The sequence below is a fragment of the Cherax quadricarinatus genome, chromosome 43 (genome assembly GCF_038502225.1).
Source record: "Cherax quadricarinatus isolate ZL_2023a chromosome 43, ASM3850222v1, whole genome shotgun sequence".
Classification (NCBI taxonomy): Eukaryota; Metazoa; Arthropoda; class Malacostraca; order Decapoda; family Parastacidae; genus Cherax; species Cherax quadricarinatus.
In genome coordinates this window covers 28,145,422-28,217,510 of record NC_091334.1, presented here as the reverse complement: position 1 = coordinate 28,217,510, position 72,089 = coordinate 28,145,422, and the positions used below count along the sequence as shown (strand labels likewise).

Here is a 72,089-nt window from a genome sequence, read left to right as displayed (position 1 = left end):
GTTGCCGAATCTCCATCTTCGCCATCCTCAATTTTTCCTTAAGCTGTTGGTAAAGTTGCTCGATGGAGGGCATCTTGCTTCAATCCGTAGAGAGCGCACAAACAGTTTTTCACAGAGCTAAGTACACATCACCACTGAGCTAAGTACACGTCACCACTGAGCTAATAAAGGGGATATTAATAAGGTCTTGAGGATATCCAAGAGAGAACCCGCAGTAATGGATTTAAATTAGATAAGTTTAGATTTAGAAAGGACATAGGAAAGTATTGGTTTGGAAATAGGGTAGTTGATGAGTGGAACAGTCTACTTAGTTGGGTTATTGAGGCTAGGACTTTATGTAGTTTCAAATTTAGGTTGGATAAGTACATGAGTGGGAGGGGTTGGATTTGAGTGGGACTTGCACATCAGAGCTTATTTCTTGGGTAGCATTGAAAATTGGGTTGGGCAAATGTTTTGTTAGTGGGATGAATTGTAAAGGACCTGCCTAGTATGGGCCAACAGGCCTCCTGCAGTGTTCCTCCTTAAGTTCTTATGTTCTCCTCTTGTTCAAGATTCTCCTTTGTATGGACTGATGAAGCCACTGTGTGGTGAAACGTTTCCTTAATAAAGATAAGAACATAACATAAGAATGTAGGAACACTGCAGAAAGCCTACTGTGGAAATTTGGTCCCTAAAGTTCCACAGGACAGATCCAGCATGGCCGTAATGGAACGGCTGAGCTGGGTGGCCCTTAAACCGTCCCAAACAAACAGCATTCTCTCTAGTTGGTGTGGATTGTTGGTAGGCATTTATTTAATTTATAGATTTACTCTTCAGGGAAGGAGTAGATAGTTTTACTGTTAGTATATTAATATTAGGTTTACTAAGGCAACTGTAGATAATAATAATGTAGACCTAAGACCTTAACATAGGTAGTAATAGGCCGATAATGTAGGCAAACACTAGGATAAGTTAGCTAGGGAGAACTGGCAGCCCTAGTTAGAACGAAGAGACGAGGGTCTGGAAGAGAGACCAGCTTGTTCTTCAGACACCAACTGGACAAGATGTGCCGTGATCAGCAGATGGCGCCCCCCACGTGTCTTCACATTTGAGACCTGGGGAAATCTGGTAGAGGCACCTCGATGTACCATAGATGACCTCCGTCAGGCCCATACAGTAAGACAAGACCTCCACTTTATCTCGTAGATTTCTGGCCAGTGTCTGGGGAGAATTGTGAGTGAGTTTGATCTGTAAGCCCGGTGTGCAACAGGCAGTGCATACCCAGTAAGTACCAGTGTCTCAGGGCGGTCTGGAAGCTAGTGTCCGTGTCTGCATAGTTATACTAGGGGATACATACCCTCTTGGATATAGGAATTTCTGAGGTGCAGGCAGGACACTAATAACGATTGAATATTGCAGGAATTAAGGCTCCCGGTTGCACGTGGTTTCTGAGGGAAAGTCCATAGGGGCTAAGGCTAAGCTTAGGGAAGTTGAAGATCAGGATATATGCTGCAACACCAAGTAAGTTAGTCCTTTATACGTGCATGCAGGCGAGTTTCTTGCAACATCAATCAATCATGAAAATCTGTCCTATAAGCCACTTGTGAGGCTGAGGTACCCACCTCAGAGCTCGGTGTCAACAGAGTTTGCCAGGGTAGGTGACTCACTTGGAGGCAGTCCACACAAATTTTCACACCTACTGGTCCATACGAGGCAGGTCCTTATCAAAACGACTTCTACCTAAAGCTACCCAAGAAATAACTCCTGTACCCCATGACACCAATCAAACCCAGCCCCTCCCACTCATATATTTGTCCAGTCTCTTCTTAAAGCTACCCAAGGTCCTAGCCTCTATCACCCCACTGGGAAGACTGTTCCACGCATCTACAACTCTTAGAAAACCAGTACTTACCTATGTCCTTTCTAAATCTAAATTTATCCAACTTATATCCATTATTTGTGGTTCTTACCTGGTTCGACACCCTCAGTACTTTATTAATATCTCCCTTGTTTATGCCTGTCATCCACTTATACACTTCAATGATATCTCCCCTCATTCTACGCCTCTCCAGAGAGTGGAGATTTAAGGCTTTAAGTCTATCTTCATACGGGAGGTTCCTTACACAGTAAATCATTTTAGTCATTCTTCTCTGTATGTTCTCTAATGAGTCTATGTCCATCCTGTAGTAAGGGGACCAAAACTGAGCAGCATAATCTAAATGAGGCCTCACTAGTGATGTATAGAGCTGTAAAATAACTTTTGGACTTCTGTTACTTATACTTCTTGAGATGATAAATCAACATGTCGGTTCTCTGAACCATTCATCTACAAACTTCTTGAGATAAATCCAAGTAATCTGTTGGCCTTGTTGTGCACACAAAGCCACTGCTGTCTTGGCTTTAGATTTCTGCTTACCATGACTCCCAAGTCTTTTTCACATTCTGTATGATCAAGCTCTACTTCACCTAGATTATAGCTTCGAGGGTTATTTTCATTACCAAGGGCAAGTACCTTACACTTATCCACAATGAACTTCATCTGCCATTTTTCAGACCAAGACATTAATTTGTCCAAATTGTCCTGGAGTTCATTGATATCCTCCTCAGAGTGAATTATACGGCCTATCTTTGTATCATCAGCAAACTTACTCATGTCACTAGTAATCCCTTCATCAAGGTCATTAATGTAAATTATGAACATGAGAGGGCCTAAAACTGATCCTTGTGGAACGCCACTAGTGACTAATCCCCATTCAGATTTCAATCCATTAATGGTAACTCTCTGCTTTCTATTGGTAAGCCATGCCTCAATCCATGCTAGAACTTTACCTCCTATACAATGAGCTGCCACTTTTCTTAAGAGTCTCTTGTGAGGTACTCTATCGAAGGCTTTACTAAAATCCAAATAAACAATATCATATTCCTTATCACTGTCAACTGCCTCAAATGTTCTATTGAAGAACGTCAGTAAGTTTGTCAAGCAGGAACGACCTCTCGTGAATCCATGCTGAGATTCATTTATCAAGTTATGCTCTTCAAGGTGACTTCTGATAATGTCAGCTATAATTGATTCTAATAACTTGCCCACTATAGATGTCAGGCTTATTGGACGGTAATTTGAAGGAGTGGACTTATCCCCTGATTTGAATATAGGAACCACATTAGCCATCTTCCACAACCCTGGCACAACACCGGTAAGGATGGACGCATTGAATACACTCGTTAATGGCTGACTAAGCTCCATCTTGCATTCCTTAAGTACCCTGGATAACAGCTCATCGGGTCCTGGGGACTCATTTTGCTTCAGTTTGTCTATCTGTTTAATAACCATGTCCCTCGTGACAGTAATATTAGTTAACTTAAATTCATCAGGAACTAAATAATTGTTAATTACTGGAATCTCATTTACATCTTTCTGTGTAAAAACTGACAAAAAATAGTCATTAAATAAGGAACACATTTCCAGTTCATTATCCGTCAGCTGTCCATTCCCAATTTTCAGAGGTCCTACTTTTTCCTTCACCTTCGTCCTATACACTTGAAAGAACCCCTTTGGATTAGTCTTTGATTCATTAGCAACTCTAATTTCATAGTCACGTTTAGCCTTTCTAATCCCCTTTTTTTACTTCCCTTTTAAGCTGAACATATTGGTCAGTAAGGTCAACCTCTCCTCTTCTGATGCGCCTATAAATTCCCCTTTTCTCCCCTAATAGATGCTTTAGCCTCCTGTTAACCCATTTGGGATCATTATTATTAGACCTAATTTCTCTCTGGGGAATGTATATACTCTGGGCACGGTGTACATTATTAAGAAAACAATCATAAAAGCAGATCCCTTCATAATCATAAGTATGAGCATCAATAAAATCATTAGCTAGATAACCCCAATCAAGATTAGACAGGTTCCCTAAGTCCATTATAATCGGCAGAACGAAAATCAGGGAATTTTACTGTATTATCATTATTCTTGCATTCCCAGTTAATGCTAAAAGTGATGGATTTGTGATCACTTGCGCCAAGCTCTTCAGTGATCTCCAGATTATTCACGAGTGTTTCCTTATTTGACAAGACTAGGTCTAGCAAATTATTACCCCTGGTAGGCTCTGTTACACTCTGCTTCAGAAAACAGTCCTGAACTGTTTCCATAAAGTCACTGGGCTCTAGATTACCTGTCAAAGAATTCCAGTCAATTTGACTAAAGTTAAAGTCCCCTACTATGACTATGTTATTGTGTCTAGAAGCCCTAACAATTTCGTCCCAAAGAAGTCTCCCTCTATCGTGATCCAAGCCTGGAGGTCGGTTTACCTGGAGTTTACCTGGAGAGAGTTCCGGGGGTCAACGCCCCCGCGGCCCGGTCTGAGACCAGGCCTCCTGGTGGATCAGAGCCTGATCAACCAGGCTGTTGCTGCTGGCTGCACGCACATTACACCTAGAATTAGTTTTTCTTGACCCTCTACGAACTCTACCCAAACAGATTCTGTTACTGCTCCATCTATTTTTATACCTGTTTTTATGCAACAATTAATATTTTCTCGAACATATAATGCAACTCCTCCCCCCTTCCCATTAGATCTATCCACATTGAACAACTTAAATCCCTGAATATTACACTCAGCAGTCATATCCCGACTCTTTAAATCATACCAAGTTTCAGTTAATGCAATGATATCAAAGTTCCCAGCACATGCTACCAAACGTAGTTCATTAATTTTATTTCTTGCACTTCGACTGTTAGCATGACAGTAATTATTAAGATTCTTAATATCAGAGCATAAGTCAATATATCCATACTCATTATTTATCATTTCTAAACCCATACCTCTAACTAATCCTAGTTTAAAGTCCTAACAACCCCCTCAACTGAGTTAGCAAGAAAACCCACACCTGCCCTGGATAAGTGAACCCCATCCCTGGCATACATGTCATTTCGGCCATAGAAGTTGTCCCAGTTGTCAATGAATGGTACTGCATTATCCTTACAGTGTTTATCCAGCCAACAATTAATACCAATTGCTCTGGACAACCATTCATTACCAACACCTCTTCATGGCAAAATGCCACATGTAACAGGGCACCCCCCCTTCTTCCTAATTATGTCTATAGCTGTCCTGAACGTTCTAACTAAATCCTCACTTCTATGCTTGCCTACATCATTGCCTCCAGCACTGAGGCAAATAATAGGATTGATCCCATTACCGTTCATGATGTTGTCAAGCCGGCTAACAATGTCCTCCATCCCAGCCCTAGGAAAGCATACCCTCTGTCTCCTACTCCTGTCCTTCAAGCAGAATGCCCTATCCATGTATCTAACCTGGCTATCCCCAACAACAATATTCTTACCTTCCTTGTTGTCGTTCGTCGTGACGATCCCAGTAGTCGACTCACATTCGTCGGGTAGCACCGAGAATGCGTTGGAGGTTTCCACAAGAGTTTCTATGGCAGTCTCTTTCTTCTTCATCGTTTCTGGCTTTCCATTCGTCTTCTTGATCGTCAACTTCGTCCCCTGCTGTCCAGCCACTGACCACGATCCCTTCTTGACCTGAGGACTCGAAACAGGAGGACTACTACGAATCCTCTTGTTCTCCTCGGTCAATCGCCATATCTCCATCTTCACTACCCTCAATTCTTCCTTAGGCTGCTGGTAAAGTTGCTCGATGGAGGGCATCTTGGTTCAGTCCACGGGAGCACACAAGACACTTCTTCACAGAGTTAAGTACAGGTCACAACTGAGTTAAGTACAGGTCACCACTGAAGTTAAGTACAGGTCACCACTCAAGTTAAGTACAGGTCACTGAGTTAAGTACAGGTCAACACTGAGTTAAGTACAGGTCACCACTGTTAAGTACAGGTCACCACTGAGTTAAGTACAGGTCACCACTGATACCCAAGAGTTGCACATGTGTCTAATTTATCAATGTGTCAGTTCTGTGAACCATTCATCTACAATCCTGTCAGACACTGCAACTTCTTGGGATCTTAATACTTTGGAATTCTTCGCTTGCCTAACCCTTGGGCACGACCTACTTCCACATTGAACAAATGTGACACCACCTACGACTGCTGCACCTCTCCTGCCTACGGTTTATAAGCTCCTTCTCCGCACTTATGCCGTATTCTGTTCAAGAGTGATGGACTGACCACATCGACTCAAGGCTGAGGGACTGATTACCTCATTCTCCTCTTGTTCAAGATTCTCCTTTGTATGGACTGATGAAGCCACTTTGTGGCGAAACGTTTCCTTAATAAAGATACCCAAGAGTTGCACATGTGTCTAATTTATCATACTGAACTCCTGCCAGTTTGGGTTTAGACCAAAAAGAAGCACGAATAATGCAATTATTCAGATGCTTGAATTACTATATGCAACACCTGACAAAAATGAACATCCTCTGGGGCCCTTCATAGATCTACCGAAACCATTTGATACAGTAGACCACAATATCTTGCATTTAAAACTAGGGCATTACGGGGTCAGAGGACACTCGCTCAGCTACCTAAAATCTTCGTGGTAGACATCAATATGTATACACATGTCAAGCAAGTCCATGGTTGACAGAAATATAATTGAATCTTGTTTCATAAAAAGCAGTTTTGATAATAATATGAATATTTCCTTAGGTTTATATAAATTAGACTCATTTATAATTAATAAAATTTGGTTAGAGTTTAATAACACATTGGACAAATAATAAACCTTATATCTTGGGTAGAATAGTTTGTTAGTGGGATGTCGTGAGGACCTGTCTAGTTGGACCAGCGGACCTACTGCAGTGTTCCTCTTTTCTTAAGAGTCCGGTATTGTCGTGCGTCAGGTGTTTCTTTGTTGTGGGGGTTGACTGTGAGGTGTAGTCTAAGCCCATTAATTGCCTTCCTTTGATGTATTACTTTCATAGTTCCTTGACAATGTGAGTAGTCACGAAAGCACTTGGAATTTCACTACTCTTTCACAGTGGTTGTTTTGCATATTTTAAAATCACCTGTTTACTGTGATCTTATTGCATGTATACACAAATGGCATGACCTCCAATACTCAGCCTGGAGTTGTTAGAGTACCACGGGGAAGTGTCCTAGGTCCTCTACTCTCTTATTTACATCAGTGACCTCCGAAATGCATCATGACTCCTTAAACCAGTTTTTTTTGTGGATGACACCACTTATGTTTTCTTCCATTCAAACCCGGCTACACTTAATAACACTGTAAACAGGGACATAAAATATCAAACTGGATGATGACCAACAAATTTACTCTCAATATAGACAAAACCTACTTCATGCTTTTTTGGAAACAGAGCATCAAATATCCAGCTAAATATATATGTGGAAATTTATTTGGTGTCCCCAAAATTCCACGGATGGGTTCACAGTACATGAGCTGTACGAGGCCTTAATATCCATCCAAACATAAACGCTAGTTGGCGGAGGCAGTGAAATTATACATACTGAATGATATATTTACCCTTCAGGGAAGGTTTAGGTAGGATTATACTATTAGTAGCTAATATTAGAATTAGTGAGGTAACCTTAGATATTAATAATGTAGCCTTAGACCTTAATATCAGTGAATGTTAGGTTATATTAGATAAGGTGAGCTAGCAATCGCCATGCCTGAACGGAGGCTAGATAAGGTCATACCGACTCTAGCTCTTTCTTCTAAGACCAGACACCATGGTGATAACAAGTACCAAGAGCTGCAGCATGGTTCTATATATGTCTGCAAATACTCGGCCTGTGGAACAAAGAATCATAGAGGAAGTACTCTTTCCAGGCCCCCCTGTAGTAAGACAATACCTTTCATTTTTCTCGGTGTAGTTGGACGAGGATATTCTGGGGAAACGTGGGTTATTTGAACTGTGGGGGCATTAGCGGACGGACGCCCAAAGACCAATACGTTTATGGGCATCTCCCCTTAAGTATAGTCTAGAAGCTAGTGTCACTGCATAATTTTGCTGGGGATACCCCTTTGAAATCAGGGATCCTTAAGGTGCGGGCAGAGATACTAATACCATCTGAATACTTGCAGGAATAAGTCCTTCACTGCATGTGGTGTCTAGGAGAGAGGGACCAGAGGAATCTACTTTGCTTGGGTAGAATCAGGGGATTTCTAGTAGCATAGCTGTATAGCCCTTGTGGCTTAGCGCTTCTTTTTGATTATAATAATCTAGTAGCATATTCTCCACCACCAAGTAAGTTAGTCCTTTATTCGTGCATGTAGTTAGGAATTTCTTGCAAGATCAGTTTCATGTGGAAATGTGTTCTAAAAGCCACTTGTGAGACTGAGACAACTAATCTCAGGATGTCTGTGTCAATAGTACTTGCCAGGGTGAGCAGCTCACAAGGAGGCAGTCCATACATAATTTCCACAATATCGATAAATGGTTCATCCATTACAAGACACACTGAGGGCAAATTTCTAAGTCTCCACCTTGACTGTAATCTTAAATTTCAGACCCACATCCAGCATATATCTAAGATAGTTTCCAAAACGGTAGGTATCCTTTCCAAGATACGATACTATGTACCCCAAAGAACCCTCCTTACCCTATATCACTCTCTAATATACCCTTACCTCTCCTATGACATTTGTGCTTGGGAATCTACCACGGCCAATCACCTTAAACCTTTAATAACCCAACAAAAAGCGGAAGTGCGGATGATCACAAACTCCAGCGCCAGACAACACATCCCACCTCTCTTCTAAAACATGAACTTGTTTATATACATAATATACACACTTATTATTATGCCTACTACTTTGCACATAAAGGACCCGAAGATCTGGAGCTCTTTGCCTGAAAAAGCAAGAGGTCCCCTGCCCACAAATCATTTTAGGACCATACTCAAAAATCATCTCATCTCCCAATAACAAACATATCCACACTATGCTAAACCCCAACCAAATTCAAAGCAACTCCTCCAAATATTTTATTATCCCTTAACTATTAAGCCATTATTAAAAACTTATTAATGTATGTTTGTGTGAATAATTGCACTACCTCATATTAATAATAGAGTAAGATATAGAATATTTGTATTCTACACTTACTTCCCTTACACTCTACATTTTAAGGTACACAATTGACAAGGTTTTTCATCCTACAACTGACATCTCCCACTGACTATCTGATCATAGTATCAGCCAGGTACTCCTATGCCTTGTTGGTCAAATTTCATGCTCTCAGGAGTGGTGCACGCATAGTCACAGTACAGAATGCTGGCCAGGCTCAATCTTTCCCTTCTTACCTCCATTAACGATATTTCTGTCACAATTCATAAACAATTATCTCAATTCTTGCAGTGGTACCATAGTTCTACAACACACCATTGTTTAACCTGATTTCCTAACACAATACTGACGTTCTGGAGCAACTTGAACATTAAGACCTCCCAGATATTAAAGTGGACACACATGTTCTGCCTGCCAGCAGGCGGAGACGCTTCCCCTGCAATATAGGTCACTTAATTTTTGACTGCCATAAACTTCTGTCCACAGTGTACATTGCAGGATACCGTTTACAAGTACAGTGGAACCTCAGTTGTTGAACGGACTAGTTTTTGAACAAGAAATTCAGTCTTGGTTTTCGTACATGGTCTTGGTTGTCGACCGACAATGCTTGGATCAAGTGATCACCAGAGTCCACAGCATGGGTCTCAGCCAGTACATCGATTAACATGTGTGCTGTAAACATCTCTTGAGTTCTTGCTGTGCATCTTGTGAAGGTAATTAAACCAAAAGTAAGAATTTCATGGAAAACTTACGGAATTACACAATCACGAAGTTAGCGGTCTCGCATCGGCAATTTGGCGCACTTTGAGCCCTATTTTGGACCAATTCCATTGTGCCAGTCGACGAGACTCAGCTTTTTCATTGAAGCTCTTTTTATTCTATCGACTGAGTAGAAAAAAACACTGATTTACCTATTTCAACTACCCAATAAAGTGATCTGTAATTGTTAATTTGGCCAGTTTCAACGTGTTTCCTTACACTTGTCCTGTTCACCTAGTTCATGTTATCATAGTGGGTTATAGATCTGTAGGCTTCTAACTGCATTCCTATAACAATCATCTTCATTATTTACTTCTCTCCTAATATTATTGCTAATGGTAGTTTCTTTTTCTTGAAATACGAGACGTTACTGTGAATTTCATATACCTGTAGTTACCAGCGGTCGCAATATACACAACGAGAAGCAATTATTACTACAGAAAAAGCGTCCTTCCTCCAAAATTTGCACCAGTCAACTATAGTGATAATATAGCATTTATTGTGGTGGAGACGGAAAAACAAAAAATAGAAAAGCCAGATACAGCGATTGATAAACAAAGAGGTCGACCGTTCGTCATTGTAGGAGCTGCCAGATATCACCGGCTCTTCAACACGCAAGTTATACTTTTGTATCAGTCAAATCACATATTACTCGGGTAGATAATTTCCAGTAGATCCTTCATGTGTTAGCTCAAATCACCGACCAGTATGTTTTAAATAAGTGACCCACTGATCAGAGCAGATCGACTGGTCCGAACCCTTGACTGGTCCGAACCCTTGACTGGTCCGAACCCGGGACTGGTTTCAAACAGTTTCGTTGGACAATAAAGCAGACTGTAAACGGATGGGGTTGTAGGCGCCCTTATAAACACAAACATTAAAAATCAGGAACGTGACGGTAAGCTGTCCAATATACAAAAAGAGTTAGAAACAGAAATACAAATAGCTAGAGCTTCATTTAAGGTTATTAATATAATATTCAAGAGGTTGCTAGTAGAATTGCAGTAAATCAACCATTCAAATCATTATGAAGCTGTGTGTAGTCTGTGGTCAGTCAAACAAACGGGCTTCCACATGGATAAATTGTCATTTTTGTGGAAATTGGTGTCACGCCCCTTGTGCAGATATCCCAGAACTAGCTACAAGCAGTATTAAAACAGAGAAGTGTTTTTGGGTATGCCCAAATGAGGAAAATCTTTGGACTAAAATCACAAGGGTATTAAAAGAGGAAAACATCAAAGCTGCTTTCATAGAAAACCTGGAAGCTTTCTACAACAGATGGGAACATAAAAAGTCTGGGCTGAATGGTACTGCCCTTGATACTGGCCATGTAGTCACAAACTGTAAGGCTGGAGGTGATGTCCTGGTAGTCAGTAAATGTGGGGCTGATAGTGCTGTCCTGGGAGACAGTAATGGTGAAGCTGGAGGTGCTGTCCTGGGAGACAGAAATGGTGAAGCTGGAGATACTGTCCTGGGAGACAGTAATGGTGAAGCTGGAGATACTGTCCTGGGAGACAGTAATGGTGAAGCTGGAGATTTTGTCCAGGTAGTCGGGAATTATACGCAGGAAGGAATACATATAAATGACCTCATAGGGGACAGGAGCCATAGTAGGGAAACAAGTGTAGTCAAAGATAAGATAAAACCAATATTGCAAACTAGAAATACCGCAGGAAATAGCAAACAAGAGGACTCAAATAGCAATAGTGAGGATAAATTACCAAAAACAACTGGTGGGAGCTCCATTGTTGGTGCTAGGGAGGATAGAAGTAAGACAGGGAAACATGCACCAACAGGGAATACAGTCACAGAAACCCAAGGCAAGCGGAAACCAAGCCTGTGCACATACTATGCACTTGGTATCTGCTGGCATGGGAAATCTGGAAAAACAGATGGGACATGCAACTATGACCACCCTAGAAAATGCCATGCCCATATGACAACAGGAAAATGCAAACTCCCTTCCTGTAAGCTTTTTCACCCTGAAATGTGTACCTCTTCAGTACAGGAAAGACTGTGCTATAACTTAAATTGCCAGGCATACCATCTAAAGGGGACAAAAAGATACAAAACATCCAGGCCATGGGAAAACCTGGGTAGCCACAGCCACTCAAGAGGGAGAGGTTTTTTAGTGCCAGGAAGGAAAAAAAACTGGCAGGAAATGGCAGAAATCGTACACCAAATCCAGTCATTCCTGGAGTGGAACCACAGTCGATGGCCTCCACTCCAAACCAACAGATACAGATACTAATGCCGGAAAAAAAATCCCCCCCCAGTACCAACAATACCACCAGTCCGATAACATTCTTCTTTGCAAATATACAGGGTCTAAAGCCAGCAACAAACAACAAAATACCTTTCTGGCCTGCTAGTGTACTCGCATATAATCTAGTGATACCAGTGAATAGCAGAATACAGTGTTGTAGTAGCAACTAACTAACTGGAAATTATCTACCCGAGTAATATGTGATTTGACTGATACAAAAGTATAACTTGCGTGTTGAAGAGCCGGTGATATCTGTCCTCTGTGAGGTCATTTATATGTATTCCTTCCTGCGTGGACTGCTTGCAGAGGCAAAGGCAATGTTCGCGGCTTTCACTGAGACCCACATAAAGGATCACTTGGACAACGAAATATGGATCCCAGGTTACAACCTATACAGATGTGACAGAGTGAACAGGCAAAAGGGGGGGGGTTGGCCTGTACATTGCAGAGTCACTTGTTTGCACAGAGCTGCTTAATGCCTCAAATGACGTAGTGGAAGTTTTAGCAGTAAAGGTCGAGAACCAAAACCTAGTCATTGTGGTAGTCTACAAGCCTCCGGATGCAACATCCCAGCAATTCCAGGAACAGCTGTTAAAAATTGACCACTGTCTGGAAAATCTTCCAGCTCCTGCACCCAACATCTTGCTCCTGGGGGATTTCAACTTAAGGCACCTAAAATGGAGGAATATAGCAAATAATATTGTTGCAGTAATAACACCAGGAGGCAGCTCTGATGAAAACTCACACTCACACGAGCTTTTAAATCTCTGCACAAAATTCAATTTAAACCAGCAAATAATAGAGCCTACTAGACTGGAGAATACACTAGACCTCATCTTCACTAACAATGATGATCTGATAAGAAATGTCACCATATCAAAAACAATATACTCAGATCACAACATAATTGAGGTTCAGACATGTATGCGTGGAGCCCCAGACCGACAAAATGAGACTAGTCACGAGGGAGCATTCACCAAATTCAACTTCAATAACAAAAACATAAAGTGGGACCAAGTAAACCAAGTCCTAACCGATATAAGCTGGGAAGATATACTAAGCAACACAGACCCAAACTTATGCCTAGAACAGATTAACTCGATGGCACTCGATGTATGCACAAGGCTTATTCCTCTAAGAAAAAGGAGGAGTAGATGTACAATAGAAAGAGACAGGCGCTCCCTTTACAGGCGACGGAAAAGAATAACAGAGCGGCTAAAAGAGGTCAATATATCTGAAATGCGCAGGGAGACACTGGTCAGAGAAATAGCAAGCATCGAACTTAAGCTAAAAGAATCCTTTAGGAGTCAGGAATCGCGGGAAGAACTAAAAGCCATAAATGAAATCGAAAGAAACCCAAAGTATTTCTTCTCCTATGCCAAATCAAAATCGAGAACAACGTCCAGTATTGGGCCCCTACTTAAACAAGATGGGTCCTACACAGATGACAGCAAGGAAATGAGTGAGCTACTCAAGTCCCAATATGACTCAGTTTTTAGCAAGCCGCTAACCAGACTGAGAGTCGAAGATCAAAATGAATTTTTTATGAGAGAGCCACAAAATTTGATTAACACAAGCCTATCCGATGTTATCCTGACGCCAAATGACTTCGAACAGGCGATAAATGACATGCCCATGCACTCTGCCCCAGGGCCAGACTCATGGAACTCTGTGTTCATCAAGAACTGCAAGAAGCCCCTATCACGAGCCTTTTCCATCCTATGGAGAGGGAGCATGGACACGGGGGTCGTCCCTCAGTTACTAAAAACAACAGACATAGCCCCACTCCACAAAGGGGGCAGTAAAGCAACAGCAAAGAACTACAGACCAATAGCACTAACATCCCATATCATAAAAATCTTTGAAAGGGTCCTAAGAAGGAAGATCACCACCCATCTAGAAACCCATCAGTTACACAACCCAGGGCAACATGGGTTTAGAACAGGTCGCTCCTGTCTGTCTCAACTACTGGATCACTACGACAAGGTCCTAAATGCACTAGAAGACAAAAAGAATGCAGATGTAATATATACAGACTTTGCAAAAGCCTTCGACAAGTGTGACCATGGCGTAATAGCGCACAAAATGCGCGCTAAAGGAATAACAGGAAAAGTCGGTCGATGGATCTATAATTTCCTCACTAACAGAACACAGAGAGTAGTCGTCAACAGAGTAAAGTCCGAGGCAGCTACGGTGAAAAGCTCTGTTCCACAAGGCACAACACTGCAAGGCTCCAGGCGGACATCAACCAAATCTTTCAGTGGGCTGCAGAAAACAATATGAAGTTCAACGATGAGAAATTTCAATTACTCAGATATGGTAAACATGAGGAAATTAAATCTTCATCAGAGTACAAAACAAATTCTGGCCACAAAATAGAGCGAAACACCAACGTCAAAGACCTGGGAGTGATCATGTCGGAGGATCTCACCTTCAAGGACCATAACATTGTATCAATCGCATCTGCTAGAAAAATGACAGGATGGATAATGAGAACCTTCAAAACTAGGGAGGCCAAGCCCATGATGACACTCTTCAGGTCACTTGTTCTATCTAGGCTGGAATATTGCTGCACACTAACAGCACCTTTCAAGGCAGGTGAAATTGCCGACCTAGAAAATGTACAGAGAACTTTCACGGCGCGCATAACGGAGATAAAACACCTCAATTACTGGGAGCGCTTGAGGTTCCTAAACCTGTATTCCCTGGAACGCAGGAGGGAGAGATACATGATTATATACACCTGGAAAATCCTAGAGGGACTAGTACCGAACTTGCACACGAAAATCACTCACTACGAAAGCAAAAGACTTGGCAGACGATGCACCATCCCCCCAATGAAAAGCAGGGGTGTCACTAGCACGTTAAGAGACCATACAATAAGTGTCAGGGGCCCGAGACTGTTCAACTGCCTCCCAGCACACATAAGGGGGATTACCAACAGACCCCTGGCAGTCTTCAAGCTGGCACTCGACAAGCACCTAAAGTCAGTTCCTGATCAGCCGGGCTGTGGCTCGTACGTTGGTTTGCGTGCAGCCAGCAGCAACAGTCTGGTTGATCAGGCTCTGATCCACCAGGAGGCCTGGTCACAGACCGGGCCGCGGGGGCGTTGACCCCCGGAACTCTCTCCAGGTAAACTCCAGGTACGTTCTCCTTCTGGATACTCTTCTTGGCTAACATATCAACTTTATCATGAAGGAGTAATCCAATGTGTGATGGGATCCATAACAATTGTACATTAATTCCTTTGTCCCTAATTTTTGAGTATCTATACCTGGCTTCCCCAATGAGCATGTTGTTGGAGTCATTATATGAGCCAAGAGCCTTCAATGATGACATAGAATCAGTAATGATGATAGAGTCAAGCTCAGTGTCATAGGTTAGCTTTAGCGCCATTAGGATTGCAAACAATTCAGTTTGCAGTGTAGACGCCCAGTTGTTAATTCTTATGCCTAACTCAACAAATTTATTATCGTTCTTAACTAGGGAGGTGGCAACAAGAGCAGATGCAACCCTGCCAGAAGACTCCTGTTTAGATCCATCAGTGTATATAACTTGTGATAACTTGTTACTACCAGCTAGGTGAGAAATTTCTTCTTGAGCAGTTGCTCTAACAAGAGATTTTAGGAAGGGACTACTAGCAATGAGCTTCTTTGGAGGGACTTGCAAGTATGTGATATTAAATGAACACATCTTCCATGGAGGGGTGAAATGCACTTGTTATCTACAGTGATACAGTTCATGCAGGTTATAAAACATAATGTAATTGCACATTTTCACACTCCATTTAGATATGTTTGTATTTACTTCTAGACATTTCGTAAGATTCATTGTGACAGTGTCTGGTTCATTTCTTAACATTTTAATACCTAGTACAGTTTTAATTTTTATTTATTTTTTATTTAGAAATTTAGCATACAAACAGAGGTACAAAAAATACAGGTAAGATCAGCATGCCAAAGCCACTTACATGCATAGCATTACGGGCTGGCTTAAAATTAACTTAAGATTAACTAAGCAATGATGAAATCAGTGATAAGACATTATTGTAAACAGATAACTATAAAATACAAATGAGTATTACAAAGACAGGTCATATGGTTGCTTGCATTGTTGTTCATTCAGTAGAATGGAGTATTCTGTTAGGTAGTGTATTTAAAAAAATAACAAAGTTAGGTTTAACATTTGTGTGATATAATTGTGAGTAACATTTAGGATATACAATTTATATGGTTCAGTTATTCAGTATTTATTTGGTTTTGAGTGAGTAAGTGAACTTTGAGAAGAGACTTGAATTTATAAACAGGTAGTGTTTCTTTTATATTTAAAGGTAATGAATTCCAGATTTTAGGGCCTTTTATGTGCATTGAGTTTTTGCATAGCGTGAGATGGACACGAGGAACATCAAAGAGGATCTGTGCCTTGTATTATGGTCATGTGTTCTGTTGAGGTTGGCAAGGAGATGTTTGAGGGGAGGGTTAATATCAGAGTTAAGTGTTCTATGTATGTAATAAGTGCAATAATAAGTATGGATGTTTTGTATGGTGAGTAGGTTGAGTGTTTTGAATATTGGTGGAGTGTGCTGCCTGTAGTGAGAATTTGTTATCATTCTAACTGCAGCCTTTTGTTGGGTAATTAGTGGTCTGAGATGGTTAGTTGTTGTTGAGCCCCATGCACAAATTCCATAGGTGAGATAGGGGTAAATAAGAGAGTGATAAAGGGCCAGGAGGGCTGACTGTGGAACATAGTACCGTATCTTCGATAGTATGCCTACAGTCTTGGAAATTTTCTTAGAAATTTGTTGTATATGTGTATGAAATTTGAGTCTATTATCGAGGTGGATTCCTAAGAATTTTCCCTCTGTTAGCTTTGTGATAGGTGATCCGTTTATCGTTATGTTAAGAGGTACATCTGTAGCTCTGCTACCAAACTGAATGAAGTAGGTTTTGTCAATGTTCAGTGTAAGTTTGTTAGTCCTCATCCAGGTAGATATTTTCTGTAGTTCGGTATTTACAGTATTGGCTAGCGTGACTGGGCTCGGGTGAGAGAAGACGTATGTGGTGTCATCTGCAAAAAGTGTGGGTTTGAGTAATTGCGAAGCATTTGGTAGGTCATCAACAATCCTATCACTGATACTAGAAATACCAAGCGCCTTCCTCATATTACGAGCCTTTGTAGATTTAAGGCAGCCAAGAATAATTCTGAGAGCTTTATTCTGCATTAACTCCAAGGGTCAGAGAGAACTTTTTCTAGCTAATATCAACATGGGAGCAGCATAATCAATTAAGGACCTAACATAGGCTATGTACATCATTCTCACGATTCTCACATTAGCACCATAGCTGGGGTTGTAGCCAGCAACAGGCTTGAAAGCATTTAGCCCATCTTTGCATTTCTTTTCAGTTGTGGTATAGTGGATTTAAAGATAGCCCAAAAAAGTCAGAGTGAGTTATTTCCACTGGGGTCCTTCATTTCCATTGGGATACAATTATTGACCTTACCTCTCCTTCTCAGTGGGGAGGGGTTTGATCCTCCAGACGGTTAAGAGATCCTGGCTTGTACCTGTGCCTTCTTGCTGGCTTCAGGGCCCATTGGAGATATTTAATACGCAGTTGTTCGTCAACCTCCTTCCACCTTGGTCGAGGTTACATTTCCGGACACTGGAAGACAGGGTTCGATACGGCGCACGTTGTTAGTGGCTCTGTAAACCACAACAACAACAACAACAAATGTTTTCTCCAGGAAGATTTATGAGTAATTATGTTGTTGAAGGCAGCAAGATCCTCCAAGATGAGTGATAAGGTGAGAAATATTGATGTTGAGAATGATGTGAGTTATTTATGATCTCATAGACCTAACTTTTGTACTTTTATTGATGGTAAATATTAACCTTCACTCCTCGTGTATCTTACAATAATATATTTCTCCCAGGTCCTCACTTATTATGTATTATATACTTGTATTTTGAGTTATTATTGACTGTCTTATAAGTGATTTAGGTTCTCATAGGCCTAGATCATAACTTTTCTTTAACCAAAGATAAAAATTTCGTCTTGTATATTTCACTAATATATCTTACAGGTACTGCTGTGTAACTTAATTTGTCTATTATAATATAATTTTGTGGTATATAGTGTCCCTGGGGATCAATTTAGGCTCTCATAGGCCTATTTTTATGGTTTTGTTTAACAATATATACAAATATCATCTAGTTTTTATTAATTTTTTAAGATAAGATAGATGAAATTTTCTTTTGGATTTTTAACCCCGGAGGGTTAGCCACCCAGGATAACCCAAGAAAGTCAGTGCATCATCGAGGACTGTCTAACTTATTTCCATTGGAGTCCTCTGTCTTGTCCCCCAGGATGCGTCCCACACCAGTTGACTAACATGAGACCATGAGGCCTAGTCTCAGACCGGGCTGTGGGGGCATTGTCCCCCGAAACCCTCTCCAGGTAAACTCCAGGTAAGGTAAACACCCAGATACCTATTTGCTGCTAGGTGAACATGACAACAGGTGTAAGGAAACGCGTCAAAATGTTTCCACCCGCTGGGAATCGAACCCGGGCCCTCCGTGTGTTGAGAAATGGCATTACCAGCTAAGTTTAAACAGTGAAAACTTAACTTAAAGACAACTCATCGCCTGCACAGCCGCCCCTGCAGACGAGGTCTAGAAGCTGTCGAAGCCATCTTTCAACGGGCTGTGAAGATTTATAATTTGTAAGATTATAAATTACCCCTTGGGGGTGTTATGTCAGCATATTTCATTCACTGATTGCTGACAACTTACTTGTTTGGACTCAAAAGTCCACACCTTACTGCCGACTATAGGCTGATTACAAACTCCTTGCGACTCAAGAACTGCGCAGTCCCCCTTACCACAAGAAATTCGTAACATACCTTGCTCTTGTAACGTGAGCTATGGTGTTCTTCACACCTTCGACAGGTATCGGTGACTTGATAGAAGCTGAAGTGTCCTTGGATGTCCATGTCTTCCATTGTCTAGGAAACGCACACTGGTACACTATGTTCCACAAGATTTGTCTTTATTGTTCACAATGTTATCACTGAAGAAGCTGATCACACTTCTCTTAAGTGTTTATTGTGTTTTATGAGACACTTTGTTCACACTAACGCACAGATCAGTGTTCTTTGTTGGTTATCCTGGCGTCAGTGTCACTCTCAGTAGAGTCAAAAGTAATCTGAAGACGCCACAACGCCCCATGCCGTCACTGCCCCCAGCACAAAAAAAAAGCTGACATAGTACTTTTTGCTTCCTTGCCACTTCCTCGATGAAGCAAAGCAGAATGTTTGATTCTTGCTGTCTTAAGCATAGACAACAATGTCCACTCTCTTTACCATGGTAATAAAGTGGGAGCAGGATTTTCCTTAATTGTCCTGCTAAAGTAAGAGATGTACTGTCTCTTATTAAAATACACTTTGCAACACTGGACTGCAAGGAGCATCGGTCACTTGACCACGTCAGATACTCGTACGGCATCTGTGATCAATTACTCACTGTAGCAGTAAACAAGACGCTTGCCCCTTCTGAGAGGGCTGGGCCCCACAGGGCTGAAAGGGGCTGAAGGGGGCTGATACCCCCCTCCTGGAGAAAATTTCTCCACACCGTGTGTGAAGCGAGAGCTTTAGCCACCAGGCCACCGGTCTCGGTGTGTTGGCCTTATTTTACCTATTATGTTATTATTGTGTTGTATATATCCCACCTGACAAATAATTTAGACCCTCATAGGCCTATATATTTAGTTTTGTTTAACAAGAGATAAATATTGTGTATTAACTTGTAAGTTTATTCAGGTTCACATAAATACAGTTACATAGCAACATATGTGTTTATTACTCTCCAGGATAACCAAAAAAAGTATTGGGGTCCTCGTAATAACTTATTATTTATATCTTAAAATAGGTAGGTAACTTAACTATGTGAAAATCAGTTATTATTAAAAGAGATACAATAGGAATAAAGTAATTACCTGGATTATATCTGGAGATGGTTTCGGGGATCAGTGCCCCCATGGCCAGGTCAGTGACCAGGCCTCATGGTGGATCAGGGCCTCATCAACCAGGTTGTTACTGTTGGCTGCATGCAACCCGACGTATGAACCACCGTCTGCCTGGTCAGGTACAGTGGACCCTCGGTTATCAGCTGTAATCCGTTCCAGAAGGTCGGCCTAAAAGCAAAATGGCCCAGAACCGAAATAATATTTCCCATAAGAATTAATGTCAATCCAATTAATCCATTTTAGACACTGAAAAATATTAACAAAAAATGTATTTTTCAAAGATTAACTATAGTTTTACATACAGAAAACAATAAGAACTAAACAAAATGACTAATGAAATGGATAAATGAACATTTAAATCACTTTTACCTTTATTGAAGTGTCTTGTTGGCATATGCAAAACAGTGAGGGAGGCTTAAATGTGATGCTATTTTCAACTCTGCGGCTTAATTATCTATCAGAATTCATCTAATAGACATAATAAACAATATTAGTAACAGAAACATGATAAATACTCTAGAATGAATAACATGTCATTATGTTTGTGGCTAGTGATGGTGTGTTGGTGTTGTTGGGTTTATAAGGGCCACTGAGAGCATAAGCTCTACATACCAGTGGTAATGGGCAGCAGCAGAGCTACCACCACCATTCACACAAACAATGTACGTAATTTATAAATAAGAATTATTTACACTTTAATTTATAAATAAGAAATATTTACACTATAAATAAGAAATATTTACACTTTATAAATAAGAAATATTTACACTTACTGTACCTTGGAGGAGATGCTGGCATTGGTTTAGGGTGGTAGAAGATAGGCAGGGCAGCGGTGTTGTCAGTAGCCCTATATACCTCTAACAACATTGAAGGAGTTAAGTGTTGTGTCGTCTTTTTCTGTCGCTTACTCGCTTAACTTACTTGCTACACTGTTAATGCTACGCTTTATCACTGGCTGGCGCTATAGCCTTTATTGACTCCTGCTGCTTTAGTATCATACATATCGTAGAATCGCTGAATCACTGAAAAAGGCACTTTCTCCCCTCTCTCTTCCTCCTTCACTCTCATACTTTTGAACAACCTCTTTCTTAAATTCCATCACGTTTCTCACTTTCTTTACCAAAGGAACTTTACTAGGAACTTTATTTGGGCTCATAGTTGCTTATTTTGCAGTTGCACTAAATCAATAACCACAAAAAACAATGGATTATAGCGAAATGTTTGGGTGAATGAGTAGAAGCTTCCTCACTTGCCCAGAGACACAACCAGACTGACACAAGTGGCTGGCGGTGGCGGGTTGACTCGTCCGATAATCGAAATAATGGCCGATAAATGGAAGCCGAAAAAACGGCCGATAATTGAAATTTCTCATCATTGAACTTCACAGTGTTTTCTACAGCTCATTTAAAGATTTGGTTGATGTCCATCTGGAGTCTTGCAGTGTCTTCAATGGAGGACACTGTCATCTGCAAAGGAAGACATGGTGCTGTGGCTTACATCTCTCTCCATGTCAAATATTAGGATGAGGAACAGGATAGGAGTGAGTACTGTGCCTTGTGAAACAGAGCTTTTCACTATAGCTGCCTCAGACTTTACTCTGTTTACTACTGCATTTTGTGCAGTATTACACTATGGTCACACTTGTCAAAGACAATAGTAAGCAAATTGTCAAGATCAACATCATGAATCAGAACCCCAGCCTATAGTGCCAACGAGTTTTTACAGTTATTTATGATTATTTTTATTAATTCATTATTTTATAGAAAATAGTTTATACAATTCATTATTGGGTCATAAACAGGAGCTTAGATTGCTCTCTATAAGGAAACACTTCTCTAGGCCTAGGTTGAGGCCTATGAACAACATAACCTTCATCCTCCAGAACTCTGGGTAAATTTTCTTGATATTTTTGGGAAAAAATAGTGTCTTCAATGATGTAAAATACAGTAATTGTCAGAGTTGAAATTGAGGCATCTCCAGTCTTTGACATTGTTAGTGAGGAGTTAGTGGATACAGTTGAAGTTACAAATATAATTGAGTGGGTTTCATGTGAGCCACACTTGTTAACTATCTTCATTCTAAATCTCTCTTGAATCTGCACAAGCCAAGGCAGTGTTTTTTTTTTTTTTTTTTTTTCAACAAGTCAGCCGTCTCCCACCGAGGCAGGGTGACCCAAAAAAGAAAGAAAATCCCCAAAAAGAAAATACTTTCATCATTCAACACTTTCACCACACTCACACATTATCACTGTTTTTGCAGAGGTGCTCAGAATACAACAGTTTAGAAGCATATACGTATAAAGATACACAACATATCCCTCCAAACTGCCAATATCCCAAACCCCTCCTTTAAAGTGCAGGCATTGTACTTCCCATTTCCAAGACTCAAGTCCGACTATATGAAAATAACCAGTTTCCCTGAATCCCTTCACTAAATATTACCCTGCTCACACTCCAACAGATCGTCAGTGTACAAACATTAAATGTCACCACTGCTGCACTGTCAGCAGTGGAATGATGTTCATCTTACACTGTGCTTCAAGGAGTTTCATATGTACTTCAGCATGTCTAAAACATACTTGGACCTGGCGAAAAAGGTAAAAATTATTTCTTATATATAAATATATTTTTCTTATTTAACCCCTTCAGGATCCAAGGCCAAAATCCGAAGTGGTGCCCCAGTGTCCAAGAATTTAAAAAAAAAAAAAAATTATTTTTTCTTATGAAATGGTAGAGAATCTTTTTGTGAAAGTAATAAAACAAAAAGTACGAAATTTGATGGAAAATTGACGAAATTATGCTCTCGTGAATTTTGATGTCAGCGATATTTACGAATTGGCGATTTTGCAGACTTTGACTCCCATTTTAGGCCAATTACATTATTCCAGTCGACCAAATTCTTAGCTATTTCACTAGTATTACTCTTATTCTATCGATTGAGCACAAGAAATCACCAAGTCAACTGTTTCAACTACAAAATAAAGTGATCGGAAATTGGTAATTTGGCCAATTTAACACAAAGTTCAAAATATTCCAATTTCAAAATAGGGTCCAGAATAAACAATGTAGGTATTCCTGGCACTAAACTAACATTTCCTCTGTTCATTAGTTACGTTTTGAGGCTTTTACAAATAAATTCCATTTTGATTTTTTATTCACATAATGAATTTTTATTCACACCAAAAAACAAAAGATTTACTCTTATGCAATATTGTAATAATTGTATAAATATCATCTCCACATTTGTGAATGTATATTAGACCCACCATCTGGCGTGTATTAGACTTATGAGGTTGTTTGTTTACTCTTGAACATCGGTAAAAATTTAACATTTCCGCTACTTTGAGCTCAGTTTCAAGCCATTTCCAGTGCTAAAACCAGTCAAAATCGTTTCTATTTCTGTAATATGTCTTCCATTCTATCAAATGAGACCAAGAAATCGCAAATACAACTATAAAAAACACACGAGAAAACACTGCAGTCGCTGTTTTAATTGAAAATCATGGTCTCAGTTTTTTTCTCTCATTATACACAGTGTGCTGCAGGACTCATGAAATCGTCACAGTGGTGCCTGTGCTAACCTTCCTATGGTGTAGAAATATACCTAGTTGGACGAATCTTATTGTGGCTAGCTCGTCTAGTGGCTAACATGACGGGCTGGAGTTTTGAGACTCTCTGACCGCGGGTTCAATCCCGGCCGGGGTATGGTTTGTGCTGCAGGATTTGTTTTATGTGGTGCACACATACCACATAGATGTATTCTCTCATATCTAGGCCCAAATGTACCACTCACAGTTCATCAGAGTGAGCTGAGCTCATGGCGTAGATCTACGGTTTGGACCCTGAACGTAAAGCCATAGATCTACGGGACGGACCCTGAAAGGGTTAACCCTTTGACTAACGCAACCCCAAATCCTGAAGTGTCTCTCTGTGTTGCAAAATATTCGAAGAAAAAAAAAATTCCTTATGAAATGATAGAGAATCTTTTCTTGATGGTAATGACACCAAAAGTATGAAATTTGATGGAAAACTTACGGAAATACACTCTTGCGAAGTTAGCGTTCTTGGAGATATATACGAATTGGCGATTTTGGCTACTTTGAGCCCTATTTTTGGCCAATTGCATTGTTCTAGTCAACCAAATTCATAGCTATTTCTTTAGAACTCCATTTGTTCTATCGTTTGAGTACAAAAAACTGCCCATTTACCATTTTCAACTACCCAATAAAATGGTCAGAAATTGGCAATTTGGCCAATTTCACACAAATTAAAAAACATGCCAGTTTCAAAATAGGGTCCAGAATAAACAATGCAGACATTTCTGGCACTAAAATAACATTTTCTCTGTTCATTAGTAACATCTCCAGGCCCCTATTATATTACTCTTACTTTCTATTTTAAATTTTTATTCACACAAAAAATAGAAGATTTACTGTTATGCAGATTACTGCATTATTATAATAATTGTATAAATAATGTCAATCCATTCATGACTGCATATTAGACTGGCCAGTTGGACACATATTGGATGGTGTTGTCATTTATTTAATCTTGAACATCAGCAAAAATCGAACATTTTTCGCTCTTTTGAGCTCAATTTCAAGGTCCTTTTCATCGTGAAACCAATCAGAATCATCTCTATTTCTGTAATATATCTTCCATTCTCTCAAATGAGACCAAGGAAATGAGAATACAGTGGAACCTCAAAAATTGAACTGCTCCCAACACGACCAATTATGTAAGTGTATTTTTGTAAGTGCTTTTATATGTGTATTTTTGAGGGTCTGAAATGGGCTAATCTAATTTACATTATTCCTGATGGGAATAAATTAATTCGGTAAAGGCACTCGAACAGCCTTCTGGACCGAAGAAAGTTCAATATTTGAGGTTCCACTGTACAACCATAAATACTATACGAAAATACACCTCAAATTCGGCGTTATAATCCAAAAACACTGTTGGAGTTTTTTTTTCTCGTTATGTGTGGTGTGTGAAGCAGGATATTTCATACTGTGCACACTGAGCACACAGACCCATTCTCCCACTTGATTTGAAGCCGCTAGAATTTTGTAGTATTAACATGTCAAAAACACTGGCTCGTAAGACGTATATATACGACAAAAACAGTCAAAGGGTTAAAAACCCGTAACAAAAAAAAATTGGGGTGGTTTTTTTTGGGGCTGGAATGGATTAATGGCATTTCAATTTCAATAAGGAAAATTGATTTGACATACGAGCAAATTGAGTTACGAGCTGGGTCACAGAACGAATTAAACTTGTATTTAATACGTATTAATACAAAATTAACATTTTTCTTGCATTTTCAACAAAAATAGTTTAGGAGACAGTGGGTGGGATGCTTGAGCATTAGTAGCCTTTAACACCACCACCACATCAACACCCTCACAAACATCATAGTTTCTTTATTACAAAATATGAGTGTACTAGAAAAATGTTACACAAGTGTATATGAAGTAGGTATTATATACATATTACTTTCAAGTTCCTTTAATTTTTTAACATGTATTATGCAAAAGAAGATAAGCAGAGGGTATGTAAACACTGGGAGAGCCTCTCATGTACAGCTTCAGTTCGTGTCTTCCCTCTCAGTCTGTATTAAAACATTGTCTCTGGCATGTTTGCATTTGAGCACAGATGATGCAGATGATATGAAAAGTGCATGTATTGACTGAATAAGTAAGTAAATAATTACTGTAACTAAATACCAGTATCAGAAAGTAAATGAAGATGTTTATGGTTACAATCGCTACAGAGACTGAGAGTATGGCTTGCCATTGCCAGGAATGTGCATGACTGTTGTATCATTGTTAAGTGAAAATATTGTAAGTTGAACCATTGTAAAATGAGGAGCACCTGCACTAGTGAAATAACTAAGAATTTGCTCGACTGGAACAATGGAATTGGCCGAAAATGGGACTCAAGGTGGGCAAACTTGCCACTGCATAAATTGTGCCAAAACTGCTAATGCTGAGCCAGTGTAATTCCATAGGTTTTCCATCAAATTACATACTTTTGGTGTAATTAACTTTGGAAAGAGATTTTCTACCATAGAAGATTACAGTGGACCCTCCATTTTCGTCAATCTGATTTTGGTTTGGGCCCAATCTTTTCATCAATTTTTGGCTTCAATTTTCGTCGATTATCTTTGTTTTCGTTGATTGTTCAGAACCTGTCCAGTGCCCAGCGCACAGACAATGCTGCCTCCCACATGTATTCTCAGCCAGTGTAGGTTGTTTTTCGGTGAGTGAACATATCCTGCCAGGTCATACGAAACATTTCAAAATAATCCATTGTTTTTGGTACTTGTTTATTGTGTGTGACTGCTAAATAAGCATCCATGGGCCAAAAGAAAGCTTCTAATGCCATCCCTTTGGTAAAGAATGTGAGAAACATGATACAATTCAAGAAAAAGTTTGTAGAAAAATACAAAAGTGGTGGTGGTAGGGGGTGGTAGTGATGGTGGTAGAGGGTGGTAGTGATGGTGGTAGAGGGTGGTAGCAGTTGTGATAGTGGTAGAGGGTGGTAGTGATGGTGGTAGAGGGTGCCTTCTTCAGTGATTCAGTGATTCTACTAACTCCTCCAATATTGATGGAGTTATATGGGGCTACAGAAAATACCGGCACCTCAGCTGCAGCCTTCACCACCATTATGGACAGCTGATGCTCTCAGTGTCCCTTGTACACCCAACAACAACACAGCACCAGTCGTGATATACACAATAACTTATTTTATTCATTCTAGAGTATATGTCACGTTTTTATGTTATTAACCCTTTCAGGGTCCGTCCCGTAGATCCACGGCTTTACGTTCATGGTCCAAACCGTAGATATACGCCAAAATTCTAGCGCCGTCAAATTTAGCATGAGAAGGCTGGCAGGCCTACATCTAAGAGAATGGGTCTGGGTGGTCAGTGTGCACACCATAGAAAAAATCTGGACACCCACATGGCATTGTGGGAACGCCGGCAAAGTAGCTTTGTTCATAGTGCCTGGCGGCAAGGAAGCTCTCACTCCCCACTCACTCTCCGGGCGAATTCTGACTCTCCTCTTCATAACTTACAGTTCTAAGACTGATGGAAGTGGAGCTGAAGACGAATTCTATGGTTTTGAACCATATGGTACCATTGTGCCATATGGTACAATGGTACGATATGGTACAATGGTGCCATGTCATACAATGGTATCATATGGTACAATGGTACCATATGGTACAATGGTACCATATAGTACATTGTACCATATAGTACATTGTACTATAGTACATTGTACCATATGGTACAGGGTACAGGGACCCTAATGGAAATAAATCTGTCTGACTTTTTTGGGTTATCCTAGGTTCTCCAAACATATGCTGCTAAGTATGATATTCTATGTAACTTTATTTGTGTATAACTAAATAAGCTTACTTATGATGCCACATGCACTTGAGTAAGTTTATTCAGGTGTACAGAAATACAATTACATAGATTATCATACATAGCAGCATATGGTACCCTGTACCATATGGTACCTTGTACCATATGGTACCCTGTACCATATGGTACCCTGCACCATATGTTATCCTGTACTGCATGGTACCCTTTACCATATAGTACAATGTACCATATGGTACCCTGTAACATATACCGTGTTCCATATGGTCAATAGGTGTTGGTGGCATGAGACACCAGCCAAGACTGAGTGAGTGGCGACACAAGCTAGCTACTGACTGCAGTTTCCCAGACAAAGTGCTTTGTCATCCACCTCAAGGAACACGTCAAGTTCCTGTACACTTGTAAATATGTAATAGAACATTACTAATATACATTTTTGCTTATTTTTGTTGTAAACAACTATTATAAACAAAATAATAATGAAAATATTAGTGTGTTTGTGTTGAATACAACAGTACCATATGGTACAATGAATCATATGGTATCATTGTACTGTATGGTACAATGTACCATATGGTACCATTGCATCATATGGTACCATTACACCATATTGTACCATAAGGTACCATTGCACCATATGGTACCCTTGTACCAAATGGTGCCATTCTACCATATGGTACCATTGTATCATGTGCCATTTTGCTATATTGTACCATATGGTACCATTGTATCATATGATGCCATTGTGCCATATGGTACCATTGCACCCTATGGTACCATTACACCCTATGGTACCATTGCACCCTATGGCACCATTGTACCATATGGTACCATTGTATCATGTGCCATTGTACCATATTGTACCATATGGTACCATTGTATCATATGGTACCATTGTATCATATGGTACCATTGTACCATATGGTACCATTGCACCATATGGTACCATTGCACCCTATGGCACCATTGTACCATATGGTACCGTTGTATTCAACACAATAACGGCACTAATATTTTCATCATTTTGTTTACAATAAACTTGTAAACAAGTTTTGTAAACAATATAATGATAAACAAATTAGTGCATTATTGTGTTGAATACAATGAGTGTACACTAATACAATATACATTATACTGGTCTCACAGGCCACAAATGTTATTAGAAAAAGAATAAAAAATTAGAAAAGAAAAGAAATAAGTATGATAAATATAAAATGGGATTTTGCGGAAGTCACTGATGTTGCCGCCACCCGGTCATTTTGGGTCAACTTCCTGCCGCTGTATCTTGGTAAGTACTGATCAGAATTTTTTGTTTTTGTTTTATTACCTTCACAAAAATATACTCTTTAATTCTGTAAGAAAAAATAATTTTTTTTTTTTTTTTCAAAATTTCTTGGACACTGGAGCACCACTTCAGATTTTGGCCTTGGACCCTGAAGGGGTTAATATTGTTAATTATGTCATATTAATTGAATTGTGATAGATAAATAAGCCATAGAGTTGATATTAGCTCATATTCTCCAACAATAAACTCGCCTCCTGTCCCTCACATCAACAAGTCTTCAATAAAGGTAAGTGTGATGTTAAATGTTCATTTATATATTTTATTAGTGCTTTACATTTATTTGTCATTCTTTTCTGCATGTAAATCTCTATTTAAGCTAGGGAAGTGACTCCTGATAAGGACTTGGTACCTAGAGTCCTTATGGAGGGGGGGATTCCCCTTCCAAACAATAACCTCTCTTCCCTCTTCCCTGTCTTCCATCCATCAACAACAGCCTTCAATAAAGGTAAGTGTCATGTGTATTGTTCATTCTTTTGGGCATGTAAATCTATCTTTAAGGTAAAAAATTTTTTTTTGTTGATACTTCTGGATGTCTGAGACGGATTAATTCCATTTACAATATTTCTTATGGGTAAAATGGTTTCGGTTTTGGCCGATGGCTCTGGAACGGATTAAACACGAAAACTGTGGGTCCACTGTATTTTTTTTTTTTCCTAGGTAGGGGACTTTTGCACGATGAGCAAGTTTCATTTTAGGTGTCTAGACAGTGAAAGGGTTAAGTGCAGATAGACACTATGACATTTTAACTGAAGCTGACTTATTAGGTCAAGTCTGACTTTCTTTGTTAATTCATAAGTTAATTTATCACAGTAACCTTCAATTTAACAAACTATTATGGGGGAGCAGATGGCCATTAATGGTAATTGTGGTGGACAAAGATGAGAGTGTGTGTATTGATTGTACACAATAAACAACTGTATAATCTTGCAAGTTTGTTGTGTCAGAATTAATTGTTGCAGAGATTTTTGTTGAATATTTCCACTTTGTTAAAGTGAGCTGTGTTAAACTCTGACTTTACTGAATTTCCTATTATTGATAGTTTCCCTCAGCCTTGTAGTGATCTCTCACCTATACTGGTGTCACACATTTACTGAATACTGTATAATAATAATAATGATAATAATAAATAATAATAGATTTTAATTTTTCAATTATTTTTGCAGGTCATCCTGACACCAGAGTCTGGCACTTGTAGTGTCAATATTGCAGGTTATCCTGACACCACAGTCTGGCACTTGTAGTGTCAATATTGCAGGTTATCCTGACACCAGAGTCTGGCACTTGTAGTGTCAGTTCTGCAGGTTATCCTGACACCAGAGTCTGGCACTTGTAGTGTCAGTACTGCAGGTCATCCTGACACCAGAGTCTGGCACTTGTACTGTCAATATTGCAGGTTATCCTGACACCAGAGTCTGGCACTTGTAGTGTCAATATTGCAGGTTATCCTGACACCAGAGTCTGGCACTTGTAGTGTCAGTTCTGCAGGTTATCCTGACACCAGAGTCTGGCACTTGTAGTGTCAGTACTGCAGGTCATCCTGACACCAAAGTCTGGCACTTGTACTGTCAATATTGCAGGTCTTCCTGACATCAGAGGTTGGAACTTGTAGTGTCAACATCAGTGTTAGAAATTTCATGTAAGAGCTGTAAATAACGTAATGCATATATAGTGACAACACTTAACTACAGTGTTAACAACAGTGTTAACACTACAGTGTAATTAATACAGCAACAGTAGTGTTCATAATACAGTATGATATTTACTATTATTATAATCCTTATTTGTACAAGTACATGATACAACTTATACAGACTGTCAGGGGAACACTTTCCACCTCATCAGAAGTATGGAAAAATAAATAATGAGTAACTTCCAGGAAAGATAATAATGGAAAAATTAAAAGCATTTAATTACATAAAAAAGGGCCACCATTGGTTCTTGTGAGATCTTGAGACACGAGACTTATCGTAGTCTAGCAGATCTTACGATGTAATGAAGATAAGACGTTAATTATTCTAGGTAGGCAGTGCTAGTCTGATGTTCAGAAGCTTCTGTTGATACTGGTTTGTAGTATCTCACACCAGATATGAAAGGAGAGATGAGGAATCTTTTATGTTCCACTAAGTCCTGTTGCCTGGGTTCTAACTCCAAGATATCTGGCGTCTACTGTAGGTGACCAAGCCAGCAGCAGAACTGATAATGAGAAAAAACACTGGTTACAAGATGGTTATTAAGTATAACAGTGAAGGAAGACAGTGGTAATTGCATTTCATTATCATTACTGGTAACCAGGTTAAATACAAAATAAATGAAACAATGTTCCTGGTAGATTGCTCTTACCTGATAAAGAGAAGAGTGGAGGTGAAGTGATTTCCCAGACTCCCACCAATATCAGATAAGATTAATAATTACCAGGAGTAGAAACTAAAGAAATTAGACCCAAAGAAATCTGTAGTTTCACAGTGGCCAGCTAGATGGCAGAGCAGGCAGCAACACATTGTAACAGTCCCTCGGAGTCCAAACTACCATATGCCCAGTTTACTGACTTTTTCTTCAGACAGGTCATAGCTGACATCATTGACATACTGTATGGAAAACCCTGGTTATGCAGAGCATTTCAGGTAAATTAGGCTAATTTTGTCCCCTGGATGCAACCCTCACCAGTTGACTAACTCCCAGGTGCCTACTTACTGCTAGGTGAACATGGACAGCAAGTGTCTTAAAGAAAGACGATCCAATGTTTCTACTTGTACTGAGGATTGAACCACAAATCTCAGTGTGTGAGATGAGTGTGTTACCAACCGAGTGACTGAACAACACTGTACGTAACAATATTGTTGGTAATACAACATGTACAATGCCAACAAAAATGTTATAAGGTTATTGTCATAAACACTGAAATATCTGCTAGTGTACCCTTCCTATTCCTCACACACTATATTACCCTTTCTAGTTTAGTGCTTCTTATATATATAATAATAGAATATTGCAGAAATATTAGTTTTCATTGTAATAAAATATTCTCAAAATTTCCTCTGGATAAGCAATTTAATATGCGAGAATAATATTGTTCAGTATGTCTAATATACTTGAAAAACAATGTGATGAAGCAACACAATGTACAGTTGTTCATGTAGGAGACCAACTAAATCAACATTCACATGTAAAACAATGTGTTGAAGCAACACAATGTACAGTTGTTCATGTAGGAGACCAGTTAGATCAACATTCACACTCGCTCAAACAATCTTCCTCGCAACAACCTCAGTGTGTATCATTGACCAGATTTATTATAGAAAAAACACTTCGGTGTTCAGTGTGTCTAAAAGCATTTTCTAAAAAATCAACTTTAAAAAGTCACATGAGAACTCATACTGGAAAGAAACCATATCAGTGCCCAGAATGTCCCAAACACTTTTCTGAAAAATTAAGTTTAGAAAGACACTTGAGAATTCATACAGGAGAGAAACCATTTCAGTGTCCAGAATGTCTCAAACACTTTTCTGAAAAAGTAAGTTTAGAAAGACACTTGAGAATTCATACTGGAGAGAAACCATTTCAGTGTTCAGAATGTCCGAAAAGGTTTAATCAGAAATCGGGTTTAGAAAGTCACATAAGAATTCATACTGGAGAGAAACCTTTTGAGTGTTCAGAATGTCTGAAAAACTTTCCTGATAAATCATGTTTAGTAAGACACATGAGAACTCATACTGGAGAGAAACCATTTCAGTGTCCAGAATGTCAGAAAAAGTTTCCTGAAAAATCACGTTTAACAAGACATATGAAAACTCATACTGGAGAGAAACCATATCAGTGTCCAGAATGTCTGAAAAACTTTTCTGAAAAACAAAATTTAATATGTCATATCAGAACTCATACTGGGGAGAAATCATATCAGTGTTCAGAATGTTTGAAAAAGTTTTCTCAAAAATCATGTTTAGTAAAACACATGAGAACTCATACTGGAGAAAAACCATATCATTGTCCAGAATGTCTGAAAAACTTTTCTTTAAAAGGTAATTTAGTAACTCACATGAAAATTCATACTAGAGAGAAAAACAAACAGTTAGATATCAGTGTTCAGAAAGTCGAAAATTTTTAATTAAAAATCAAGTTTAGTAAGACACCTGAGAACTCATACTGGAGTGAAACAATATTAATGTTCAGTGTTAAAAAGTTTTCAGAAAAATCTTATTTAGTAAAACACACAATCATCCACTAAGAATATTAAATCAGGAAAATGTTATTAGGTATGCCCACTGGTAGCCACCTATGGGAAAAACTTTACATCTGTACTATAAGACAAATATCAAAACTGCCTTCTTAGAAAACCTGACAGGCTTATATAAGTTGGGAAGATAAAATAGGTGGGCCAGATGGTGCTGTCACCCCTGGTGCTGGTGCTGTCTTGGCGGACAGTACTGGTAAGAGTAAAGAAATAAAAGCCATTGGACTGGAGGGGGACAGAGGTTCTGGTGCTGGGAAAAAAGGTATAGACAAAATATGCAAACTCCAGAGTTACGAAATAGCAATACCACTGGAAATGGCAAACAAGGGAAATGATGCTCTGAGGAATAGTTTAGATGCACTACCAGTAAAAATTGGTGGAGGCACCATTGATAGTACAGGTGCTGTAGATAGCGGTGAGTCAAAACAAAGCACCAGTAGGGAATGCAGATATGAAAAAAACATGGCAAAGAGAAATCAAACCTATGCAAATTCTATGTCTTGGGTATCTGCAGGCATGGAATATCTAGAATAACTGGTGAGATTGCAAATTTTGACCATTCCAGAAAATGCCGTGCCCACATGACAACAGGAGAATACAACTCTCCTTCCTGCAATTTCTTTCACCCTGAAATGTGTTGCTCATCAGTCCAGGGGAGACAATTCTCAATATATATTGTCAGGTGCACCACCTAAAGGGAACAAGAAGATACAGATCATTCAGACCATGGGAAACAAAACAAACATGAATGTCCATACATGATGCATGAGATCATTTCCTACAAAAGTTGTACATAATTCAGGCAGAAGCCCATTTGTTGCTGTGGGTGCAGACTACACAGAGTTTCACAATGTAGTTTTTGGTTATACAGTAGATCATTATATTACATGGCAGTTACTTTCCTGAAAATGCCATGTTAGGTAAATCTGTTTTAGATACACCGAAGAACTTAAGGGAAAAATAGGGTTACGTTCCTAGGAGCCCCCAAAATGCTGAACAACTGTTTTTTATACCAACAGATCTTACAAAAATAAATGTGAATGTGTAATTGTAGTTCATTGTTATGATATATTATGTTTTTACTGCTTAAGACTACAAATGCAACAGAAATAATAGTATTTCTTACCTTAAATTGTGGGTGCTGGTGTATGTCATCCTCTTCAAGGGGGGCTCCTTGGCGTGGTGAAGAGGCTCTTGGTCTGAGGAATTAGACCTGTCAGTCTACTTCCTCAGACCGAACCTAATTACCCCCCAATCCCCCGTTCCCTATCCCATCCTCCCCATCCTCCCCTTTTTCCTTTCCTCCTCCTCCTCCCCACCCCTCCCTTTTGCCCTTCCTTTTTTTTTTTTTTTTTTTTTTTTTTTTTTTTTTTTTTTTTTTTTTTTTTTTTTTTCCCACAGGCACGCTAGTTCCTAGGTAGGGGAAAGAGTACCGGGGTCCATCCCATTCTGTTGAGGTTCTTGGCGGTGGCATAGTTTGCCGTGGAATCTGGATTGCCTGGGGATGTCCTGATCCCTCTCCGGTATCCCGGAGGGTGGCTTTGGGTGTCTCTCGGGCGACGGGTGTATCTCTGGAAGCCACCTTTCGGATTCCGGGGGTGGTGGCCGAAGGAGGTATGCTTTGTGGCGGATTTCCGGCCGCCCTCTCTTTTGTCCACCGAGGTAGCTCGGCAAATGTGAGGTTGCTATTCCGGATTGCCGGTTTACTGGCATGATGGGTAGGGTATGGCACGGGTTCCATGCTGCATCTGCGCTACTTGCGGTGCTGAGGTCCTCTTGGGCGTGGAGGGAGATTTCTGGCCCTTTCATTCCTCCTAGGAACTATCCCTCCCCGGTCCCCCCTTTTTTTATTCTTTTTTTTATTTTTATTTTCTTTTCTTTCTTTTTTTTTCTTAAAAACAAAAAGAAAGAAGTAACCTAACCATGGCAGCCCTAGTCCATGAACCTGCTACCCCCGGGCCCCTTCTTGATACCGCACCCCGTTCTGACCCCGCCTCGTCTTTGGATCACTCTTCGAACACTCCTCATGCCTCTGTACCTCTTGCCGGTGCTGTTTCCTCACCCGCTTCAGGTACTGAGGCCTCGACTGACTCCTTCGATTTATCTGACCTTCGCTCTCCTTTGACTATGCTTCCGGCCTCTCCCTCTACGGTGCGGTAATTTTCGAATCGCCTGCCTGTTCCACGTCGGACCAACTCTGGTCCCACGCCTAAACGACAATGACAATTACCTGCTGATGATACTGCTCCACCTTCTCGTTTTTCTCAGAAAAGATCGACACGTCCTTCACTACCTTTCCACGCTCAGTTTCAGACTGCACAATGGACTAAATTCTTCACTTTACGACCGACTTCCTCTACTGCCTATCTTTCTGACCACAGTATTGGCAAGGCACTCCTACGCCATGTTGGTAAAGATATTTCTTTTCATGCTCTTAAGAGCGGTACACGCATCGTCACCGTACAGAATGCTACCCAGGCTCATGAGCTTTCTCGTCTTTCCCATATCGATACTGTTCCTGTAACTATTGAAAAGCATCATTCCCTCAATTCTTGTAGTGGTACCGTCATTCTGCCCCATACCATTGTTCAACAAAATTTCCAGACATGTGGCACTGACATTCTTGAACAGCTGGAACTCCAAGATCTCCCAATCCTCAAGGTAGACACTTACGTTCTTCCTGCCCACGGGCGGAGACGATACCCTAGCAACGTGGCTCATTTAACTTTTGACAGCCGTGAACTCCCATCCTCAGTTTATGTAGCAGGACATCGGTTACAAGTTCGAAAGGTGATCCCTACACCGCAACAGTGTAGAAATTGCTGGCGATTTGGCCATCCAGCAAAATATTGCAGATCTATCGCCGAATGCCCAGTCTGTGGTGCCGATGACCATTCTAATACGTCTTGCAATCGACCTCCCTCTTGCCTTAATTGTCATGAGGCTCACCCTTCGTACTCTCGCCGTTGTCAAGTCTACTTAAACGAGCGGGAAATCCGTTACCTCAAAGAGGCAGGTCTCCCTTATGCCATGGCAGTTTCTCATCTCCGCCTTCAAGGGAGACTACCTCGTGTTTCTTATTCCCGTGTTTCAAAACGTCCCCCCACTTCTGGTATCCCATCTGCACCCACCTCTGTGGTTACCTCTCCCATAGTCACTCCTGTAGCTAATTCTTTTGCTGTCCTCGGCTCAGACGTCCCTACTTCAACGTCTCAGTCTGATCTTGCTTCTTCGTGTTCTCTCTCACAAACCTCAGAAGCGACGAGATCTCGTATGACACCTCCTCCCAATCATCCCTCTACTTCTCAAAAGTCAAAAAAAGGTTCGTTAACACCTCCTACCCATCTTCCACCTCCTCATTTTCCCTTCCCTGTCTCTGTACCCGGTTCTCCCCCTCTCACTGGCTCTGTTACAAGTGTAGAGGTTCACCCTCCTCGTACTGTACCTTCCTCTTCTGTTCCCTCCCAAGTTTCTTCCTCTTCTGCCACCTCCCAGGTTTCTGCCTCTTCTGTCCCCTTCCATGCTTCTCCAGTTCCCTCCACCCTTTTGCCCCCCCCTACCTTGGTACAGTCCATTACAGTTCCAATCTTTACTCATCCTCCCCCTACCATTTGCGCAACTCCTTTCTTCACAGCACACCGTTCCTTCGCTGCTTGAACGTTTTCCACTGCCTCCGCATGTGGACTTTTCTAACCCCTCTAGTCCGTAGGAACCCTTACCTGTGGATTTCAGGTATCTTTATCATTGCCAATCATGGCCTATTTACAGTGGAATATACGCGGCCTCAGGGGTAATCGGGGTGAGCTTCAGATGTTACTCTCCCAGTTTTCCCCTGTTGGTGTTTGCTTACAGGAACCAAAATTACACTCTGCTGTTATCTCTCCCATCTCAGGCTATAATTTATTGTATTCTTCAGATCCTTTTCCTGATGGGACCTTTAATGAAAGTGCCCTTCTTCTATGCACTGATATTCCGTACCATCAGCTATTTGTTCGTACTTCGCTGCATTACACAGCAGCCTGCATCCACTTGCATAGGTGGTATACGCTCTGTTCTTTATATCTCTCTCCTTCTCGGGCATTATCTATTCCGGATATTGCCTTTCTTGTTTCGTCATTACCACCACTGATTGTGTTACTTGGTGATTTTAATGCCCACCATTTCCTCTGGGGGGGTCTCACTGTAATTCCCGTGGCATTCAGTTAGAGGCTTTTCTTGCCACCCACCCCCTCCATGTTTTAAATACAGGTACTCACACCCATTTTGATCCTCGGACTCACACTCTCTCTTGCATCGATCTCTCAGTCTGCTCTTCCTCCGCCGCATTAGACTTCACTTGGTCTGTTCTTCCGGACTTACATGACAGCGATCATTTCCCAATCATTCTTACTTCCCCTTCATATTCACCACCTCTTCGCATCCTACACTGGCAATTTGATCAGGCAAATTGGAACCTTTACTCACACCTAACTGTTTTTAGAGAGGTTCCTTCTTCGTCCTCCATCGATGAGCTTTTACACCTCTTCTCATCCTCCGTTTTAACCGCAGCTTCTCATTCTATACCCCAAATTTCGGGCAGGCATTCTCAGAAATGCGTGCCTTGGTGGTCTCCTGCTTGTGCTCGTGCAGTACGTTTGAAAGGCGCTGCATGGGGCAGGTACCGGTACAATAGAACCACAGAGAGACTTCTTGATTTTAAGCAGAAGCGTGCGATCGCTCGCCGTGTCATCCGTGACGCTAAATGCACTTGCTGGCGAGATTATGTCTCCACCATCACCTCTACTTCCTCTATGAGTGCAGTCTGGAAAAAAGTACGAAAACTGAGTGGCAAATATTCTCCTGACCCGGCTCCTGTTCTGCGGGTTGCCGGTGTTGATATAGCAAACCCACTAGATGTTGCCAATGAAATTGGCAATCATCTGGTCTGTATTTCTCAGGGGCTCCATCTATGCCCCTCATTTCTTTCCTCAAAGTCTGCCAGAGAGTTAGCACCCTTGGACTTTTCTTCTCTCAGAGTAGAACAGTATAATGTGCCTTTTACACTTCAAGAACTGGAGGCAACACTCTCAGCTTGCCGATCATCGGCAGCTGGGCCCGACGACATTCATATTCGTATGCTACAACATTTACATCAGTCAGCCCTTGCAGTCCTATTATGCCTTTACAATCTTATTTGGTCACAAGGAGTTCTTCCACAGCTGTGGAAATCCGCCGTTGTTCTCCCTTTCCGCAAACCAGGCACTACGGGACATGAAATCTCCCACTATCGTCCCATTGCTCTTACCAGTGCAGTTTGCAAAGTGATGGAACGCCTAGTAAATAGACGTTTAGTGTGGTATTTAGAGACACAACAGTCTCTCCACTCGTCAATATGGCTTTCGTAAGGGACGTTCTATCATAGGCCCCTTACTACGCTTGGATACGTATGTTCGTAATGCCTTTGCGAATAACCACTCAGTTATTGCCATATTTTTTGACCTTGAGAAGGCATATGACACAACTTGGAGGTATAATATTTTAGCCCAAGCCCACTCCTTAGGCCTTCGAGGCAATCTACCATCCTTCCTTAAGAACTTTTTAACTGACAGGCATTTCCGTGTTCGGGTTAATAATGTGCTCTCCCCAGACTTTATCCAAGCTGAAGGTGTCCCCCAGGAATGTGTTCTGAGCACAACACTTTTTCTCCTTGCTATTAATGATTTGGCCTCTAGTCTTCCATCAAATATTTGGTCATCACTCTATGTTGATGACTTCGCTATTGCCTGTGCAGGCGCTGACTGTCACCTTATTACAGTTTCTCTCCAGCATGCAGTTGACCGTGTTTCCAGTTGGGCCACCACACGTGGGTTTAAATTTTCCAGCACTAAAACCCACCAAATTACTTTCACTAGACGCTCTGTCATCTCCGATCATCCTTTGTACCTCTATGGCTCCCGTATCCCTGAACGTGATACAGTCAAGTTTCTGGGCCTCCTCTTTGATCGTAGGTTATCCTGGAAACCTCACATTACCTCTCTGAAGGCAACTTGTCACAGCCGGCTGAACCTTCTTAAAACCCTTGCTCATCTTTCATGGGGAGCTGATCGTCGAACCCTCCTTCACCTACATTCCACCCTTATTTTATCGAAACTTGATTATGGTGACCAGATCTATTCAGCGGCATCTCCTGCTACTCTCTCTAGCCTTAACCCCATTCATCACCAAGGATTACGTTTATGCCTTGGTGCTTTTCGCTCTTCCCCTGTCGAGAGCCTCTATGCAGAAGCGAACGTTCCATCCTTATCCGATCGCCGTGATGCCCAGTGTTTCCGGAGAGCGTCGTACAAGGGCATTTACTATCTTCGGCTAGTATTTTTACTGCTGAATTGTATGCCATCCTTACAGCACTTATCCGTATTGCATCTATGCCTGTGTCATCATTTGTGGTTGTCTCAGACTCCCTTAGTGCTTTACAGGCTATACAGAAATTTGATACACCTCACCCCTTAGTCCTCCATATCCAACTTTGGCTACGCCGCATCTTTACCAAGCATAAAGATATTATTTTTTGTTGGGTCCCTGGTCATGTTGACGTACAGGGCAATGAACAGGCAGACACTGCTGCGCGGTCAGCAGTACATGACCTACCAGTTTCATGTAGAGGTATTCCATTTACGGACTATTTTGCTGCAATATCTTCCCAACTTCACACCCGTTGGCAACAACGTTGGTCTACTATGCTCGGCAACAAACTTCAATCTATTAAACCGAGTATAGGTTACTGGCCGTCTTCTTATCACCAGTGTTGAGGTTGGGAGACTACTCTCTCCCGTCTTCGCATTGGCCATACTCGTCTTACTCATGGATATCTCATGGAGAGGTGCCCTGCTCCTCTCTGTGAGAATTGCCAAGTTCCATTATCAGTCAGCCACATTCTGTTGGACTGCCCACTTTATCAACGAGCACGCAGAATTTACCTCCATCGTTGTCTTCGCTCTGCTGCTCTCTCTTTACCTTCCCTTCTCGCTGATGGACCCACCTTTCATCCAGACTCTCTCATTGACTTTTTGACAACAACTGACTTACTTCACAAATTCTGATACCTTCAGCCCTTTCTACTTCAATCTCTTGCTACCCTCTACCCCCGTACTATCTCCTGCCCTGCTGTTTTCTGTAACCTACTGATCATCCCTCCTCCCTTCTGCCATCCAATACCCTCGCTTCCTTCCCTACCCTGCAGCGCTGTATAGCCCTTGTTGCTTAGCGCTTCTTTTTGATTATAATAATAATGGTGTATGTCATGGATTGTGAAAACAGTGGAGATGCATGGTTAGGCCCTACTGGGCTGAGGTGGATGTTTGTTGGTTGTCAGCAGAAGTGGATGGTAGAGGCTCTGGTACTAAAGTTGATGGTTGTATTAGAGCGTGCATAAATTCTGTAATGGATCTCTGGGTTCTTTTTACCCTGCAGTACATTATACAGCTTATGGTAAGGCATCATCAGCTGGTCTAGACCCCGTTTCAGAGCACTGCTTTTTGATTTGTCAGGGTTCTCTGCAGTGAAAAAGTCTGCTAGTTTAGCAGCAACTTGGAACTGCTCATGTAACTGCTGCAATGTTAACCGCTTTTCTTTAGGTTCTTCTTTACGTTCTGTTATCTGGCTCCTGTGTATCTGTGCATCGAGCTCTGAGAACATTTCTTCTGGACTCCTGTCTTCATCATCATCATCATCTAAGAGCTCATTCACATCATCTTCATATCTTCAAAACCATCACCTTACCAGCTAAACAATTTCCTGAACTTTACTTCTAGCATAGCTGATGGCATCTGCAATGTTAAATTTATTCCAAAAGCTTGGTACTGCCAAGTTGGAGTCAAAGTTCATTGATGCAACTAGTTTTTTCATAACATTTTTTTGTGTAGGTACTCTTGAATGACTTAATAACTCCATGATCCTGAGGTTGTATTAAAGATGTTGTATTTGGAGGTAAAAATACAACTTTTGCCTCTGGGGTCACATCCAGCAAAGTTTGTGGATGAGTACGGGAATTATCAAGAATGAAGAGAGCCTTGAATGCAAGGTTCTTGTTGTGCAGGTAAAACTTGACTTCAGGAATAAAGTGATGCTTAAACCAGTCAATAAATATTTCTTCTGTCATCCATACTGACTGGTTTGACCTCCAAATTACTGGTAAGGTGTTTTTAGCTTCACCTTTCAAAGCACGAGGATTCTAAGAGCGGTAAATAACCATGGGCTTACACTTGAAATCACCTGATGCATTACCACAAAGGAGCAAGGTGAAGCGATCCTTTGCTGTCTTGAAGCTCGGTGCACTTTTCTCTTGCTGACTGATATATGTTCTTGCTGGGATTTTCTTCCAAAAAACACTTGTCTCATCAGCATTAAGCACTTGATGTGGCTCATAGCCATCCTCAGAAATAATTTCCTGCAATTCATCAGGGAAATTACTTGCTGCTGTATGATCAGCTGAAGCACTTTCACCAGAAAACTTAATATTATGTAAATTATTAGGCAAATTTAACTTGTGGAACCAGCCTGTGCTAAACATACTCTTTTGCAGTCCTTCCTTATCACACACTGCTTTAAACAACTGTAAGGACTTTTCTCTAATTAAGATGAAATTAAGTGGTGCACTTTCTTTGTTTTTTGTTCGATCCACTCAAGCAACAAGTTTTCCGTTTTATTTGTTGTGATCTACGTGTCATTCTTTTCATGAGATGACATCCTAGGTTATTACACAAGTTCGTATATTCACTTCATTCTTTTTAATTGTATGAACTGATTCTTCATTAAGGCCATAGGCCCTCGCTATATCCACCACACATGAGCCACTCTTGAGCTTGTCTAATATCTCAGTTTCCTTCATAACTCCTAGACGTAAATGATTGAACCTTTTCTTGTCACTTTCAGCAACGCTTCTAGTATGTCTGCTGGGTGCCAGATGTAAACTCAATCCACAAACAATAGTAAACAGCTAGCTCCTAGCAGAGAATCGTCCTACACACGTGTGAACCGAAGGCTGGGACAAGGGTGGTAGAGGTGGCAGGGGATGGCAAACCGAACTGTGTCGACTGAGTCGACACCCTAAATTATTTTTTTTATAACCGAGACTCAGAATTGGGTTAATTCAAACGTCTCTGATGTTATCCTAACACAGTGTGACTTTGAAAAGGCAATAAATGACATGCCCATGCACTCTGCCCCAGGCCTCCCATGGCATTCAGTTGGAAGCTTTTCTCAAATCTCTCCCCCTCCATGTTTTAAATATGAGTACTCCCACCCATTTTGATTCTCGTACTCCATTCTCTTTCTGGCATTGATCTCTCAGTTTGCTCTTCCTCAATTGTACTAGACCTCATCTGGTCTGTCCTCCTGGACTTGCATGACAGTGATCATCATTTTTCAATCATCCATACTTCTTCGTATTCACCATCCCCTTGTAGCCCACACTGGCAATTTGACCAAGTGAATTGGGGCCTTTACTCGCATCTAACTGCTTTTAGTGAGGATCCTTCTTCGTCCTCCATTGATGAACTTTTACACTTCTTGACCTTAGTTTTAACTGCAGCTTCACATTCTATAGCCAAAACCTTGGGCAGGCATTCTCAGAAGTGCATGCCTTGGTGGTCTCCTGCTTGTGCTCGGGCAGTACTTTTGAAACGCACTGCGTGGGGTGGGGCAGGTACTGGTACAATAGAACCACAGAGAGACTCCTTGATTTTAAGTAGAGACGAGCGGTTGCTCATCGTGTCATCCGTGATACTAAATGCACTTGATGGCAGGATTATGTTTCCACCATCACATCTGCTTCTTCACACATCTGAATTGCTGATTACTCATGATTATTCATGATTGCAGCCATGTATAAATGTAAGTAAGTAAATTTCCTTACAGGATTCATTCCCTTTGTAACTTGTGAGTTCATTACCTTTGTACTTAGTTCAGCTATCAAAACTTTGGGGGCCCAGTCCCTGGACCCATTGTGTACCTCTAATCTGTAAATACCTTTGTAACTTGTCATGAATGTGACCAGATCTATCTGGAGTTCATTACATTTGTAACTTGCTCAGTTATCAAAATTTTGGGGCCCAGTCCCTGAACCCATTATGTACCTCTGTAATCTATTGACTACTGCCCACAGGATGGGTATGGGGTGCATAATAAACATATTAAACTAAACGAGTAACAGTGGATTAGCAAAATTCGCCTCTACACTGTACTTTGATAGAGGCGAATGGCTGAGTTAAATTAGACACATGTGCAACACTGTGTGGCAAAACATTTCCTCAGTAAAGATACCCAAGTGTTGCACATGTGTCTAATTTATCAACTTGTCGGTTCTCTGAACCATTCATCTACATTCCTGTCTTACACAGCAACATCTTGGGATCTTAATACAGAGAATTCTTTACTTGCCTAACCCTTGGGCATGACCTACTTCCACATTGGACAAATGTGATACCAGCTATGACTGCTGCACCTCTCCTGCCTACGGTATATAAGTTACTTCTTCGCACATATGCTTTGTTTTTGGATTGATGGAGTGACCACATCAACTCAAGGCTGAGAGACTGATTACCTCAAACTACTCCTGTTCTTCAGCACTCTCCTTTGTATGGACTGATGAAGCCACTGTGTGGCAAAACGTTTTCTCAATAAAGATACCTAAGTGTTGCACATGTGTCTAATTTATCACGATCTCTAATGCTTGGAATATTAAGTTCTTTCCGCATATTTAAAATTTTGGCAGTACAAGGGCATCCTAGGATGATCCTCATCGCTTTGTTTTACAGTTTTTCTAGCCCTTCAAGCTTCCAGTCAGACACGAGTGCAAGTAGTGGCGCAGCATAATCAACCAATGATCTAATATAAGCAAGATAGATAATTTTCACAATTTTAACATTAGCATCATACCTGGGATGAAAACCTGCCACAACTCTAAGTGCTCTCAGCCTTTCTTTGTATTGGCGACAAAGTCTCGTTACAACAGGTCCAAGTAGTGGAACCTCAAAGCCTAGATACCTGTACCTGCTTATATATTCTAGAAGAGACCCATCATGCAACTGGATCTGACGAACCGTGCCTCTCTGTTGAGGACGCCTGGAGTTTACCTGGAGAGAGTTCCGGGGTCAACGCCCCCGCGGCCCGGTCTATGACCAGGCCTCCTGGTGGATCAGAGCCTGATCAACCAGGCTGTTGCTGCTGGCTGCACGCAAACCAACGTACGAGCCACAGCCCGGCTGATCCGGAACTGACTTTAGGTGCTTGTCCAGTGCCAGCTTGAAGACTGCCAGGGGTCTGTTGGTAATCCCCCTTATGTGTGCTGGGAGGCAGTTGAACAGTCTCGGGCCCCTGACACTTATTGTATGGTCTCTTAACGTGCTAGTGACACCCCTGCTTTTCATTGGGGGGATGGTGCATCGTCTGCCAAGTCTTTTGCTTTCGTAGTGAGTGATTTTCGTGTGCAAGTTCGGTACTAGTCCCTCTAGGATTTTCCAGGTGTATATAATCATGTATCTCTCCCTCCTGCGTTCCAGGGAATACAGGTTTAGAAACCTCAAGCGCTCCCAGTAATTGAGGTGTTTTATCTCCGTTATGCGCGCCGTGAAAGTTCTCTGTACATTTTCTAGGTCGGCAATTTCACCTGCCTTGAAAGGTGCTGTTAGTGTGCAGCAATATTCCAGCCTAGATAGAACAAGTGACCTGAAGAGTGTCATCATGGGCTTGGCCTCCCTAGTTTTGAAGGTTCTCATTATCCATCCTGTCATTTTTCTAGCAGATGCGATTGATACAATGTTATGGTCCTTGAAGGTGAGATCCTCCGACATGATCACTCCCAGGTCTTTGACGTTGGTGTTTCGCTCTATTTTGTGGCCAGAATTTGTTTTGTACTCTGATGAAGATTTAATTTCCTCATGTTTACCATATCTGAGTAATTGAAATTTCTCATCGTTGAACTTCATGTTGTTTTCTGCAGTCCACTGAAAGATTTGGTTGATGTCCGCCTGGAGCTTTGCAGTGTCTGCAATGGAAGACACTGTCATGCAGATTCGGGTGTCATCTGCAAAGGAAGACACGGTGCTGTGGCTGACATCCTTGTCTATGTTGGATATGAGGATGAGGAACAAGATGGGAGCGAGTACTATGCCTTGTGGAACAGAGCTTTTCACCGTAGCTGCCTCGGACTTTACTCTGTTGACGACTACTCTCTGTGTTCTGTTAGTGAGGAAATTATAGATCCATCGACCGACTTTTCCTGTTATTCCTTTAGCACGCATTTTGTGCGCTATTACGCCATGGTCACACTTGTCGAAGGCTTTTGCAAAGTCTGTATATATTACATCTGCATTCTTTTTGTCTTCTAGTGCATTTAGGACCTTGTCGTAATGATCCAATAGTTGAGACAGACAGGAGCGACCTGTTCTAAACCCATGTTGCCCTGGGTTGTGTAACTGATGGGTTTCTAGATGGGTGGTGATCTTGCTTCTTAGGACCCTTTCAAAGATTTTTATGATATGGGATGTTAGTGCTATTGGTCTGTAGTTCTTTGCTGTTGCTTTACTGCCCCCTTTGTGGAGTGGGGCTATGTCTGTTGTTTTTAGTAACTGTGGGACGACCCCCGTGTCCATGCTCCCTCTCCATAGGATGGAAAAGGCTCGTGATAGGGGCTTCTTGCAGTTCTTGATGAACACAGAGTTCCATGAGTCTGGCCCTGGGGCAGAGTGCATGGGCATGTCATTTATCGCCTGTTCAAAGTCATTTGGCGTCAGGATAACATCGGATAGGCTTGTGTTAATCAAATTTTGTGGCTCTCATAAAAAATTCATTTTGATCTTCGACTCTCAGTCTGGTTAGCGGCTTGCTAAAAACTGAGTCATATTGGGACTTGAGTAGCTCACTCGTTTCCTTGCTGTCATCTGTGTAGGACCCATCTTGTTTAAGTAGGGGCCCAATACTGGACGTTGTTCTCGATTTTGATTTGGCATAGGAGAAGAAATACTTTGGGTTTCTTTCGATTTCATTTATGGCTTTTAGTTCTTCCCGCGATTCCTGACTCCTAAAGGATTCTTTTAGCTTAAGTTTGATGCTTGCTATTTCTCTGACCAGTGTCTCCCTATGCATTTCAGATACATTGACCTCTTTTAGCCGCTCTGTTATTCTTTTCCGTCGCCTGTAAAGGGAGCGCCTGTCTCTTTCTGTTTTACATCTACTCCTCCTCTTTGTTTTATCAGAGATTATCAACCCCTGGTCCTGACACGAGGCTAGTACATGATTAAGAATGTTTTGGGTGTTGGAGAATATGGTGGTGTGAATCATTATATCAGTTAATATGTTCATTATGCACCCCATACCCATCCTGTGGGTGGAAGTCAAAAGATTACAGAGGTACATAATGGGTCCAGGGACTGGGCCCCGAAGTTTTGATAGCTGAGCAAGTTACGAATGTAATGAACTCCAGGAAGATCTCAGCAAAACTAATCATATAATGATGGGGCTGGCTAGGCATAGCATTAAGTAAGGCATTAATTAGAATACTGAATAGGGTGGGACTGAGCACACCTCCCTGTGGGGTTCCTAATTCAAAATCTTTAGTTACACTTCTATGTCCTTGGAACAACACAGACGACTTTCTGTTGGACAGGTAGCCTTTAATCCAGCGGAGAAGCCATCCTCCAACATCCATTCTGGCTAGTTCACTAATGATTACATGTCGGGTGGCTACATCAAAAGCAGATTTAAGGTCAAGGAAGGTAGTGTATGAGCTGTCAGTGTGCAGAGTAAGAAAGGTGGTAATGCAATGATACACACTCCTTCCATGCATGAAACCATGCAATCGGGGAGACAAAAATTGCTTAATTCTGTACATGAGACGACTAAGAATCATCCTTTCGAATGTTTTACACAAGCAGCTAGTAAGGGATATTGGGCAAAATGAGTTTTGTTGATTGGGCTTCGGAATGGGAATAATGAGGCTGTTGGTCCATGATTTAGGGAGCTCCCCAGTGACATAATTCATGGTATATAATTCAAGTAAAGGATTACCTGGTACTCGACACAGCACTGTGAGTAATACCATCCTCCCCAGGCGACGTGGAGCTACCCCTTGTTAGTGCTGCATCAAGTTCAAAGTTAGTGAAAGGAAAGTTAGTCATCTTCCTTGTTGAGCATAAAACAAATTAGTCTCTCCCTTGCATCATATTTGTTCATTAATTTCGCCTGTGTGGTACTGGGAAGATTGTCATAGCAAGATGTAGCAGCCCAAGCACTGACTAACTCATTCGCCCTATGTAAGGGATGAGGGTGCGCGATCTGACCAGTTCTGTTACCCTTAATTCTGTTTATGTCCCTCCATGCCCGGCTAAGTGGGGTGTGAGCATTGAAACCATTGACAAATTGTTCCCAGTCTGTTTGCTGCAGCTCTGTCATACGCTCTCTGGCAGCAGCAAGAGCTGTCTAGAAGAGGCTCAGTATTTCAGGGGTACGATGGTTTTTATAGGCTAGGCCTAGTCTGCGAACAGTACGTTTCAATGTTCGAAGTTTAGAATCATTGTAATAGGTATGATTTTTATAAGACTTATGATTATTATGGAAGTCATTTGGATTTAGAGTAGTAGGAGGTTTCAGAGGCGGCTCTAAGAAGTTCTGAATACTGCTCACAAGGTCATTGTTAAAAGTCTCGACAGATGAACACTCATAGGAATTATACCAGTCAGCCACATGTGCAACAAAGTCGTCATGCTGATCAGGGGGAACAATAAAACGTTTCCATTTGAATATCCCTCCAGGAAGGTCAGTATTACCAATATCTAGTGAGGTTAGCCGTGGGAAATGATCTGATGATATATCTGTTACAATGGAAGACTCACAGCTGGCAGAAGTAATGTTGAAGCCAAGACAGATCAAGGACGCCTCCATAGATATGTGTGGGTTCAAGGTCACTTACAATTTGCACATTATCATGACTGTTTAAGAGTGACAACAGTTTATTACAATTACGATTACCAAACTGAGAGTTTTCAATGCTTTTGTGTCTTGCATTATAATCACCAATAATAAGAATAGGTTCACACTGAGCACAAGTTGGGAGCTCCAAGTAATTAAACTTATCAGCAGGAGCATACAAGTTAAATATGTTGAGAGCTGAGTTCCCTATATAAATCCTAACACCGTGATGCTGTAGCCTCTGTTTTCTTATGTGCAAGAAGTTGATGGGGAAGTGATTTTTTAATATATATAACATAAGTTAGTAGATTTGAGGTTATATGCAACAAATGATGGCAATTTAGGGGGTTGGGATTTTTCAGGGACTCTGCACTCTTGTACACACACATCATCAATGGATTCAGTAGTTACTTTATGATGACGCAATATTCCAACTTAAAATGGATAGTTTATACGAGTTTGGTTCCATTATAAAAGTCCAGGGATAGAATTCAATTTCTCAGCAAAATGGAAAAACTTACTAAATAGCAAACAGACATAATCAATATTAATATCATCAGTATTATCCTTATCCATGAGTCTCTTAAGTGCACTTCCACTATGGAGACCTCTTGGTGGCCCGGTGGCCTGGTGGCTAAAGCTCCCGCTTCACACACGGAGGGCCCGGGTTCGATTCCCGGCGGGTGGAAACATTTCGACACGTTTCCTTACACCTGTTGTCCTGTTCACCTAGCAGCAAATAGGTACCTGGGTGTTAGTCGACTGGTGTGGGTCGCATCCTGGGGGACAAGATTAAGGACCCCAATGGAAATAAGTTAGACAGTCCTCGATGACGCACTGACTTTCTTGGGTTATCCTGGGTGGCTAACCCTCCGGGGATTAAAAATCCGAACGAAATCTTATCTTATCTTTGTATACAGAGGTCACGACGTTCTTGGTCTGTGAATGTATGGAAGGTGACACTATCCCTCACACTCACCTCTCCCCTTTTATTCCCCTCAAGGAAGGTTCCTTGATGTTGGTGAGGGGCTCTTGATTTAGGGAATTAGATATGTGCTCCAGTTCCCCAAATTAAGCCTGAATGCCTTCCACATCCCCCCCCAGGCGCTGTATAATCCTCCGGGTTTAGCGCTTCCCCCTTGATTATAATAATAATAATCCCCTTTTATTGCACTCATCACTATCATCACATGTACCACTTCCCTCATCATTATGACCAGTGATACGCACACCATTATCGACAACCTCAGTATCTATCAATACATTACACATGTGCAACTCTTGGGTATCTTTATTGAGGAAACGTTTCGCAACACAGTGGCTTCATCAGTCCATACGTAGGAGAAACTTGAAGAACAGGAGGAGAATGAGGTAATCAGTCCCTCAACCTTGAGTCGATGTGTTCAGTCCATCAATCGACTCGACTCGACTCGACTCAAGGTTGAGGGACTGATTACCTCATTCTCCTCCTGTTCTTCAAGTTTCTCGTACGTATGGACTGATGAAGCCACTGTGTGGCGAAACGTTTCCTCAATAAAGATACCCAAGAGTTGCACATGTGTCTAATTTATCAACATGTCGGTTCTCTGAACCATTCATCTACAAATACATTACACTCATCAATTTGACTGTCATGATGGTCTTCACTGCCCTTATCATCTTCACTGTGATTGTAAACACCACTATCAGATTCATCATTATCGTAATTATTAGCACCACTGCAATCATCAGTTTGTTCATCACCACAATCATTTTCATAATGAACATCAAAATGGTATACAATACCGACAGGTTGTTAGGTAAGACACATATGCAACAGTTAGACAACTTTATTCCGAAACGTTTCGCCTACACAGTAGGCTTCTTCAGTCGAATACAGAAAATAGGCAGGAACAGTAGAGATGTGAAGACGATGTAATCAGTCCATCACCCTTGTAGTCGTAGAATTTGAGGTTGTCAGTCCCTCGGCCTGGAGAAGTTCAGTTCCATAGTCAGGAACTATCTGAAGATCAAGCGACAGTGCGGAGACTTAAATACTGTCGGAAGGAGAGGTGCAGAGTAGTAGTAGTAGTAGTAGTAGTAGTAGTGAAAATGTAACCACTGAAAGGTCATGTCCCTCTCAGATCCAACACTTCTCACTTGAAAAGCTTGTCCAAGGTGTTTTCTGTACCAAGATGCCATGTGTTGCAGTGTCTGGCAAGATGAACATCAAAATGGTATACAATACCGACAGGTTGTTAGGTAAGACACATATGCAACAGTTAGACAGTATTTAAGTCTCCGCACTGTCGCTTGATCTTCAGATAGTTCCTGACTATGGAACTGAACTTCTCCAGGCCGAGGGACTGACAACCTCAAATTCTACGACTTTAAGGGTGATGGACTGATTACATCGTCTTCACATCTCTACTGTTCCTGCCTACTTTCTGTATTCGACTGAAGAAGCCTACTGTGTAGGCGAAACGTTTCGGAATAAAGTTGTCTAACTGTTGCATATGTGTCTTACCTAACAACCTGTCGGTATTGTATACCATTTTGATGTTCATCTTGTCAGACACTGCAACACGTGGCATCTTGGTACAGAAAACACCTTGGACAAGCTTTTCAAGTGAGAAGTGTTGGATCTGAGAGGGACATGACCTCTCAGTGGCCTCTCACTACTACTACTACTACTACCCTGCACCTCTCCTTCCGACAGTATTTAAGTCTCCGCACTGTCGCTTGATCTTCAGATAGTTCCTGACTATGGAACTGAACTTCTCCAGGCCGAGGGACTGACAACCTCAAATTCTACGACTTTAAGGGTGATGGACTGATTACATCGTCTTCACATCTCTACTGTTCCTGCCTACTTTCTGTATTCGACTGAAGAAGCCTACTGTGTAGGCGAAACGTTTCGGAATAAAGTTGTCTAACTGTTGCATATGTGTCTTACCATTTTCATAATGGCTGACACTCTGTGGGTTGATGTACTCATTTGCAACCTCTAAGTTTTTCCTTGTGGTGCTCAAGTTGTTTCAGTCACCATTGTTGCTTCTCCAGTACTGTTATGCGCAGCTTCATGTTGTGTACCACCCCAGCAAGACTAGCTTCAACTGGAGGTATGAAGTCCCGGTCAGCTGAGCCAGGTGGCTGACTGACAGCTGACTCAGCCAGACAGGTGGTGTCAACACCAACAACATCACTTGTGTTGAACATCAAAATGGTATACAATACCGACAGGTTGTTAGGTAAGACACATATGCAACAGTTAGACAACTTTATTCCGAAACGTTTCGCCTACACAGTAGGCTTCTTCAGTCGAATACAGAAAGTAGGCAGGAACAGTAGAGATGTGAAGACGATGTAATCAGTCCATCACCCTTAAAGTCGTAGAATTTGAGGTTGTCAGTCCCTCGGCCTGGAGAAGTTCAGTTCCATAGTCAGGAACTATCTGAAGATCAAGCGACAGTGCGGAGACTTAAATACTGTCGGAAGGAGAGGTGCAGGGTAGTAGTAGTAGTAGTAATAGTAGTAGTGAGAGGCAACTGAGAGGTCATGTCCCTCTCAGATCCAACCCTTCTCACTTGAAAAGCTTGTTCAAGGTGTTTTCTGTACCAAGATGCCACGTGTTGCAGTGTCTGACAAGATGAACATCAAAATGGTATACAATACCGACAGGTTGTTAGGTAAGACACATATGCAACAGTTAGACAACTTTATTCCGAAACGTTTCGCCTACACAGTAGGCTTCTTCAGTCGAATACAGAAAGTAGGCAGGAACAGTAGAGATGTGAAGACGATGTAATCAGTCCATCACCCTTAAAGTCGTAGAATTTGAGGTTGTCAGTCCCTCGGCCTGGAGAAGTTCAGTTCCATAGTCAGGAACTATCTGAAGATCAAGCGACAGTGCGGAGACTTAAATACTGTCGGAAGGAGAGGTGCAGGGTAGTAGTAGTAGTAGTAGTAGTAGTAGTAATAGTAGTAGTGAGAGGCAACTGAGAGGTCATGTCCCTCTCAGATCCAACCCTTCTCACTTGAAAAGCTTGTTCAAGGTGTTTTCTGTACCAAGATGCCACGTGTTGCAGTGTCTGACAAGATGAACATCAAAATGGTATACAATACCGACAGGTTGTTAGGTAAGACACATATGCAACAGTTAGACAACTTTATTCCGAAACGTTTCGCCTACACAGTAGGCTTCTTCAGTCGAATACAGAAAGTAGGCAGGAACAGTAGAGATGTGAAGACGATGTAATCAGTCCATCACCCTTAAAGTCGTAGAATTTGAGGTTGTCAGTCCCTCGGCCTGGAGAAGTTCAGTTCCATAGTCAGGAACTATCTGAAGATCAAGCGACAGTGCGGAGACTTAAATACTGTCGGAAGGAGAGGTGCAGGGTAGTAGTAGTAGTAGTAGTAGTAGTAATAGTAGTAGTGAGAGGCAACTGAGAGGTCATGTCCCTCTCAGATCCAACCCTTCTCACTTGAAAAGCTTGTTCAAGGTGTTTTCTGTACCAAGATGCCACGTGTTGCAGTGTCTGACAAGATGAACATCAAAATGGTATACAATACCGACAGGTTGTTAGGTAAGACACATATGCAACAGTTAGACAACTTTATTCCGAAACGTTTCGCCTACACAGTAGGCTTCTTCAGTCGAATACAGAAAGTAGGCAGGAACAGTAGAGATGTGAAGACGATGTAATCAGTCCATCACCCTTAAAGTCGTAGAATTTGAGGTTGTCAGTCCCTCGGCCTGGAGAAGTTCAGTTCCATAGTCAGGAACTATCTGAAGATCAAGCGACAGTGCGGAGACTTAAATACTGTCGGAAGGAGAGGTGCAGGGTAGTAGTAGTAGTAGTAGTAGTAGTAATAGTAGTAGTGAGAGGCAACTGAGAGGTCATGTCCCTCTCAGATCCAACCCTTCTCACTTGAAAAGCTTGTTCAAGGTGTTTTCTGTACCAAGATGCCACGTGTTGCAGTGTCTGACAAGATGAACATCAAAATGGTATACAATACCGACAGGTTGTTAGGTAAGACACATATGCAACAGTTAGACAACTTTATTCCAAAACGTTTCGCCTACACAGTAGGCTTCTTCAGTCGAATACAGAAAGTAGGCAGGAACAGTAGAGATGTGAAGACGATGTAATCAGTCCATCACCCTTAAAGTCGTAGAATTTGAGGTTGTCAGTCCCTCGGCCTGGAGAAGTTCAGTTCCATAGTCAGGAACTATCTACTACTACTACTACTACCCTGCACCTCTCCTTCCGACAGTATTTAAGTCTCCGCACTGTCGCTTGATCTTCAGATAGTTCCTGACTATGGAACTGAACTTCTCCAGGCCGAGGGACTGACAACCTCAAATTCTACGACTTTAAGGGTGATGGACTGATTACATCGTCTTCACATCTCTACTGTTCCTGCCTACTTTCTGTATTCGACTGAAGAAGCCTACTGTGTAGGCGAAACGTTTCGGAATAAAGTTGTCTAACTGTTGCATATGTGTCTTACCTAACATCACTTGTGTTGATAGCAGACGTGATCGTACTCTGTTGATGTACTCCCAGAGTGACTCGCTCAACCACATTGTCTGAAATCAGGCATGGGTCAGTATTCAGACATGAAGTATCTGGTAGGCCTACGGCCTCATCATGGGGGGTGATGAAATTGAGACACATGTGCAACATCTGGGTATCTTTATTGTAGACGTTTCGCCATCCAGTGGCTTCATCAATACAAATTCCAGGACATAACTTGAAGACAGGAGAACTATGTACAGAAGATGAGGTAATCAGTCCCTCAACCTTGGAGTAGGTGCGAAGAGCACCGTAGTCGTGGAGATTCTGAAGCAGAAGCAAGGTGCCTGACGCTTATATAGTAACGTCAGGTGGAAATGGGACGGGTAGCAGACGAGGGCATAGTCACTGGTAGGCGGGATTCCCCAGTGGAAGTAGGTCCTACCCAAAGAGATGGGTTAGTTGTAGTAGCAGTTGTCGTAGTCGTGAAGGTTATGTACATGTCCTCAGAATCAAGATTCCATGATGTTGCAGTGTCTGACAGGTTGTGCAAGAATGGTATACAATACCGACAAGATGAAATTGAAACATGTGCAACATGTTGCACATGTGTCTCAATTTCATCTTGTCGGTATTGTATTCCATTCTTGCACATGGGGGGTGATGGGTGAGGCGGGAGCCCTGCGGCTGGCGATGTGGGCAGCTTTCACTCTGCAGTCAGCATGAGCAGCTGTGACTCCTGGAGTCTTACAATTGATACATTGTAACGCAACGGTCTGGTGTTTCTTGATCATATTATAGCACTGGTGAGAAGGATGGGCCTTGGCACACACTGCACACCAGTGTGACTTGGCTGGGCATTTCCAAGCAATGTGACCCCAGCGCTGACACTTATAGCATCTACGGTGAGGTGGTTTGTACAAGACTATTTTGTAACTCCTGTTAAGCGCTGCACGAGAGTAGATATATGATGGTGGAGTCCCTTGGCCAATCCACTCAGCCAATATTAGATCATTTGGAAGTCGACGAGGGTTTGCAACTTGATCTGACAACAGGAATTTAGGATCCAAGTACTTATTGACATTGTGGATCACAGTAAGCACTTTAGGTGATCTTGGCGTGGCAGGCTTCAAGAACATTTTATTGATAGTAATAAAGGAGTGGAACAAACTACCTGCACATGTCAAAGCCAGTCATAGCATGAACCAGTTCAAGAAGAGATCCAAGAGGTACCTAATGAATGTGGCTACAGAAGGAGAGGAGAGTGATGTACATAACTGAATTTACCTTATCCCTAGTATATATCCTTTTATTGTAACCGCTTTTCACATAGTTAAATTACTTACCTGTTATAACTTTAAGGTTTTAACAAGAATTATTACAAGGACCCCAATGGAAATAAGTTACTTTGAATGACTTTTTGGGGGCTATCCTGGAGGATAATCTATATATATGCTGCTATGTATGATAATTTATGTAAATGTATTTATGTGTACTTGTAACTGGATGAACTAACTTATTCCACCTTGGTCGAGGTTTCATTTCCGGACACTGGAAGACAGGGTTCCACCTTGGTCGAGGTTACATTTCCGGACACTGGAAGACAGGGTTCCACCTTGGTCGAGGTTTCATTTCCGGACACTGGAAGACAGGGTTCCACCTTGGTCGAGGTTACATTTCCGGACACTGGAAGACAGGGTTCCACCTTAGTCGAGGTTTCATTTCCGGACACTGGAAGACAGGGTTCGATACGGCGCACGTTGTTAGTGGCTCTGTAAACCACAACAACAACAACAACAAATGTTTTCTCCATGAAGATTTATGAGTAATTATGTTGTTGAAGGCAGCAAGATCCTCCAAGATGAGTGATAAGGTGAGAAATATTGATGTTGAGAATGATGTGAGTTATTTATGATCTCATAGACCTAACTTTTGTACTTTTATTGATGGTAAATATTAACCTTCACTCGTGTATCTTACACTAATATATTTCTCCCAGGTCCTCACTTATTATGTATTATATATTTGTATTTTGAGTTATTATTGACTGTCTTATAAGTGATTTAGGTTCTCATAGGCCTAGATCATAACTTTTCTTTAACCAAAGATAAAAATTTCGTCTTGTATATTTCACTAATATATCTTACAGGTACTGCTGTGTAACTTAATTTGTCTATTATAATATAATTTTGTGGTATATAGTGTCCCTGGGGATCAATTTAGGCTCTCATAGGCCTATTTTTATGGTTTTGTTTAACAAAATATACAGATGTCATTCTCTAGTTTTTATTAATTTTTTCTTGCAGGTGTCGGTGTGTTGGCATTATTTTACCTATTATATTATTATTTTGTTGTATACTTCCCACCTGACAATTAATTTAGACCTTCACAGGTCTATATATTTAGTTTTGTTTAACAAGAGGTAAATATTGTATGTTAACTTGTTTTATTACAGCTTCATAATCATTCATAGCATCATATGTGTAGATTATCCACCAGAATAATCTAAGAAAGCCAGACAAAGTGACTTCTTTCCATTGTGATCCTTGTAATAACTTATTATTTATATGTATCTTAAAATAGGTAGGTAACTTAGCTATGTGAAAATCAGTTACTATAGAATAAGGTATGGAAATAAGGTTTTAGTTTAGTTTAATATGTTTATTATGCACCCCATACCCATCCTGTGGGCGGTAGTCAAAAGATTACAGAGGTACATAATTGGTCCAGGGACTGGACTCCAAAGTTTTGATAGCTGAGCAAGTTACAAAGGTAATGAACTAGATCTGGTCATAATCATGACCAAGTTACAAAGGTAATGAGCTCCAGGTAGAGCTGGTCACACTCATGAATAATTGCAAAGGTAATGAATCATAAACACATTAATCATGAGAATTTACAAAGGTAATGAGCTCCAGGTAGAGCTGGTCACAATCATGACAAGTTTCAAAGGTAATGAATGATAAACACGTTATCACATGATTACAATCATAGACAAATTACAGAGTAATGAGCAGTAAACAAACATAGCAGGGAATTCATCCATTGCCCCAACAACAGATGTTGCTAGGTGCCTGTCTCTCCTCGGCAGACAGCCATTGCAAACAGCAGCAAGTTGCCCTGGGATCTGCTGCTTGCACGAGCACCATCGACCCTCCCCAAGAGGTCCAAGAAGCCAGTGACTCCGTTAGCAGCCTGATGAAGAGCTCCCCTAGGGACATGTCAGCGTCCTGGTGGACGCCAAGTTGATTGAAGATCCCAGGCCCTCGTGTGCACGGATGTTGAAGCTTGAGGAACTGAGTACACACTGCCTGTGGCACACCTGACAGCTGCCTCGCGGTCGAACTCCACGATGCTGTCCCTGTAGTGGAAGTTCCTGTGAGCCCGGCACTCCCTGCAGTGCCATCGCTGACATCGTGGGTTAGGGGAGAAGTACCCTCTACTGATGGGGTGGCGCTGGGAGTTGGGTGGGTGAGGCGGGGGAGACGCGCAGGTGTTGAGGCGTTATGAAAGGGTCACTGTTTACTACACACGCCCTCCCCCTCCCCCCAGCGGAGAGGGGGGGAGGCGCTGACTGGTCCTGACTCGACAACACCAAATCCTCTGAAACTGCACAACACTTCAACTATTTACGCTGAAACGATGCACTGGGATGTCCGTTCGCTGCTCTGGTATCTTCTCCAAGCATTCACACTGAGTTCTGTTAAGTAGGGACCTGGTCAGCCTCTTTGACCAGGAGCTATCCTTGAAAATCCCGCAGCTAGCCCGCTACACAACCTGCCGTGTCGGCCATGTTGACAGTTGAGTGGAAATAAGGTAATTACCTATTGTATATCTAGAGGGGGTTTTGGGGGTCAACACCCCTGCAACCCAGTCTGTGACCAGGCCTCATGGTGGATCAGGGCCAGATGAACCAGGCTGTTACTGTTGGCTGCACGCAACCCGGCGTATAAACTACAGCCCAGCTGGTCAGGTCCTGACTTTAGGTGCTTGTCCAGTGCCAGCTTGAAGACTGCCAGGGGTCTACTGGTAATCCTCCTTATGTATGCTAGGAGGCAGTTGAACAGTCTTGGGCCCCTGGCACTTATTGTGTTGTCTCTTATCATGCTAGTGGTGCCCCTGCTTTTCACTGGCGGGATGTTGCATCGTCTGCCAAGTCTTTTGCTTTCATAAGGAGTGATTTTCGTATGCAAGTTTGGTACTATTTCCTCTAGGATTTTCCAAGTGTATATAATCATGTATCTCTTCTGCCTGCATTCTTGGGAGTACAGGTTGAGGAATTTTAAGCATTCCCAGTAATTGAGGTGTTTTATCGCAGTATGTGTGCCGTGAAGGTTCTCTGTACATTTTCTAGATCAGCAATTTCACCAGCCTTGAAAGGTGGTGTTAGTGCACAGCAATATTCCAACCTAAATAGAACAAGCAACCTGAAGAGTGTCATCATGGGCTTGGCATCCTTAGTTCTGAAGGATCTCATTATGCATCCTGTCATTTTTCTAGCAGATGCGATTGATACAGTGTTGTGGTCTTTGAAGGTGAGATCCTCTGACATTATCATTCCCAGGCCTTTTACATTAGTTTTTCACTCTATTATGTCGTTGGAGTTTGTTTTATACCCTTATACAGTTTTAATTTCCTCACGTTTTCCACATTAGAGTAATTGAAATTTCTCATCATTGATCTTCATAGTGTTTTCTACAGCCCATTTAAAGATTTGGTTGATGTCTGCCTGGAGTCTTGCATTATCTTCAACAGAGGACACTGTCATGCAAATTCAGATGTTATCTGCGAAGGAAGACACGGTGCTGTGGCTTACATCCCTGTCTATGTCAGATATGAGGATGAGGAACAGGATGGGAGCAAGTACAGTGGTACCTTGAGTTTCGGCCGTAATCCGTTCCAGAAGCTCGGCTGAAACTCAAAACGGCCGAAAGTCAAAGCAATATTTCCCATAAGAAATAATGTAAATCCAATTAATCCATTCCAGATTCCAAAAAAATATTCACAAAAATTACATTTTTTAAAGAATAATTATAGTTTTACATACACAAAGCAATTATAAATACATATACTACTTAAATGAATAATGAAATAGATAAATAAACATTTAAAATCACATTTACTTATGTGATGAATGGTTTGAAAAACCGACAAGTTGAAGATTGAGACACTTATGTAACATATGGGAATCTTTATTCAGGAAACGTTTCGCCACACAGTGGCTTCATCAGTCCAATACAAAGTAGAAAGGCGTAAGGAGAGGAGGAGTTTGAGGTAATCAGTCCCTCAGTCTGGAGTCGATGAGTTCAGTCCATCAATCTTGTAGAATGTACAGCATAGGGCTGTAGACGTGGCTTATATACTGTAGTCAGGTGAGGCGAAGCATGAAGAGGCGGGATCATACTGGTATCATCCACTCGTCGAAGTAGGTCTTCGTCCAAAGACCTACTGTTGGCATCTGGAAGGTAGGGAGGAGGAATGAGGGAGGACTTATTACTGTTTGGAAAGGGAATCCCCCTCAACCACTGCCTCCATCATGTTCCAACATTTACACTCAAGAGTAGAACTATTATTATCTCATACAGTGAAGGCCAGTTAAGGTCTCTTAACAATAACCAGGTATGTTGGGCTGCAATCATTCACATTATAGACTCATAGGTCTTACTAGTTCCATCTGCATATTAATGGAACCTGTGTTTAACAGAAGACTAATGTGGTACTTGGAGGCAACTGTATATTCCCACAGTAGGTTGGATGCAGAAGGAACCATTTTACAATTGATATTCTACGCTGGCTTGATGTGTACATTTGCAGTGCCATTGCTGAAGGTCAGTTTGTGGTGGCAGCTTATGATGCTTCATGACAATATCACATATCTGAGGTCCATTATTTTGTTGAAAATAAGAAAAAGTTTTGGAGTGAGATTAACAAGTTAAGAAAGCCTAGAGAACAAATGGATTTGTCAGTTAAAAATAGGAGAGGCGAGTTATTAAATGGAGAGTTAGAGGTATTGGGAAGATGGAGGGAATATTTTGAGGAATTGTTAAATGTTGATGAAGATAGGGAAGCTGTGATTTCGTGTATAGGACAAGGAGGAATAACATCTTGTAGGAGTGAGGAAGAGCCAGTTGTGAGTGTGGGGGAAGTTCGTGAGGCAGTAGGTAAAATGAAAGGGGGTAAGGCAGCTGGGATTGATGGGATAAAGATAGAAATGTTAAAAGCAGGTGGGGATATAGTTTTGGAGTGGTTGGTGCAATTATTTAATAAATGTATGGAAGAGGGTAAGGTACCTAGGGATTGGCAGAGAGCATGCATAGTTCCTTTGTATAAAGGCAAAAGGGATAAAAGAGAGTGCAAAAATTATAGGGGGATAAGTCTGCTGAGTATACCTGGTAAAGTGTATGGTAGAGTTATTATTGAAAGAATTAAGAGTAAGACGGAGAATAGGATAGCAGATGAACAAGGAGGCTTTAGGAAAGGTAGGGGGTGTGTGGACCAGGTGTTTACAGTGAAACATATAAGTGAACAGTATTTAGATAAGGCTAAAGAGGTCTTTGTGCCATTTATGGATTTGGAAAAGGCGTATGACAGGGTGGATAGGGGGGCAATGTGGCAGATGTTGCAAGTGTATGGTGTAGGAGGTAGGTTACTGAAAGCAGTGAAGAGTTTTTACGAGGATAGTGAGGCTGAAGTTAGAGTATGTAGGAAAGAGGGAAATTATTTCCCACTAAAAGTAGGCCTTAGACAAGGATGTGTGATGTCACCGTGGTTGTTTAATATATTTATAGATGGGGTTGTAAGAGAAGTAAATGCAAGGGTCTTGGCAAGAGGCGTGGAGTTAAAAGATAAAGAATCACACACAAAGTGGGAGTTGTCACAGCTGCTCTTTGCTGATGACACTGTGCTCTTGGGAGATTCTGAAGAGAAGTTGCAGAGATTGGTGGATGAATTTGGTAGGGTGTGCAAAAGAAGAAAATTAAAGGTGAATACAGGAAAGAGTAAGGTTATGAGGATAACAAAAAGATTAGGTGATGAAAGATTGAATATCAGATTGGAGGGAGAGAGTATGGAGGAGGTGAATGTATTCAGATATTTGGGAGTGGATGTGTCAGCGGATGGGTCTATGAAAGATGAGGTGAATCATAGAATTGATGAGGGGAAAAGAGTGAGTGGTGCACTTAGGAGTCTGTGGAGACAAAGAACTTTGTCCTTGGAGGCAAAGAGGGGAATGTATGAGAGTATAGTTTTACCAACGCTCTTATATGGGTGTGAAGCATGGGTGATGAATGTTGCAGCGAGAAGAAGGCTGGAGGCAGTGGAGATGTCATGTCTGAGGGCAATGTGTGGTGTGAATATAATGCAGAGAATTCGTAGTTTGGAAGTTAGGAGGAGGTGCGGGATTACCAAAACTGTTGTCCAGAGGGCTGAGGAAGGGTTGTTGAGGTGGTTCGGACATGTAGAGAGAATGGAGCGAAACAGAATGACTTCAAGAGTGTATCAGTCTGTAGTGGAAGGAAGGCGGGGTAGGGGTCGGCCTAGGAAAGGTTGGAGAGAGGGGGTAAAGGAGGTTTTGTGTGTGAGGGGCTTGGACTTCCAGCAGGCATGCGTGAGCGTGTTTGATAGGAGTGAATGGAGACAAATGGTTTTTAATACTTGACGTGCTGTTGGAGTGTGAGCAAAGTAACATTTATGAAGGGGTTCAGGGAAACCGGCAGGCCGGACTTGAGTCCCGGAGATGGGAAGTACAGTGCCTGCACTCTGAAGGAGGGGTGTTAATGTTGCAGTTTAAAAACTGTAGTGTAAAGCACCCTTCTGGCAAGACAGTGATGGAGTGAATGATGGTGAAAGTTTTTCTTTTTCGGGCCACCCTGCCTTGGTGGGAATCGGCCAGTGTGATAATAAAAAAATAATAATAATTATTTTGGACTGTAAGGACAACTTTCATGTTTCCTCAAGTCCTTTATGACAGATCAATACTATTTCAGTGTCCAGATTAATAACAATTTCTCACCTGACTGTTCAAGCAGAAGGTATTCCACAAAGTGTATTCTTAGCACAACCTTCTACTCAGTCGATAAAACAAGTGGAGTTCTAAAGAAATAACTATGAATTTAGTCGACTGGAACAATGGAATTGGTTGAAAATAGGACTCAAAGTGGGCAAAAATGCCAATGCATAAATGTTGCCAATATTGCTAACTTTACTAAGACGTAGTTATGTAAATTTTCCATAAAATTTCGTACTTTTGGTGTCATTACCATCAGGAAAAGATTCTCTATCATTTCATAAGATTTTTTTTTTTTTTTTTTAAATTTTTCGACCCTGAGAGTGAGTTAAGGATCGGGGGTATCAATTTTGAAAGGGTTAATGGTGATTGTGGTGGACAAAGATGAGATTATTTTGTGTTGATTGTACACAATAAACAATTGTATAATCTTGCAACTTTGTTGTGTCAGAATTAATTGTTGCAGAGATTTTTGTTGAGTATTTCCACTTTGTTAAAGTGAACTGTGTTAAACTCTGACTTTACTGAATTTCCTATTATTGATAGTTTCCCTCAGCCTTGTAGTGATCTCTCACCTATACTGGTGTCACACATTTACTGAATACTGTATACTACTAATAATAATAATAATAATAATAATAATAATAATAATAATAATGAAGATAAAGATAAATTTTAAATTTTCTTTGCAGGTCATCCTGGTACAAGAGGCTGATACTTGCAGTGTCAATACTGCAGGTAATCATGACACCAGAGTCTGGCACTTGGAGTGTCAATACCACAGGTCATTCTGACACCACTGTCTGGCACTTGTAGTGTCAATACTACAGGTCATCCTGACACCAGGGTCTGGTACTTGTAGTGTCAGTAATGCAGGTTATCCTGACACCAGAGTCTGGCACTTGTAGTGTCAATACTACAGGTCATTCTGACACCATTGTCTGGCACTTGTAGTGTCAATACTACAGGTCATCCTGACACCAGAGTCTGGCACTTGTAGTGTCAATACTACAGGTCATTCTGACACCATTGTCTGGCACTTGTAGTGTCAATACTACAGGTCATCCTGACACCAGAGTCTGGTACTTGTAGTGTCAATGTCAATGATAGAAATTTTGTGTAAGCTCTGTAAATAATGTAGTGCATATATACTTACAGGACTAACTATACTTACAGGACTAACTATAGTCTTTTATTACAGTTACAAGACTAACTACAGTGTTAATACAATGGCAACACTCAATACAGTGTAAATAATAGTGACAGTAACTACAGTGTGAATAATACAGTGACAACACTATAACAGCAGTGTTGGTAATACAACATTTATAGTGCCAACAAGAGTGTCATAAGGTTAATGTGTCATAAACACTGAAACATCTGCTAGTGTAACCCTTCCTATTCCTCAGACACTATATTACCCTTACAGGTTTAGTGCTTGTTATATATATATATATAATAATAATAATAGAATATTACAGAAATATTAGTTTTCATTGTAATAAAATGTTCTCAAGATCTCTAGATAAGCAGTTTAATATGTGAGAATATTATTGTTCAGTATGTCTAATATACCTGAAAAACAATGTGTTGAAGCTACACAATGTACAGTTGTTCATGTAGGTGACCAACTAGATCAACATTCACACTCGCTCAAACAGCCTTCCTCGCAACAACCTCAGTGTGTATCACTGACCAGATTTATTAAAGATAAAACACTTCGGTGTTCAGTGTGTCTTAAAGCATTTTCTAAAAAATCAACTTTAAAAAGTCACATGAGAACGCATACTGGAGAGAAACAGTATGAGTGTTTTGAATGTTTGAGAGACTTTTATCTAAAATCAAGTTTAGAAAGTCACATGAGAACTCATACTGGAGAGAAACCATATCAGTGTTCAGAATGTCCCAAACGCTTTTCTGAAAAAATAAGTTTAGAAAGACACTTGAGAATTCATACTGGAGAGAAACCATTTCAGTGTTCAGAATGTCCAAAAAGGTTTAATCAGAAATCAGGTTTAAAAAGTCACATAAGAATTCATACTGGAGAGAAATCATTTCAGTGTTCAGAATGTCTGAAAAACTTTCCTGATAAATCATGTTTAGTAAGACACATAAGAACTCATACTGGAGAGAGACCATTTCGCTGTCCAGAATGTCTGAAAAAGTTTTCTGAAAAATCAAGTTTAGGAAGACATATGAAAACTCATACTGGAGAAAAACCATATCAGTGTCCAGAATGTCTGAAAAACTTTTCTGAAAAACAATATTTAATATGTCACATGAGAACTCATACTGGGGAGAAATCAAATCAGTGTTCAGAATGTTTGAAAAAGTTTTCTCAAAAATCAAGTTTAGTAAGACACATGAGAACTCATACTGGAGAGAAACCATATCATTGTCCAGAATGTTTGAAAAACTTTTCTGAAAAATCAAATTTAGTAACCCACATGAAAATTCATACTAGAGAGAAAAACAAACAAACAGATATCAGTGTTCAGAAAGTCTAAAAGATTTTAATGAAAAATCAAGTTTAGTAAGACACCTGAGAACTCATACTGGAGTGAAACAATATTAATGTTCAGTGTTAAAAAAGTTTTCAGAAAAATCTAATTTAGTAAAACACAATCATCCACTAAGAATATTAAATCAGGAAAATGTTATTAGGTATGCCCACTGGTAGCCACCTATGGGAAAAACTTTACATCTGTACTATAAGACAAATATCAAAACTGCCTTCTTAGAAAACCTGACAGGCTTATATAAGTTGGGAAGATAAAACAGGTGGGCCAGATGGTGCTGTCACCCCTGGTGCTGGTGCTGTCTTGGAGGAAGGGAGGGAGACAGGGGTTCTGGTGCTGGGAAAAAGGTATAGACAAAATATGGAAACTCCAGAGTTACGAAATAGCAATACCACTGGAAATGGCAAACAAGGGAAATGATGCTCTGAGGAATAGTTTAGATGCACTACCAGTAAAAACTGGTGGAGGCACCATTGATAGTACAGGTGCTGTAGATAGCGGTGAGTCAAAAAAAAGCACCAGTAGGGAGTGCAGACATGAAAAAAACCATGGCAAACAGAAATAAAACCTATGGGTATCTGCAGGCATGGAATATCTAGAATAACTGGTGAGATTGCAAATTTTGATCATCCCTGAGAATGTTGTGCCCACATGACAACAGGAGAATACAGCTTTCCTTCCTGTAATTTCTTTCACCCTGAAATGTGTTCTCTTAGTTCAGGAAAGACAATGCTCTATATACGTATTTTGTCAGGAGCACAACCTAAAGGGAGCAAGAAGATACAGATCTTTCAGACCATGGGAAGCAAAATAAACCTGAATGTCCATACATGATGCATGAGATCATTTCCTACAAAAGTTGTACATAATTCAGGCAGAAGCCCATTTGTTGCTGTGGGTGCAGACTACACAGAGTTTCATGATGTAGTTTTTGGTTATACAGTTTAACCCCAGATTTCGTCAGGTGTGGATATCGTGCAATTCAGATTTTGACCACTTTTTTGGGCGAAATTTTATCCCAGGTTTCATACATCCGCTTGGAAATTGTCCATACCAGATGTGTCCACCTGTTGCGGGACGTGGCTGCTCATGGAAATAAGTCACTCTGAGATTTTTGGGTTATCCCAGGTTTTCTACACATGTGCTGCTATGTGTGATAATCTATGTAACTTTATTTGTGTATACCTGAATAAACTTACTTATGTTTGTGACTCAAGTCTGCCTTTGTTACTTGTTCACTAAGAGTGTCCCTCTAGTCTTAACGCCATAGTAATAATACTAATATGTAATAATAATGACTTGGGCTCATTAAATGTCTTATGTTAATATAGACATTTTCATTAATCCATCAATGATATTTTCTTCAAAATTATATAAGAAACACGTTACATAGCATATAAACATGCAATGTTTATATGCTATGGAAGGGTGGTAGGCGGGCAGAGGGAAAACATTACGTTTTCTCTGGTCCAGCACCAGAGAAAACATGTATGAATCTGCGTTGGCCCAGTCACCCCCCTTAATACTTAATGCTTTTGTTTACAATTTTCGGCATGAATTATTCATTACTTCTCCCTTTGTTTATGATGCCATCTAAAGGTAGTTGTTAGAAACAATTAAACTCAGTGAACATGGTATGTCGATGGTAATAATATGGCTCTGGGCCACATTAAATATCATGTAGCTACGTAGATGTGTAGCAAGGCGGACTACATACCTGCATCTATTGGCTACCTGTACTACCTACCTACTACTCACCTCTCACCCTACATTAAGACTACAAATATTTTAAGGTAAGTAATGAATGTACTGTGTATGTATTTTACTTTTTATTGTGTTTTTTAATGCCTAGTTCTGTTACTAACTTAATATAAGTTAGTGTAAACTAGACAACCCTATGCCTGTTGGGGAATCTATTGTGGCTTTGGGGAAGTCCATGTGGGTTGGATGTAAGTGGCCAACAAGAGTCTTCAATAAAGGTATGTAATAGTGATTTAAATGTTCATTTATACATTAAAATTAGTCATTTATATTTATTTCTCATTGTTTTCTGCATATAAAGCTATAGCTATTCTCTATAAAATTGATTTTTGTTAATATTTTTGGGTTTCTGGAATTGATTAATTGAATTAAGTGTATTTTTGTAAGTGCTTTTGTAAGTGTATTTTGGGGGGTCTGAAACAGACTAATCTAATTTACATTATTCCTTATGGGAACAAATTCATTCAGTAATGGCACTCGAACAGCCTTCTGGAACGAAAACTTCAGTTTTTGTCCATTTCGGATTTCAACCAACCCTCGGGAATGGATTAAGGATGAAAACTGGGGTTCCACTGTACTCTAGTATAACAAGTCAACCATATCCTAAATGAAACAAACTGGAAAGATATCCTAAACATGGATCTGAACCTTGGCCTAGAAAGAATTAACTCTGTGGTGCTTTATGAAAAAGGAAGAGTTGTAAACTAGAAAGAGAGAGATGCTTCCTATACAGGTGAAGGCAAAGAATCACAGAGCTGCTGAAAGAGGCCAATATATCTAAAATACAAAGGGAGGCACTGGGCAGAGAAATAGCAAATATTGAGCTTAAGCTTAAGGAACCATACAGGAGACAAGAAACTCAGGAAGAAAAAAAAAATAATTTTCTTATGCCAACATCCAGTATTGGACCCTTACTTAGATGAGATGGGTCTTACACAGATGACAGCAAGGAAATGAATGAGATACTAAAGGCCCAGTATGACTCGGTGTTTAGTGAGCCAATAACCAGGCTGAATTGACAACCTATATGAATTTTTTTTTGTGACTCAGGCTCAGAATTTGGTTAATTCAATCATCTCTGATATTATCCAAACACCACATAACTTCGAAAAGGCAATAAATGACATGCCCATGCACTGTTCCAGGCCAAGACTCATGAAACTCTGTGTTCATCAAGAACTGCAAGAAGTCCTTGTCATGTGTTTTTAGCATTCTATGGAGAGGGAGCATGGACACAGTGGGCATCCCACAGTCACTTAAAACAACAGACATACCCCCACTCGACAAAGGGGGACAGTAAAGCAATAGCAAAGAATTACAGACCAATAGTGCTAATGTCCCATATCATAAAAATCTTAGAAAGAGTTCTAAGAAGCAGGATCACCACCTATCTAAATACCCATCAGTTACACAACCCAGGGCAACATGGGTTTATTGCAGGCTGCTCCTGCCTGTCCCAACTACTGGATGGCTGTGACAAGGTCTTGGATGCTCTATAGGACACACAAAATGCAGATGTAATATACAAAGATTTTTGCGAAAGCCTTTGATGAGTGCGACGATAGTGTACTAGTGCACAAAATGCATGATAAAGGAATAATGGGAAAAGTGGATATACAGTGGACCCCCGGTTAATGATTTTAATCCGTGCAAGAGGGGTAATTGTTATGCGAAATAATCGTTATGTGAATGAATTTTCCCCATAAGAAATAATGGAAATAAAATTAATCCGTGCAAGACACCCAAAAGTATGAAAAAATTTTTTTTTTTACCACATGAAATATTAATTTTAATACACACAAACTGAAAAAGGCATGCACACTTACATGACACTTACTTTTATTGAAGATCTGGTGATGATTGATGGGATGGGAGGAGGGGAGAGCATTATCTTCTTACTGTTTAGAAGGGGAATCCCCTTCCATTAGGACTTGAGGTAGCAAGTCCTTTTCTGGGGTTACTTCCCTTCTTCTTTTAATGCCACTAGGGCCAGCTTCAGAGTCACTGGACTTCTTTCGCACAAGATATCTGTCCATAGTGGCCTGTACCTCTCGTTCCTTTATCACTTCCCTAAAGTGTTTCACAACATTGTCAGTGTACAGGTTGCCAACACGGCTTGCAATAGCTGTGTGAGGATGATTTTCATCCATGTAGGTTTGCACTTCAAGCCACTTTGCACAGATTTCCTTTATCTTTGTAGTAGGCAACTTCTTCAATTTCTCTCTCCCCTCCTCTGAGCCAGTTTCCCCAGGTCTGGCCTCTTGCTCTTGAAGTTGATCTATCAGCTCATCAGTGGTTAGTTCTTCATTGTCCTCCTCCACCAACTCTTCCACATCCTCCCCACTAACCTCCAACCCCAAGGACTTTCCCAATGCCACAATGGATTCCTCAACTGGCACAGGATTCTCAGGGTTAGCCTCAAACCCTTCAAAATCCCTTTTGTCTACACATTCTGGCCACAGTTTCTTCCAAGCAGAGTTCAAGGTCCTCTTAGTCACTTCCTCCCAAGCCTTACCTATAAGGTTTACACAATTGAGGATATTAAAGTGATCTCTCCAAAACTCTCTTAGAGTCAGTTGAGTTTCTGAGGTCATTACAAAGCACCTTTCAAACAGAGCTTTTGTGTACAGTTTCTTGAAGTTGGAAATAACCTGCTGGTCCATGGGCTGCAGGAGAGGAGTGGTATTAGGAGGCAAAAACTTCACCTTAATGAAGCTCATGTCCCCATAAAGTCGCTCTGCCACGTCTGTAGGATGACCAGGGGCATTGTCTAACACCAGGAGGCACTTAAGTTCTAATTTCTTTTCAGTTAGGTAATCTTTCACATTGGGGGCAAATGCATGGTGTAACCAGTTATAGAAAAATTCCCTAGTGACCCATGCCTTACTGTTTGCCCTCCACAGCACACACAAATTATCCTTGAGGACATTCTTTTGCCTGAACGCTCTGGGAGTTTCAGAGTGATACACTAATAAAGGCTTCACTTTGCAATCACCAGTAGCATTGGCACACATGAGAAGAGTAAGCCTGTCTTTCATAGGCTTATGTCCTGGGAGTGCCTTTTCCTCCTGAGTAATGTAGGTCCTGCTTGGCATTTTCTTCCAGAACAGTTCTGTTTCATCACAATTAAACACTTGTTCAGGTTTCAGTCCTTCAGTTTCTATGTACTCCTTGAATTCCTGCACATATTTTTCAGCCGCTTTGTGGTCCGAACTGGCAGCCTCACCATGCCTTATCACACTATGGATGCCACTACGCTTCTTAAATCTCTCAAACCAACCTTTGCTGGCCTTAAATTCACTCACATCATCACTAGTTGCAGGCAATTTTTTAATTAAATCGTCATGCAACTTCCTAGCCTTTTCACATATGATCGCTTGAGAGACGCTATCTCCTGCTAGCTGTTTTTCATTTATCCACACCAATAAGAGTCTCTCAACATCTTCCATCACTTGCGATCTTTGTTTCGAAAACACAGTTAAACCTTTGGCAAGAACAGCTTCCTTGATTGTCTTTTTGGTGCCCACAATAGTAGCGATGGTTGATTGGGGTTTCTTGTACAACTTGACTAGGTCGGCGATACGCACTCCACTTTCATACTTATCAATGATCTCTTTCTTCATTTCAATGGGAATTCTTACCCTTATTGGTGTACGGTTGGCACTAGAAGCTTTCTTGGGGCCCATGGTCACTTATTTTCCAGAAACAGCACCGAAAACACTGTAATAATACGAAATATTCCGAGTGTATGCTTGGATGTTAGCGCGGAGGCTGGCTGGTAAACAATGGCACGGGCGGCACATGTGAGGCTGGCTGAGGGCGCACATTGGACGCGTCTCGGACGAAAATCGGTGAGCGGGTTTTTAATCGGTATGCGCGGCAAAAATTTTGCGATTAAAGTAAGCGGTATGCGAAATAATCGCTATGTGATGCTATCGTTATGCGGGGGTCCACTGTATAGCTTCCTAACAAATAGAACACAAAGAGTAGTAGTAAACAGAGTACTCACCCCCATCCAGTTCCTCATCCTCATATCTGACATATATATGTAAGCCACAGCACTGTGTCTTCCTTTGCAGATGACACCTGAGTTTGCATGACATTGTCCTCCATCAAAGACACAGCAAGACTCCAGGCGGACATCAACTAAATATTTAAATGGGCACAGAAAACAATGTGAAGTTCAGTGAAGAGAAATTTCAATTACTTCAATATGGGATACTTGAGGAAATTAAAACTATATCAGAGTATAAAACAAATTCTAACCTGGAAGTGATAATGTCAGATGATCTCAATTTCAAAGATCACAACACTGTATCTACCGTACCTGCTAGAAAAATGATAGGATGGATAATTAGAACCTTCAAAACTAGGGATGCCAAGCCTGTGATGATTCTCCTCAGATTGCTTGTTCTCTCTAGGAAGGTGAAATTGCTGACCTGGAGAATGTACAGAGAACCTTCACGGCACACATAAGTATGATAAAACACCTAAATCACTGGGAACAGTTGAAATTCCTTGACCTGCATTCCCTAGAATGCAGGCGAGAAAGATTCATGATAATATACTCTTGAAAAATTCTAGAGGGATTAGTACCAAATTTGCTCAAAGAAAAGCACTCCCTACGAAAGCAGGGCAGGTGGTACAACATCCCCCCAATGGAAAGCAGGGGGTGCCTCGAGTATGCTAAGAGACAACACAATAAGTGTCAAAGTCCCAAAACTGTTCAACTGCCTTCCAGCATACATAAAGGGGATTACCAATAGACCCCTGGCTGTCTTCAACAAGGTGCTGCACAGACACCTAAAGTCGTTTCCTGACCAGCCGCGCTGTGGTTTGTACGTCAGGTTATGTGGCCAGCAGTAACAGCCTGGTTGAAAAGGCCCTGATCCACCATGAGGCCTGCTCACAGACTGGGCCACAATGGCGTTGACCTCCCAAAACCCTCTCTGGGTATGCCTGGAGAGGGTCCGGGGGTCAGTGCCCCACAGCCCAATCTGTGACCAGGCCTCATGGTGGATCAGGGCCTGATCAACCAGGCTGTTACTGTTGGCTGCACGCAAACAGACATATGAACCACAGCCGGCTGGCCAGGTACTGACTTTAGGTGCCTGTCCAGTGCCTGCTTGAAGACAGCCAGGGGTCTATTGGTAATTCCCCTTATGTATGATGGCAGTTGAACAGTCTTGGGCCCTTGACACTTATTGTGTTGTCTCTTATCATTGGGGGGGATGTTGCATTGTCTGCCGAGTCTTTTGCTTTCGTAGGGAGTGATTTTTGTGTGCAAATTTGGTACTAGTCCCTCTAGGATTTTCCAAGTGTATATAATTATGTATCTCTCCCGCCTGCATTCTAGGGAGTATAGGTTTAGGAACTTCAAGCCTTCCCAGTAATTGAGGTGTTTTATCTCAGTTATGCACGCTGTAAGGTTCTCTGTACATTTTCTAGGTCAGCAATTTCACCTGCCTTGAAAGGTGCTGTTAGTGTGCAGCAATATTCCAGCCTAGATAGAATAAGCAACCTGAAGAGTGTCATCATGGGCTTGTCATCCCTAGTTTTGAAGGTTCTCATTATCCATCTCTAGTGGAGAGATTTTTTTTTATATTTTATTTAAAACACAATACAATACCATTCAATAACATGAACATACACCATTCAATAAAACACCACATAGTAACACATACCATATACAAAACACCTGTGTAACACATACTACTGACTGTTACATTACTGCTCACCATCCTACCCCAATATCCTACAATAAGAATATAAAAATAACACGACCAAAAAACATTTGTGACACATACCCTATATTTTTCTTCATTGAAATCGAAAAGCCAGCCCATGCTGCGGTCATGCCAACAAACTCAATCTAATCAACAACTGGGCAGACTTTTGGCACTGATAACAACCCTGACCTAAGATACACAGTAAAACAGTATCAGTACATATGGCTCTACATTTGTTTGGCACATTCGCCAGGTCCAGTGTGGTTAATCAACCATAAATCTCAAAGAAATATAAACATTGCATAATGCAACATATCCCCCAACCATTTCTCTTCCCCAACGCCATGACGCAATAGGTCATGCACTCCACACAGCCAAAAACAGTATGCACATTACTTCACATGTTTCTATAGATTATCTTGCCATCTATTCCTAGGGAGTAACAGCACTCTCCCTATCTGCACCACCACATCCACTCACACAACCACATTCACCACAACCACACATTACACTGATACACACAGCAACACAGCCCTTGTGCATACCCAACCCCGGAGACAAGCCCGTTCCATCCCCTGAACTTCAACCCCCCCCCTTTCACAACGCTAACAATGCTCTCACGCTCATACTATGATACCCC

The 72,089-nt window shown here is 41.1% G+C and overlaps 1 protein-coding gene across 1 annotated transcript; it reads left to right on the top strand.

The window, feature by feature from the left end:
- The first annotated feature begins 17,110 nt into the window (after positions 1 to 17,110).
- Positions 17,111 to 64,006, top strand: LOC128694094 (zinc finger protein 84-like). Its single transcript, XM_070093807.1, has 4 exons — positions 17,111 to 17,810; positions 22,490 to 22,625; positions 29,930 to 32,758; positions 63,172 to 64,006. The coding sequence occupies exons 3-4, from the start codon at positions 31,843 to 31,845 to the stop codon at positions 63,945 to 63,947; spliced, it is 1,692 nt and encodes a 563-aa protein (XP_069949908.1). The 5' UTR covers positions 17,111 to 17,810; positions 22,490 to 22,625; positions 29,930 to 31,842; the 3' UTR covers positions 63,948 to 64,006.
- The last annotated feature ends 8,083 nt before the right edge of the window (positions 64,007 to 72,089 follow it).

Bases quoted from the DNA above. Each gene is read 5' to 3' on its own strand.
- LOC128694094 (XM_070093807.1), top strand. From the start codon at position 31,843: ATGTCTAATATACTTGAAAAACAATGTGATGAAGCAACACAATGTACA. The intron at 32,759-63,171 runs GTCTGAAAAACT...TTCGGTGTTCAG, and splicing joins ACCATATCATTGTCCAGAAT to TGTGTCTTAAAGCATTTTCT.